Below are 61,446 nucleotides of genomic sequence, written 5' to 3' on the forward strand. Positions count from 1 at the left end.
GATATTTAGGGGTGAATTAGACCGTGACAACCAGCAAAAACTCGACTCCTTGAAGGATATTAATTATTATGATATATAAATATGGTACTTTTACTTTACCATGGTATTATCACATTAATACACAGATAATTCCATTACAGGATGCTATGCTTGGGTAAGTAAGACTGTGGCCACATAAATAACTGTAGAGGCTGAATGAGATTGGTTTTGCAGCAGTTAGAGATGAGTAAGAGAGCGCACCACCCACGACACTGTGCTCTGCCTGGCCACCGAGTGGGCGTGCAGACTGGCACCTCACTGACATCATCACTGCTGGTGCACACAGACAAAGGGATGCACACACCTTCGTGTACAGCCTCTGCATAAGAATTACTACTTTTATTACTTTAGGAGGAGGTCAAGCCTGTGGGATGTTCAGTACAATCGAACAAATACTCTGTGTCCAAATAATTTAATGTAGCAAGATTGTAGTGACATGTGATTTGCGATTTGTTCACATTGTAAGTTAAAACATGGCATAACTGGGCACAACAACAGCCAATCAGAGCATATTAGATTTTTATTACACAGTTTTGTGAAGCTAGATTTTGGACAAATGAGATGTCACAATGGGCAAGGTTCTGTTACTGGACATGCACAATGTTAAAAAGTCCTTCAAACTTTAAATCTTTGATTTCAAATTATGCTGCAATTATTTTTATTTAAATAAATACAAATAAAATAAAAAGATTCCCAGTAGACTGTCAGACTTGTTTTGTTGTATAGAGTAACGTGCACGATGAAGATATATCAAAATAGTTATTTTAATGCTTACGGGAGAATAAGACACATTCAACACAGATCAGCAAACATAGGTTATCACATTAATAGCGGACAAGGAGGAACTAAATAGACAGGGTTTTTAAACACACGGAAAGTAATAAGGGGAATGGAAACAGGTGGGGAATAATCAATTAACAAAACGAGGAACATAACATGACCAAAATAGGAAAACACAAAAGGAAAAGAAAGTCCATGATTGTGACAGTTTGCCCCCTCCCAGAATGCTGCGTCCTCGCACCGAAATAGATATTCCAGCGGAGGAAGGGTGGGGGTTCTGGAGGCGGGCGTGGGGCAGGCAAGGGGAAGGCAATGGAGAGGGAGCATGGAACCAGGGTGGAGAGGATGGAGGGAGGAGCCAGGGAGGAGCCATGGAGGAGGAGGAGCCGACAACACCAGGGGGCCGACTGACAGAGACTGTGCCTGTGGATGAGGAGCCCAGTTTGGAGCAGAGCAGAGAGAGAGCCAGGGTGACACTGAGGGACCGGAGGTCCAAGGCAGCACTGAAGGCTGAGGTGGAGGCGATGCTCCGGAAGCCCGCTGCGAAATAGGAGTGACTGAGGATGGAGGTGAGGAACCTGAAAGAGCCGGAGTGATGGAGTGACTAGGCAAAGCCATAGGAGTGGAGTTCCAAGGTGGCGGATGGTCGACGACTGACCAAGGCGGAGCCGGAGGGATGAAGGAACCCAGTGGAGCTGGTGGGATGACAGGCCATGGTGGAGACAAGGGAGCTAGGTGCCAAGGCGGAGCCGATGAGTCGAAGGACTGAGGTGGAGTTCATGGCTCGGAGGCTGGAGGTGGAGACAGGGAATCCTCACGCCAAAGCGAAGGTGGAGACTTGAAGTCCCATGGCGAAACATCACGTCCAGATGGCGCTGACTGAGGGTGAGCTGCGGGACTGACTGGCACCAGCAGAGATGGGGTTGAGGAACTGGCTGGTTTGAGAGGAGGCGGGAGAGGGAGGCTGGGAGGGAACACCGGATGATCAGGGCTGGACGGAACCAGCGGAGACACAGTAGATCTAGGGCTGGACGGAACCAGCGGAGACACAGGAGGATCAGGGCTAGACGGAACTAGCAGAGACACAGGAGATTCAGGGCTGGACGGAACCAGTGGAAACACAGGAGATTCAGGGCTGGACAGACACTGCTAGAGGCTCAGGCTCCATGATGACGATCGGCTCCATCGTGGTGGGCTCAGGCTCTCCGTCTGCGGTGGGCTCAGGCAGTTGCTCCATGCAGCCTGTTGATGGCTGGCTGGTCTCTTGTTCGGGAGTGGGGCTGGAGATATCTGCTTCAGTGGGACCAACGGTGAACGGGGATCGATTATTCACCAGCACCCACTCCACAAAAGCGGCAAAATCCACTTAACAGACAGTAAACAGACAGGGTTTTTAAAAACAAGGAAAGTAATCAGGGGAATGGAAACAGGTGGGGATTAATCAATTAACAAAATAAAGAATGGAACATGACCAAAATAGGGAAACACAAAAGGAACAGAAAGTCCATTATCATGACAAAGACAGACTTAGATATTTAAAAAAAATATGTTTGTGAAAAACGTAATATTAAATTGCAGACAGAAGCAGTTGCTAACTAAATAAATCTTTTTATTTTACACATTTTTGTCATGTTTAATATATATATGTATGTATGTATATATATATTCATTATTTAAACATTTACAAATAATTTTTAATAGTAAATAATATTTAAAATGAATATTATTTTCATTTCAGAAATTGTTATGCATGAGTTTTTACTATCTTTAAATTAAATAGTGCAATATTTTATATATTGGCTTCATATCAGCAACCCTGCCCACTAAGATACTGGCACTGGCAAGAAAAACAAACAAAACAAAAACAAACAAACAAAAAATGTATTAATTAATTATAAAATTGTCATTTAATTAATAAAAAATTTGCACATCACATTTCAGGGTGATTACAGCTCATTTTGTTATTTTGATATAAATCAATCAAACGCAGCAGCAATATGAGATTTGAAATACTTACACAATACAAATCACAATTGGAATTGAAAGAATAATCACATATGAATTGTTGGCTAAACTGAGCAGCCCCACTTGTGACAAAAATAAAGATATAAAAATACATCAAAGACACATATAAAAGACGCTTGAATCACCTGTTGTTTTGTTGAAGACATCAGAAATAGTTAAACTGCTAAACAGCTATTGAAATACTGCACACACTCTCACAGTTTTGTCCCACGATTCTGAGATGTCCCCTCACCTTATCCACAAGTCAGACAGACACTTTGTCTTCAGTCTGAGTCTCTCACCAGTCACAGCTTGGCTTTTATTCTTTCTAATTAGGAAGCATGTGACCATACAAGCCCTGTGACCCTAGTTCATCCCTCTAGTCTCATCTCAAAAGCCCAAATCGACAGCTCAAATAAGTATCCCAAACCATAAAGACAAACACATAAACATTGTTTTTAATTAAGTAAAAAGACACTCCCTCCAAGCACACACATAAGAAGACTTTCATTTAGAGCAGCAATGACCCAAACCCAGGGTCATGCTTAAATCCCTCAGTGGCATGCCCGCTGAGCTTTTCCTCTGACCCCACAAGACCTTCTCCACACCTCAGGACGCATGAGTGAGTCACATAAAGTCAGTGTGCAAGTGTGGGCCTGGAGCAAGCAAATCTCCTGTTCTATCTCAAGCAATTACACTCCATCATAATGACAACGACGAATACGAAAACAGCAGGAAGCTGTAGAGTTTTCTTTAGAAACACGCTAGACATGCTAACTTTCGTTTAATGATTCACGTACCCCGTAGCCTCGCTGAGATGTAACTATTCTTAAGACAACACCACCGATGCAACCGTGCCAGACCACATTCACTGCACTTCCACGCCAGAGCGGATGCTAATGGAATCATTGCAAGCTGGCTGCTCTTCAAGATTTTAATTGAAAATGCTACAGAGGTTTTCAGTTTGAGCTGGGCTGTCAGGGTTGTTTTGTTGCCCTGTTGATGGATTCCCGTTTTTGCAAAGCAATTTGATGCCACTTTCAGAGTTGTAATCTCTGTGGTCGCAACAAAAGGCAGCAAATCCACATTCAGATGTTACTCTTGTTATTTTTGGAGCATTATAAATATTAATATTTCACAAATATGGAAAAACATATCTACAAAACATAGAGGCATAAAAGAGCCATCTCACCCATACAGTACATACAGGAACAAGGCCCCCCCAACTAAAAAAACATTTGAACCAAAAGATTACAAGTAAATAATAATAAAAAAAAAAATTACTGACTGACTTGCAACATAAAATGTAAAAGAATAAAAACTTTTACTAAATTTAAATAAATAACTGAATAATTAAAATGAAGGACAATTAAAAACTAAAGAAGTAACTGACTAAATAAATAGAAAAAATAAAACTTCAAACAACGGACAAAAATAAATATTCAAAATGAATACGAGTAAAAAAAAAAAAAAAAGGTCAACCACGCAACAAAGATGGGCTGTTTCTATGTGTATTTATGCCTTGATTTGAAAGAAAACAGCTCATCCTTGTGGTGCAGCTTACACAGAAGAGTGTAGGCAGTTTGAGTGATGTGGAGAGACACAGAGGAGACTGCTGACAAAGTCGTTATTTTTGTTTTCTTCGATTACAAACAGTATTCTTGTCGCTTCATAACATTACGGTTGAACTACAGATGGCAGATGGACTATTCTGATGATGCTTTTCATACTTTTCATCCCTTTAAATAACTAAAACTAAATAATAAAAGTGTTCATTTTTTCCATGTAGGTAAGAGATCAAAGCACTTGTTCTATTCCATCTGTACGAGCAGGTGCAGAGTACGGTGAGAATCAACTGGGATAGATCTAGTGTAAACAGAATTTGCTTACAATTGAAATTTTTCTTGATATCGGTCCAAACCTAACAAGTAATAATAATGAATTGGCAGTTGTTTTCTACTCAGTAACTCTACTCAGGGAATAAATGATGCAGCAGCAAGGAGGACACCTTCAATTTGCCATTCTTCTATGTGTTGCCATACAGGAAAGTCAGCACATTCTGTTGTGTGTGTGCACTTGGGATGGGTTAAATGCAGAGCACCAATTCCGAGTATGGCCTATCACACTTGGCAAATATTACAACTTTCACGTTCACTTTAATTAATATCTTAAACTATCAGCTAGAAACATCGGAGACAAAGTCCTTTGAGTTACAGTTTAAAAAAGCAACATCTATTACTGCAGCCTGATCACATGGTCAAAGCTTCAATGAGATGTGCTCAACACTATAACAATACACTTCAATTTTAAATCCTAACTATTTATCATTGTAAAAAATATAAAAAATGTTTACCAGAGCCCTTTTATCCTTAGATCTTTGTTTACATGCGTTTTACTTCTAATTAAATGTTTGGTGGAGGAGAAAATTTACCAAATATTTGTTAAGAACGCAGTTTTTTTTATATATGTCATGATTACTATTTAATCTCTTTAAGCAAAAACCACAATGATACCATTACCAACACAGTCTCATGCCCATTCTTAACTACAGTTTGGCAAATTGGTGGCTAATTTGTATTCATTTGTACAATCTCATTCAGGGTTAAGGATGGGCCTTCATGCTAACTTTTTTCTCAAGATCTTACATTTTCGTACAAATTGGATTAAATTAGAGTGGAGAAAATTTGTGCCTAATGGCCAAAAAAAAAAATAAAAACATAAAAAAGTAATACCATCTTTGTTTAAACTGTAGCTAGTGATGGGAAGTTCGGATCATTTTACTGACTCAGACTTTTGAGTCTCGTTCAAAAAATGAACGAGTCTTTTTTCGAGTCATTTCGTTCATTTAAGCAAAATGTAATTAAAATGTTACATGTTACTTCCCCAACACATCTAGTACTTACGCAAACGTTGATCACACTACAAACAATACAAAACTAAAATGCTATAATAAACAGAAAAGATTAATTGATTATTTACCTGGGTCTTCAGTCTGTGATTAGCTCACCTCACCTCTTGTCTGAAAAGTCTTTGGGTTTAAGTCATTCCTTAATCATGTGACAGTAGGGCTGGACGATATGGCCAAATTTTATATCACGATATATTTCTTAATTTCGGTCGATACGATATAATTTCGATATCAACAATATAAAAGCCTCAGAAAAACTGCCAATAACGCCCACAACGGATGTCTGTACCGACAATCTTCTGAGGTTAATTCATTTTAAATTAAATACAAAATTATAAATGAATAATAAATCAAAATTAATTTGCCAAGTCTATGAAGCCTCCTCCTATAAAACTTTTAAGAACAAGAATTAACATTTCTTTATTTTATTTTTTTTGTAAAATTAATAATGGGCTTGTCTTAGACCAGAGGTATTAGGAGGAGTTGGTTGGTTCATAGTAGCTCCAGTTTAAAAAAATAAAATAAAAATAAAATAATTATAAAATAATATATATAAAATAATAATAATAATTATATATATATATATATATATATATATATATATATATATATATATATATATATATAAATAATAAAAAGGTTGCAAAATGTGGCAATTGGCTATTCTGTAAACTAACTTGAGGTGCTGTGCATTTAAGTTAGCCAAATAAATGTTTACATTTACATACTGATTTTTCCTTATTTGGAATAATAGGGGGAATTTTCGTACTGTTATGCGCATACCGCGCTCGTTCTTGTTGTGTGAGTGTGTTTGTGTGTGACTGACAGACAGCCTCGGCGGCACGCATGCGAGTTCTTGCAGATCTCAAAGACAAACGTCTTAATAATATCACAAATTAGAAATGTTTGGTGGGATAAAATGTGCACGATAACATTAAGCAAATCTCTTCGCCATCGTCACTCTTTATTATTAAGCAGGAGTTTACGTACAGTTAATGCATGTGCGTGCGCTCGTTGTGGTGTGTGTGTGTGTGTGTGTGTGAGACTGACAGACAGCTTCCGCGGCGTGCATGTGAGTTCAAGCAGATCTCACGGACAAACGTCTTAATATGATCGCACATTAGAAATGTTTGGCGAGAGTAAATGTGCACTACAACATTATTAAGCAAAATTACATAGTACATTATTTTTTCCCCTCCAGTACCGAAAGCAGAACCGATACCGTCAGATCTTACTGATACTACGGTCTTTCATAATTTAGCCCCGGGGTCAGTTTAATACCTGGTTTCGGTACCCATCCCTACCACTGAATTAGTCTTTCCTCTCTTATCAACGATTTCGTCTGATTTCTCCTCACTTGTGGAAGCTCGTTCAGTCACATTTGTATTGCGGTCAGGGGCGCTCATTTTGTAGCTAAAATTTGCCGCGTTGGAGATCAGCCTACTACTGCTGTGCGTGACTCGTCATCACGAAAGTAGCCAATGGTGTTCTGCTCTTTCTGACGGCTGCTTATTATTATAATATATATTATTATATCGAAATATCGAAAATGTGTTTAATAATCATATCACCGTTATTGAAAAAATGTATTAGTTCATCTTTCGGGTCAAGTTTGAGTCGTTCCTTAATCACGTGTAATACACTATTTTTGTCACTGTGTTTTTGTTACCGTTTCTTGAGGATCTGTGGTGTGTTATTATTTTATAAATAAACAAAACCCTGTTATAAATAAAATATTGATTAATTTTTCTTTTTGACTGTCAGTAAATAAATACTAGGCTATATAATAATATAATAATCCAAGCCTACAATACAGAGTTGCTGCTATAATAATTGCTTTTCCTAGGCAGACTTGACATATTGGTCTAATATATGTATAAGAAGATTGCTCAAAAAGGACATAATGACATAAATTAAAAGCAAATAACATTTTGAACCCTAAACAAGTAACACTACAGATCTACAGTCTAATCTGAAGGGTGAACGTAAAACACATAAATCATACAACAAGTTCATACAAAAAAAGTTTTTGAAGATTAGAATCCACTGTAAAAAACAAACAAACAAACAAACAGAAAGAAAATCTCTTCTTTATCAAAGTGATTTCGCCATCATATGGACAAAATTTAAAGCACAACCAACTCTTTATTACCACATTCAGTGTTATGGAAAAGTACCATCATGACAGAAATTAAATGCAACAATTTGAAACCAGAAATGCATCACGTAACTGTAAGAGTAAATAATAATTATAATAAAATTAATAATAAGTACTATGCACCCATTTGTAAGGAAGGTTGTACATTAACTAATTACTCTAGCCAATGTTGTCACGTCACGGGACAAAAGAACGAACAACCTGAAGACCCGAAAGATGAACTAATCAATTCTCTTTCCGGCTCAGACTCCATTGGTTTAGCGTATGGGGCTGTCACGTGATTAAGGAATGACTCAAAGATGAACTAATCAATTCTCTTTCCGGCTCAAGAGTGCATTTACTGACACAGGTGAACTAATACTAGCAGTACAGAACCTATAGAATATTGTGCATGCGCGACTGAACGAATCATCCCCTGAGACGACTCGTTCTTCCCGAGTCACTTTAAAGACTCGTTCAAAATGAACAAATCGTTCAAGAATGACACATCACTAACCAGGGCCCAATCCACTCAGTTGCTCTCCAAGCACACTAAATCACAGCACTGGGGAAAAGAGTTGCATTCAGTCTGACCTTTCAGCTCACAGCCCACAAATGTCATCCAGCCTTTGATATTCCACTGCACAGTCATGTGACTTCTGCTGAAACCCTTACATGCTTGCATGGGGTCCACATCTAAATGCTAGCATACGCCTCACAGAAAAAAGTCAGTCAAAATGTGTCTATCAGCATTACAAGGACAATTAATATGTATACTTGTTCAATAAAAAGCTAGAATTATACTTTGAGATTTAAAGTTGATCATTATTAAAATGCGATGCGTTCTGCCTCATGCGATTCTGAGAGAGAGATAAGTAAAAAAAAAAAATCTCCAGTGATTGATTGAAAATGATTGCTTCAAGCTCCTTGGGAGACATGACCCCAGAATAGACTGTATTTAATCCCAATGTGACCCAGATTATGAATAATAAGTGCGGGAATATGACATGCGTGCTTGGATCAATCTAATACATCTAAATCTTTGTCCAATAAAAGACTCTTCCAACAACAGCAATGCAGAGCAGATATTAATCTAACAATGGCTGTGCTTTTTAACCTTTTAGTGTTTTAACAGGGATTAAGTCTGTCGAATCTTTGTCTAAACCAGCCACAACATTAAACAGTCCCTTACTCAACATTTAAAGTAACAGCATGACTGTTCCATCCACAGTCTAGGTAATGTAAAAACATCAAAGTTTACGTAACGCATTGCACAATGGCTGGCTTTACTGGCAATACAATTACCCAGCGTCCCTGAGTAGGCCTGGGTGTACTGTGATTTGAGGCTTGAGGGATCTCCTGCTTGATATGTCTCTCATTCCTATAGTCTCCTAGTTTGATTCCTGCCGTCATGAGCAGCACAATAACAGTGGGAACCAGGGATGACGCTGATTAGTACGGGAAAACCCTGAAGGGTTCATGGGAACACTTCTGGCTGTGAATAAATTGTGTTTGGGACTAACGCTGATCAAGCTGGCAGATGTTTCAAGAAAAACACACACTCTTTCATCCTATACAGCAGAGAAGTACATTGGAAACTGAATATCTAGTATTTAAAATAAAATTTAATGGGGGTACATATCATATTGGTACAGTATAATTATGCCAATCGGACAATTTTGGCAACAATGAAAAACCAGGGCAATAACAATTAGCCAATTTTAAATGACATTTTTTTTGTTTTGTTTCTCCATTTATTTATTCAAAATAGTATAGAATTTTTATTTATTTTTTGTCTCAAGAAACACTTCTTATTATCAATGTTGAAAACAGTTGTCTTGCTTCATATTTTGTGAAAAAGTATGTGATTTTTGTTTTTCAGGATTCTTTAATGAATTGAAAGTATAAAATAATTTGTTTGCATTTATTTGAAACAGAAATCTTTTGTAACATTATAAAGGTCTTTGTCACACTAATGTGTCCTAGATAAATAAAAGTTTTAAAGGAATAGATCACCCAAAATGACAATTGTGTCATCATTTACAAACCCTTATGTTCTTCCAAACCTTTATACGTTGATTTCTTCTGCAGAAAACAAAAGATGATATTTTAAAGAATGTTGGTAACAAAACAGGTAGCCTTTGACTCAATAGTATATATATTTTTTTTCCATACTATGGAAGTAAATGGGTACCAGCAACTGTTTGGTTACCAACATTCTTCTAAATACCTTCTTTAATTGTTAGGTGAACTATTATATTAATTTATTTCAAAAAAGAAAAAAAAGAAAAAAAAAAGAAAGAAAGCTGACCCCAACATTTTGAATAATGTAACAGACAAGTTACAGACGTCTTAACTCCACTTTACATTATATTTAAAAATGGGGACACCGTTTTACAGTATATACCTTAAGTGGAAACCCAATCAAAACAAGGTTTCTAGGTATGTGACGACCTGAACCGATCTTCCAGAGAGAGATCAGCCAGCTCACAATGTCTGGGCTTTACAGCCTCCTAAATCCACAGAACTGTCTCATGGCATTTTAGCATTTTCACATCTCACCCTGCAGAGGAAACAAAATTTAAGAAATAAAACAGACCAGTCAGGGTCCATCTTGCTTGAATGCAATAAAGAACTGCATGTTTGTAGCTTTTTAACACACGTGGAGCAGAGCATCCTCTACTTCTTCTCATCCCTTTCTCCTTTTACCTTCTTTTTCCCTACTCTTTTCCTCTCAGATACTGTGACAGCATCTTGTCTTTCCCAGTGTGCGGACTCCCCCACCCCACCATGCTTCTATCTGCAGTGGCCCAGTTAGTGCTAGATTATTCCGCTTACATCATCACATTTCTCTGCATCTCCCACTGTCTTTTGTGCCACCCCAGCCACTCTTGATCTGCGTCTGCACATTTAAGCCTCCTGGATCTGCCCAAGTGGCCTGCCACGACCCACTGCGCCGCTGCCTTCTTCAACCAATCATATTTTTACCCACTAGAAGGAGGTAAGGGTACAGACAGTGTCATTCTGGTCACGATTAACACTGTCACTAACTCACAGAACCAAGTTTCACAAAATGTCTTGGAACCATATGACCATTTCAAAAGACTCATATCATATATTTGATCAGATTCTTGTTTGCTATTAGGAGAAAAATGCAAAAGCATTTTAAAATAATGCGTCTCACATGATAGTACTGCTTTTGGGCTTTCTGAAGTCTACTGTCTACTGAAAGAGCAACCCAACTGATTTCTTATAAAGGATATCTTGAATTTCAAGAATAGCACTCGAGCATTTACGGTGTGAGTCAAGGACTAGGAGAACTGGGCAGTCAGAATGTGTAGTCAATTACTCTGTTGACATTTCAAATGAAGATAGGGGTCTTTATCATTGTCATTATTCTCCACCTTCATGATGCCAGAAAACCTCTGCTGAGGGGCGTGCAGCCCTCTGGATGCCCTTGCAAAACAAAAGCTGGCTTTTCCTGCACTCCTCAGAACACACAGAATCCGTGTAATAATTCCATGAGAAATTTGCTGTGGTTCATAAGAGAGCCTGCATCTCCCTCATAACTCAAATGCTAGAATGAGATCTATGTTAGGGAGGCACCGCTGGCATCCCAAGATTAAGCCAATAGTAAGAGCCACCATGGCAACATCTGCATTTTTTTTTTTTTATGAATGATCGTATTAGTGCTGTAGAGACAGAGATGCACTTTCCTCTAAATCAGAAGTTCTGGCCCTCGAGATCCACTTTCCAAGATCCAAACTTGATCAAACTCATCTTCTTGTAACTTTCTTGCTTATGTGTGCTTGATTAGGGTTGGAGCTAAACTCTGCAGGACCTCGAGGGCCCGAGTCGAGGACCCCTGCTCTAAATATCCTCGTCTAGTGTCTGAATTTATCCATTTAACAATGAAAACCAGTTAATCCTGTTTCACGGCTAAATTTCCACCATGTGGCCAACACAGGCCTTTCAAGGTGAAGACGAGCTTTTTTTTTTTTTTTTACTTTTATCCAAATCTGTTCTGACGTAGAAAAAAACGAATCTACTGTACATCTTGGATGACCTGAGGGTGAATAAATCAGAACATTTTCATTTTTGGATGAATTATCTACTACAGTGAAATAAATGCACGTCTTCCAAACTCAAAATCACAAAAAATGTAAATTGTCAATGTAAATAATGCAGATAGAAGCAATAATTCATTTCAAATAATGGGGAAAACAGATCAGCTGACATGTTTATTCCGGTGTAGAGACACTTGTAAATTCAAATAATAAGACGACATCTTTACACAACTCATTTTATAGGGTCTTTAACACTGATATTAACCATTAAGCTTGATGATAATGAATAAAGGCAAGGACCAGTTTTCTTTTATGTAGAAATACATATTCATAATGATGCGCTGTCTTTAGAAATTGCATGAAGAGGTCTCACAAAGGGGGCAATGTAGCAAAGATTAAAGCAGCAGCCATTCATTATCACACAAGTCTCATTAACTCTATAGCAGAAATCCATATACATGTAGAGTTGAAGCAGAACTCTGAAGCAGAAATCCATATATTTTGAATGTATATAACAAAAATTTGGAAAGGCATACAGCACTTTAAAATAAAAAAAATATATATAGAGATTTTTTTCAAATTAAAGAACTTGCACCATTACATCTGTTAAGTCACCCAACATATACAATCAAGACTAAATATTTCAAGGAAATGTATCTTTAATGCATTCTTAAGGCTGTCAGGTTTAACAATTTAAATAAACTAGTAAAGCCTTGGCTCATAGCAAGACCTTAGGTCTTTCTCTCTAAACAATAGATTTTAAATTAAAACCGACTGGATCACACATGTTGGTTAGACATTTCTGTATTTAAATGTTAAGACAAGCAACACTAATTTTGGAGTTGTCAAAGAAATCTGTATTTCTGTGCGTAGTATTTTATAATAAACATCACATCTGGTGGTATCTGGTCATAATTCCACAATTTAAAGGGATAGTTCACCCAAAAATGAACATTATGTCATTAATTACTCATCTTCATGTCATTCCAAACCTGTAAAACCTCCATGCACCTTTGAAACACAAATTAAGATATTTTTTCATGGAATCTAAGAGTTCTCTGACCCTCCAGTGGACAGCAAGGGTAAACCGTCATTTTACGATGCTACGAGAAAACTTTTTGTGTGCAAAAGTAAAAAACAACAACAACTTTATTCAAAATGTGTCTCCTCCTTTTTTTTTTGCCAACAAAAAGTATTCTCTTAGAGTCGTAAAATTACGGTTGAACCCCTGGTGTCACGTGGGTTATTTTACTGATCTCCTCGCTATGTTTCTGGACGTTGATCTTGTAGGACCCGTGCTGTCTATGGTCTATGGAGGGTCAGAGAACTCTCAGATTCCATGAAAAATATCTTAATTTGTGTTCTGAAGATGAACAGATGTCTTACGGGTTTGGAACAACATGAAGGTCAGTAATTACATTTTTTGGGTGAACTATCCCTTTAAGAGTGAAACTTAACTGCTGAAAGTGTTTTCTTTATAGCCAAATTTAGTTTTTCATTTATTTGATTATTATTACTGAATTTGTTCTTTTGAAAATCAATAACCAATAAAGTATCACTTCTGAGGGTCTTGAGAAACAGCATCAAAGGCAAAAAGGTGACTCAATTCAGACTCACTGCCGCTCTAATTGTCTTGTCAAAGTAAGAGCCCCCCATTGAGCCCATTTTCCTGCTGTGGCCATCTGGTGAGATGACCCATCTCTCCACCTCCCCTCTGCTGGAAATGTCACTTCAAGAAACAGGTTTAGCTGTCAAAATTCACTACTCGTCTATACACAACACTTGATAGCGAACTGCACTCAGGTATATTAGTTCAGAAACCTTTCCAGCAACCACTACATTATCACTTTCGCTAACATATAAGATTTTACAAATGTTACAAATGCTATTCCAAAACCTGCAGGAAACAACAGCACAATAGCAATAACCTCCACCCCCCACATATACTCTCAATATAATATTGAATTGTTCGGTACGACATTCATGGTTCAATACGCAGTTGTGAATTGCTTCTTTTTTTTTCAGTACCGAGTGGTACTGTAATCAGTACTTTTGACAACACTAGTATAAATGAAACATACATTACATGTTTTTATAGCACTCAACAATCGCCAATCCATCCTATTTTGGGTAAAACTAGAAAAAAGTAATACTTCTCTCAAAATACATTTTTCATATAATAATCCATGTCTTTCTCCAGTGTGCAGAAGTGTACAGGAGTTTTCTGTCATTAATTTGTGTCAAAAATCACATTTTAAATGTAAAAATTTAAATTGATGTTACATCCTCCCAATACAGTCCTTAGATCCTCTAAATCTAATAGAATACAAAATAAAATTGAACCTACCAGATATCCAATCATCCTGACTCTGCTAGATATAATCTGACAAAACTGAGTCAGAAAAAAAAGATTAATCAAATACTCTTATGCTTTAGCAGTTGAGAAGTGTGATGGTGATAAACAGTTTCAGAGCTCTAGAGAAAATAACAGCTCAATTGACCCGTCTATGGCTAATTAAAGCAAGCATGTGTATGTGCTGAGTGTAAAGGGGACTTGTGACTCATTAAAGCAGTCAACCTTTCTGCAGTGATTATGGAAGAAAGCGCTGTGGTGCTCTCAACTTTTTCCCCCGCTGCCTTTTAAAACACTCGTAAACGAGGCAGTAGATGTGCTAGAAAATGTTAATTCAACCTTAGTACACACCTGAAATAGTCTACCATCTCAGTTATGACTTCCGAAAGAGAGCCAAATCAGCTGTCGTACACCTAGAAATGAATAAGCCAATGAAATTCCCACAGTTCTTCATGTTGGTGTAAAGCAAAGCAAAAACAGATACAGTGGAAGGAAGATGCGAGGAAGAAAAATGAAATAAACTCAGCAGGATATTTTGTTATGCTCTATAATTTATTTTCTCCAGTCCCTGGTTTTCCCTTCCCTCAGGCTACCGGACTGCTCCATCTCTCAGCAGACTAGCGTTGCAAATAACAGATTCCTTCAGTTCCACTGAGGCTGATAGTAATCCTACACATTTACACACAGCTTCAGATGTTTCAAATCTGATAGTGAATGGCATGACTTCCACTGCCATTGTGCATACATGGCTTCATCACATCCTCAGTGGCATCCCACTCGCATCCTTGGATCCGACCAATCCACAAACTCTGTTCTAAACTGTACTGACCTGCTATTTAATCTTGACTCTCAATCGTAATGACTAAAAGAAAAAGAAAACAAACACAAACTATATGTGGTTAAGATTCATCCTGTGGTATATTTAGTATATGCCCAAAGCGTTTCTTTTAAAACATATATTCATTAAACAGCCAATGAAAAATAAAAATAAAGAAAGGAATTGAAAAGACTTTAGAGGTTATCACTGAGGAACAAATGAGAGATAGATTTTATTAGAGCTTGGAACAGTGAAGAACAGTGTCCTACTGAATTTTCTACAGTTCTTATTTATACAGCTCACCGCTAAAGCAAAATAGGAATGACTTGTTAACATTATTGCATTCAGTGCCTACTTTTTAAAACTCTGTTTTTAGCTTATTAGTCCAGGACAATGGAATGCTAAAAAAAATTGCTTCAACAGGAGAAATGTATGACCTAAAGCAATGGCTGCATGAGGCATCCGAATTAGATTAATCATCAACACATAAAATAATGATTGGCTTCAATAAAATAACTTGAGCAACCATTACCCTAAACTGTGCTGAGCAATGAGAGGGACAGGAACAGAGCAGGAATTGGGAAGTTAAATAAAAGACCTTTTAAAACTATGTTGGGAGTTACATAGATTTTCAAATTACTCCCAGGTTCCAAAATTCAGACAATTTCTTACATCGAACATACAATCCTGCAGAAATCAAAGGATTTAATTTAAAGGAACTTAATGTTTCTCTTTCACAGTGTTTTGCCTATACAGTATATTAAACCTTGAATGAATGTTCTAAATAAGACTTATTTAACCAAGATCACACACATGCTGTGTTTGGCATCAATAAGCTCCAATTTCCATTTCCTATTTGTTAATTTACATAAAATTTTGCTAACCCCTTAAACCCCTATTCCTATGCCAACTATATGTATGTGTGCATGTATGTTCGACTATTTCAAGTGTTTATGTAGTTAATAAAGTCTTGTATCACACTTAAGGTTGTTCATTGTTTGCTTATAACTGGAGTCCCTTATCATGCAGATTTTTGCTACATGCTCGGAGTAGTATTGTACAGGAAGAATTAAGAAATTAATGTTCTTAGAATTTACAGACAATTGACACTGAGATGTCAAGTGAATACTTATAGCATATCTAAATATGTATAATTAACTAGTTATAATTAATTATTCATATTTCCCCTTTGAGCTGAATTGCTACACTTAAAATCGACTGCAAGCTTGTATTCAATGTATAGTGCAATACTTAGATCTCAAAATCCAACCAGTTAATGGACAGAACCCACCCCTACACCTACATTTAAAAAAAATATATTTTTTGATAATCCTTTAAACTTGAATGTACATCAAAACATGTAAGAAAAGAGCTGTTGTGACTTCCAATTCATTGTGACTCTGAAAAGACAATAATTATATCAGTCAATCAATATTGGATATTTAATTGTAAATGCTCACTTTCCTTATTTTACAGAAATTACCTTTGTTGTCATCTAACACTCACTTAATTTAAAAATAGTTTATTGCAAAAAAACAAAAAAAGATAAATATAATCTTTAAAAAAATCTCAAAAAGAAAATCAAACTAATAATATTGAAATATTTATAATTTTTTTTATTTTTTCTGCAATTTCTGTTTTATTTTACTGAAGGGTCTGGAGAAACTTGATGCTATTCGCAGAGTTTGTTTGACATTTTGATTGAAGGTGGTGATGTGGCCCTAATCGCGACAGGTTTTGGGAAAAGTTTAATTTATCAACTGTTACCGATTGTCAGCGAGAAACTGGGGAGGCCAAAGTCCGGCAGGGCAATAATTGTGATTGTATCCCCCTTGGTTGCTCTCATGCAGGATAAGGTTAAGAAGGCAGCGAAACTTGCTCAATGTTTTTTTTTTCTCGCAGCATACCTGTGTTTACATTGGAAGTTCGAGGCGGCTGAGCTGGCAGATAACAACACACGTCATAACCAAACATTATGTGATTGGCTTAAGGGTAACCAATGATTTTAAACTTCAGACAAGCATCATTAGAGTGTTAACTAGAGTTGGGCCGATAGAAGATGACATAGTCCATCACCGATGGCTGACAGACATCATGATGTTGAGCCGATGTTTTTATGCCCAAACATACACACTACACACTTACTTGCTAAAAAAATTCTAAAACAAAATAGGACCCCTTTAATTTGAATACTTAATTTATGGGTTACCAGAAATAACAAAAATGATCGGGTCAACCAATAGTGTGACAATAGGGCAGGACTCATTGTTGTCCAACCGAGGAAAAGGAAACCTGCTTGAAACAGTCATTACACAGCAATTCAATTAATTTGGTTACGCAGAAATTGACAACATTTGGCCCAATTCTGCACTTCATACCTTTCTTCATGACTTCTTACATACATTATTCATGGCTTACCATGTTATCCTAAAATAGCTCATTGATTTTAAGACCACAGAGTATTTCCATCTTGTGTCACAGTACTCCTTGGGAGAGCTCATTAAAGCAGCTAGTCTAGTTCTATGCTAGCACCTTCATTAGCAATTAAGAACAAAATAATGAGTCTGTGTCTATAAAGAAATAATTAAAAAGCCAAAGAACTGATTAGCAATGAATACATATAGCCTATTCAGGAAACGTGTCAGTGAAACATTGTATAATAGGCTGTTTCCAGCCAACACACTGCTGTGCCGCTCAACAGTAAGTTCTGTGGTTGTAACACATTTATCTATGATCGTTTCATTCAACCTCTAGGTCTCCACTGAAACCAGGCAAGCCAACATCTAATGATTTGACCATATTTCAAAGGCAATAAAGGTTCGAATGTCCCATAGCTATACGATTGCTCTATTGCTACATGCTACCATTAGCAATGTAGCAACTGCATGTTGGGTACAAAAAGCATGCATCTTTTGCATAATCTTTCTCTGAGGCAAACCTGCAGGATATCACTTACTATGTGCTTCAAAGAGCTATGAACATTGGAAACAATAAAGGTTGATTTATACTTCTGCATCGGACCTATGCCATAGCCTTGACGCTGTAGGCTATGCGTCAGTTTTGATTTATACTTTTGCGTCATTGTCCAAGTCAATGTGCAGCACACATGCAGACCGCTAGTCTGCAGTGTCCACGGGCATGTTGTTGGTGTAACCCATAGTACCACGACAAAAGCCGAAGAAGAAGCAGCTCGTTGGAGAAGCATTATAGCCTTGACGGCGGCAAATAAATATCAACTCATTAAATCATTATTTAAAACTACAAAAAGGAGACAACAATGGAACAAGAGAAGATGGCATTCTTTCAATCTCCACAAGGACTTGTACCAAGGCAGATCAATATTTTTGGTCGCGGACAACTAGTGATATTTAATGCTGTGTAGTATAATAAATTATAAGACACTTGTCCTTTGCTTTTTTTATTTTATATAAGAAGATGTAACATTAAAATATATTAAAGTGCACATAAACGCACACAAAACTCAAGTACATACGGAGGGAAGGGTTTTAACAGACCAATCACAGCGCTTGCAGTCCACATTTAATTAATGTGTGGTTACATTTTAGGAGAGGTTCACGTCAGGCTATGCCGTACTACACATAGTCTACGGCGTAGCTACTTTTTTTTCGAAGCAGAAGTATAAATTGGGCATAACACTACATTCTTACAGGCTGGCAGGTGTGTATGTTTATATTGCTGTGAAGAGATGGGATAAAACTAAGAAAAGGATATGGCTGTTTCATCTGAATACATTTACATATGGTCTCATTCAAAGCACATAGAGGTCTATAATATATACCTAGCGTCTTATATGAACCACCATTTTGCAAACAACAAGGGTGTTTGAGAGCATTATTCTCTCCTACATTAAAAGTAAAACACAATGTTTCCACATGAACCATGTCATTTGATGTGCACCGCTGACAGGAATATCTCCACAGGGGGTGATGCTAATTTCTAGCAGTGCAGCTTGATCTGCAAAGTAACAAATCCATTAAACAGGAGGAGTTCACTCCAGTCCTCAGAGTAGACAATTCTCTGGAATGTCTACCAAAACACCACAGTAAAGGGCTTAGACTATATGCTCGATGCCAATCTGTCCTTGCGCTTGTGTCTTTCCTTGTCACGATGCTTACAGGCCAAATGTCAGTCTAGTATGCAGTAACAGCTACCTGGAACAGACAGGGTACCAGCTGCAGAAAACACTGCTCAATTGTGGCTGACCTGTCAATTTTTCCCAAGCTCTTCGGTCTGAAAGTAAGTGTGCTCTGACTGGCCAGCTATCCAGTGATTTGTCATTGGTCGAAAGACTCAAGCGTGTGACGGAAATGTTACGCCCCTTAACATATACTGTCTCCCAGGCCAGGTGCTCTGCTTGTGCACATTCCATCATTGGTTCTCTTTTAGCAGTTCAGTCAATGTACTGTTAGGAGTAACAGAATAACTCGGGATATTGGTTTATTTCACGTCAGAGGGAGTGTAAGGCCAGTAGAAAGATTTGTTCGCTATTTGGACATCACTTGACGAGACAAAACCAATAAAACCCATTACAAAGTAGGCATTTGTTGCATACATTTGGGACATAATCACTGATTGTAATTGTAAAGTCATACTGTCTTTTTATGCATTGCGTTGAGTATCGCACTGCATAAACAAGAAACCATGTCTGCATAATGTACTTACAGGCTGTGAGTCAGAAGCGCCAAACTGTCCTTGCAATGTTTGAAGTTCCCCACTTTATAGAAACAGCCATTGTGCCACAGACGCATCGCAGGCTACTGGTTCAGGAAACCATCCTCATCCTCCATTAAATGCGCAGCACACATATGAATATTTGGGTTTGACTGTTCTGGAACAGTGTTGAAATACAACTGAACCACTGATTTCTAGTCATGTCCTCTTTTGGAAGACCAAACAAGTAATTTCGCTTTCACAACGAAACACACAGCATCTCCACGACATGGCAGCAAAAGAGAGAATAAAAGGCACATCTTCTTTCTTTGCGTGAACATCTGTGCAGCGTTATGCAAATCTTCCCACATAGTGATGTAGAGATATGGGGCGTGTAAGAACAAGCCGTTTTAGGGAGGTTAGGACAAGTCTTAACTTTTATAAAGAATATCTCTTTGGAGTTGAGACTTTAGTCTTTGCAACTTTACAGATCTTCTTTATGCACCAAGAGCTTGTAACACTCTGAAGAGAAAGGAAAAATTTTAAAATCGCATCATATGACCACTTTAATATTAATTACAGTAAGTTCAATCAACAACACATTTCCATTTACCCCCAGCCCCCCCAACCCCCCCCCCCCCACCCAAAAAAATAAAAAAAATAAAAACCTGTTAAGGAACGTTAAATGCTATAGCAAAAATACTAGTGACAATATGTGTGTCAACATGATTATATTGTGAAGAAAGAATGGGGGCGGACAATGCTTCAATGGCATGGAAACGCAACATTATAAATCTACTGTAAAACATCTCAAAGTTAAACAGCTCAAATAATACACAAGTTTTAACAAAATGACTAGTGCTTCACCATGATATATATCCTTATTTGATTACATATCATTAGTACCACATCAGTTATCACCATAATTTAAATTTTTTACATTTAATTATTGGCATTCATGCGTCATGCTCACTGAACCACTATTTCATAAATTGCAATAATGATCTAACCCTAAACTCTTAAGTATTTTCTTATTTAAATCCAAACGCAGACTTCTTTTCTTTCTTATTCTTCTATATATATATATATATATATATATATATATATATATATATATATATATATATATATATATATATATATATATATATATACATACTAATAATTGAATATAACATTGTTAAATGTATAGCAAATCTCAAATTGAGATGTAAATTATAGAGACCGGTGTTCTATGAACATAGCCTTCTTTAATCGACCCTTTAAAGGCATCTCTCTGGGCAAGTCAATTTTCAGCCTGAGGGAGTGTGAAAGACAGCTGCTAAGCTATCAAAGTAAAACAAGCTAGCACCTCTCCATCCATTTCCCATCCTACTGCTTCAAAAGACTTGAACATAGTCCTGGACACTGAGTGTTACCAGCATATTGTTTCTTCTTCTGCAATGGGACTAGTACCCAACATGTGACCTATTAGTGACTTGTGAGGCCTGCAAGAAGAGTACACAGTAGGGCAGGACTGTGGCATGTGTATATGTGTGTGTTTCAACAATACAGCAATGAGAGAAGGAGAGAGGGTTGATGTGCTAGACTGTGAGAACGTGCAGAGGTGTTAGTAAAACTCGAATAGGGAAACTCGCTGTTGGGGATTTGAGCCAAGTGCTTTATTTCATCAGCAGCAACAATTTCAGCAAAGCAACCCTCTACACTGCGAGTAAATCACTCGCATATGCGACTAAATCTTCACTCTGGGCGACTAAATGATGTCTAATATTAGCCAATGGCTAATAAATACATATATATCAGATATCTGTTCACTCGCCGAACACTCTGTGACTGAACACTTCAGAGTTTCTCTCTACTTCAAGCGACCTCTGATATTTTTCAGTTCATCTCAATGGATGCACAGCATACCTGTGTTTGACGTACCATAAACTCTACTGTAAAGGCACACCACTCGCCGTCACTTTGGTGAGAGCACAGAAAGTGAGAGAGTCTCACATACATGTAGAATTGACGCGTTACATGTAAACTATATACTCTGTTGTATTTTCCTGTCAAAATAACGGAGTTCACATGATTTCTTTCAGCTTTTAAGAACTGGTTTTGAGCTAATGTGCAAATGAAGTGTATATATATATATATATATATATATATATATATATATATATATATATATATATATATATATATATATATATATATATATATATATATATATATATATATATATATATATAAATTTATCAGTCTGACAAGTAAATAATTAGTGGTTAGGTAACAAGTGCATAATATATCTGTGCCATATCAATTACTGGCTAATATTACAGGTTTCTTTTCTTTTTTCTTCTTTTTTCATTTATCAGTATCAATATTGAATATACATACACAAAAGTTCAAAATTTGGGTCAGCTGAGTAATTTTGTTTTAATAAATTAATACTTTTATTCAGCAAGGATGCATTAAATTAATCTAAAGTTGTTACCCCCCCCCCAAAAAAAACCTGGAAACAGGAGAAATGGCTGCTGAAGATTCAGCTATTTCATCACAGGAATAAATGACATCTTAAAATATACTGAAAATGAAAACAGTTGTATTTAAAATTGTTATATAATTTCACAATCTTTCTGTTTTTACTGTAGTTATAGTATTTGTATTGTATTTGTATTTGTATATATATATATATATATATATATATATATATATATATATATATATATATATATATATTTGTTTTTTGTATATATATATATATATATTTGTATTTATTTATACTGTTAAAAGCAAATCTCAATGTGCATTTAACATGATTTGTATTATTTTAATCAAAAAGAACATTTTTATAACAGTGCATGCCTATTCTACATATTCACATATTATAGAATGTGACATACATATATAAGAATATCCATACATGCTAATCACGTGGATCATTGAGTTTTAATGATTCACATCCTTTCTTTGAGTGACGTAACAGCTGTGCTATACAAGGCACAACATTTTTCAGTGAATCATCCTTCCACCTCCACAGCATAAATACCACCTGTTTCAGAGTGCAGAGGGCCGCAAACCTCTGAAAATCACACAGCGATCCTCATTAAGATGCAAACTCCCACAGTCTTGCAGCTAATTCTGCACTATATACTTACACCCTTCCTCCACAACATCCAGTGTTATTAGCATTATTTAAGGCACTGCTAAATGCAAGAGAAGAGAACTCAGACTGTCCTCTGCTAAATCATGAGGGACAGTTCTTTGAAGAAATACAAGCTTATAGTTTCCAATGATTTGACATTAATCCGATCATAACTCTCCTCCGGCTGGAAGCATATAAGTTTTATCCTCATCCAAAAAAAAAAAAAAACAGTAGCTCTTGATTAAAGTGTATTAGCAGGGGGTAATTTAAAATATTGTTTCTTTTAAATGTGCATATTAGAGAGCCACTCAAATAAAAATAAAAAAGTCAATGTTTCATGTCTAAGTGAACTGCATTACAAGATTAAAACATTAACAATTTATAACAATCAGAGACCACAGGGCATTTAGAACAGCAGTGCATATCGAGTTCTGCGAGTGGGGTTTCTAAACCATGTGAAATAACTGCACAAAAGTGTGTCCGCTCAGTTGGGTTGTGTAAAATGAGACGATCAAATCAAGAGACAAATTCTGTCACAATGATCACCTCTCACACACTGGCCTACTTGCACATCATTCTGTGCCGTTGTGTCTGACTAAACTTCACAGAACGGATTTTGGTGGAACCGTTTAATGGCTAATAAAATGAACATGGCCTTAGCGATGAGGCAAATCGTGGTCTGAAATTCAAGGTGACCTTTGAGCGTATTATTTTACACTGATCACTGCCTTTAATTGAGCTTTACGGAACACTTCCTAGTTAGATTATTTAATTCCTATTACCAAACTAATCCATCATTAAAGCATGACCACTGGTGCTAGTCTGGACAGTGATACAGCTCAGCAACTGCAACTCTTCCTGCTGGGATGGAGAACTGAGAAGAGACAGCCAAATGGGAATCTAATATAACCATGTACAGTACTGCAAACTTCATGGTTTCATTGCTTTTTGAATGTATTACTTTACATAGGTCTGAATATATCCAGGTATATTTTAAACGAAAGTGAAGCAGACTCTACTTCAAGCTTTCCAGAAAAGCTGTTGAAAAATAAAATCACACTGTTCCAGCTAGGGCACTTGACACAGTGGACTGACTCAGATCTAATAAATCTCATATGCACCCACCTCCGCAGTTTGTCTCTCTCTCCCTCCCTCACTGTCTTTCAGGATATAGCTTTCTGTCCTCCCCTAAGCATGGCATCAAAACTAAATTACATTTATGTCAGACAGCAAGACGGAAACAGGCATAGACTTCTTTGTAGTTCAATAAACAACCAATTGATCAAAGTTTACAAGTTGAAGAAGTTTTAATGCAGCCAGATTTGGGAGTGCATTTAAGTATATTTGAGATTAATTTTTATGGTTAAAGGACTGGTTGTTATTTTTATCTTTTCATTTAGAACACCCAACTTCTTTGCATGATCTTCAGTTTAACAATAAAAACTCATGATCAATAGCAAAATTCCATGATGGTTCAAATATATTATGAGACAGCCAAACCAAGATTAGGAAGATAGATAATACAATCAAAAATGGAATTCTGTCAGCGTTTAATCTCCTGCATGTGATTCCAATCCCGTATGACTCTTTCTTCTGCAAAAAAAGCATTAGAATGTTGGTAATCAAACACGTTGAGACATTTTTCTAAATATACTATATTTTTTGCATTCCACAGAAGAAAGTGAGTCATAGGTTTGGAACAAAATGTGAATTTGAATTTTTAGATGATCTTTCAGTTATCATGTATGAAATGTTATTTATTTTTTATGTGTAATATTATTTACTTATAATCTTCGAACAGAATTAAGTGCATTCAAATCATGGTTATAATAAAAACTGTACCAAATTCAGGCAAATATGTGGGCTAATTAATTCAATACAGTAAAGTAAATATAGGCTGTATGTATGTATGTATGTATGTATATAATAAAATGACAAAATTAGGAACTGGTGCAATTTCTTACTCGATAACCAGGTCAATAACTTGGCGAGTTAAGGAGAGAAACCAGTAAGACTCATATCATCTGTCATTTCAGCAGCTGTGCATGATCTCACAGCAGCAACACTTCCTCCTGCAACAGATGTTAGATGCAGGTGATTGCCAATAAATTAGCTTATTCGAAACAGACAATTCATCTAAAACATCTCATGTAGTCGAATTTGATTCTTCTTGATACACGTGTCACCGGTCTTTGTTCACAGTACATTCATAGATACTGTGTGTAGAGCATCAGAGGCGGCAGAAATGAAGTGCACAGCTATTTGAAACGCCAACGTTACGACAAACGAGACAGAATTGTCGGCGTCTGTGAAGCGGCACCACAGTGGCGTGGTGAATAAACGGATACCAGCTGAAAACACGCGACGTGTTTCAGTCAGTGCAATTTGCAAACACACTATTATTATTATTATGATTATTATTATGAACAAACCACAAACAGCATATCAGAATAACAAAACCTTACCTTAGAGGATTTATCAGTCGCAATTCATAAAGACAGAGTGGTAAAAATCCTTTGGCATACACTGAAATACAGTCAGTGTATGGACGGGTGGTCGCCGAATATGATAGTGGAGTCTGTCTGACCCGCACCTGACAGCGAGCCGTGGAGCCTCTGCAGCGGAGGGACGTGTGCTGGTCGATGATACCGGAGCACCGGCAAAACGCGTCCTGGAGTATGGCCAGTGGACTTCAGTGGGCTGATTCTGGGCTGCCTGGGGAAAATATAATAATAATAATAAAAACACATACCTCTGAAGCCCATCAGTTAAATCATAAAAGAATAGTGTCATTTTTTCTCAAGATTTGAAATTTAATGTAAGGTTTGAAGTAACATTTGAAAGACTGATCAGTTCTAAAAACCTGCCATCAGTGTATGCACAATTATTATTGCATACGCTAATGCCTAATAATTTTAGCAAGTATATGTACATTTCTCATTCGATTGAAAAGAGACAATATCCTCATTATACCCGTTCTGATCAGTGTCTGCATTAGTTATAGGTAGAGTGCTAATTAAATTCTAAATACACTGGCCTGGCAATGACATTTGGATTATAATCTGAGCACAGTGCTGTTAAACCCCTGACATATTGGTTCATAAACCCATTATCATAATACTCTGGCGTTGTTCTGGTACTCTAGTCAATTGGTAATCCAAGCCAGGCTTTAGATTTTGCCAACCGGATACGCTCCTTCACAAACCATGATTGTATTACGTAGTCACAGCGCCCAACTTTAATTACAAGAATCAAGTTGATAATTTTAGCATTCATCTTTTTTTCTTTTTTTTCTTGTGTTTCAGAATAGAGTTATTGTCATCAATTACGTTACATGCAGACCAGATGTTTTAAATCCTGAATTAGCATTTTATTTGGCAAAATGTGAAATCATATATAACTAAAGGATGACATGAGGTTGATCACCACCATAATTCAGTTAGCCTAGCATATATTAAAGTCAAGGCAAAATACTAGTACTACTAATACTACTACTAGTATTCTATAATATGGATTATTATACTCTTTGATTTAATAGAGATATAAATTAAATATATTAATAAATTAAATAATGGTGATTACCATAACATTATAGTAGAGTTTTGCCCGTTTTCAGATTTTGTGCCTGTAATATTTAGTTTACAGTGCAGATAGTTAATAACCTTTAAGATACAAAAAATTCAAAAACATTGTAAATGAAAATAAAAATGCATTAAACTTGCCCTTTGAAATTGAAATAATAACAACAATAATAGTAAATAAAGAAAAATACACCAACATATTTTGCTAAAGAAAATCTCTGTAAAACATGCAAGACTTGGCATCAAAATAACATTAATTATAAGGAGCCATCCAATTAGGTCACATGTTCCCTCTTAAAGAGTAATGGCTGAATGGAGCGTATATCAGGGGTCATGATGCTGCTTGTGAAAGGGGAGAACCCTGCACAGTTTGTCTGTAGAAGGTGAAAATGATCTGGCCTTTTCACAGAGTCACTTGCATCCAACCATAGAAGTTACCAGCACCAAATAATAGGTTTCATAAACTCTTTTTGCTGCTTCCATTCTTGTTCGTAGTTAGACTCAGCATGCATTTGATCCTGCGGATGCAAATTTACATCCTTGGCATGAAAGGAGCTCATTTTCCTTCTTTTCATTGCTGATTCATAGCATTCACATAGCAGCTTGATGAGCATTCTCCTTTCTCGCATTGAAGGTAAAACCCTGCCCCATGCCACAAAAGCACTCTTTAAAATGCTTTAAAAAAAATAATATATAATTTCTACTGACGTAATAGTATAATATGTCACAAATGACAAGTCCATCATCTATCTGTATAAGAATTAACCATCATATTATTTAATCATTTGATCTTTTAAACTGAGAATATTTATTAATGCATCACACATCTTTTATTTAATCATTTGATCTTTTGAAATCAGAATATTTATTAATGCATCACATATCTTATTATAATAATCATAATCGTATTATTATTATTTATCTTTTTTTAATCAGTTATTGTTGTCTGTTAAAAAATATTTAACTTAATTTTAATCATTTTATAATTTACATAAATCTATATAGTATAACCCTTTCTTTAAAACACATGAATTGTTGTACTGCATCAAACTGATAGAAAACTCAAATGAAAATAACTGAGATACACCATTACTAATTTACCATTACGATTGACTAACCTAACTCTAACTTTACTAATCATTCGTCTAATTATGAACAGATGTATCAGAGTTTATTTATACACTTATATTTATATTTAGAGAGAGATTATAAATACACACACACACACACACACACACCATAAACTCCACGTACTGTTATATGTTATATGATTCTTCTCTGACACCTAGTGGTCTGAATAATCAAATACACATTTAAAGCATCAGTGGCCGGGTGCATTTTATTAAACATAATTTTTCATTTACTTAAAAATGTAGGTCTAATTTAAATCCGAAGTAAGATCATTACCACAGACTTTTTCAAGTGTTGATCCACTTTCCTGCAAAATGTAGCTCCAAACCTTGATCAAACTCGCCTGTCTGTATCTTTCTAGCAATCCTAAAGAACTTTAGCTTGTTCAAGTGTGTTTGATTAGAGTTAGTGCTAATCTCACCTGGGCTAGAGTTGCGAACCCCTGGATTACCACTTGGTTAACTGCTAACTAGTCAAACTAGCTCTAAAGATGGTGGTTCTCAACTGCAGTCCTGGAGACCCACTGCTCTGCACAATTGGTAAGAGATACAAAATGTGGAGAGCAGCAGGTCTCCAGGACTGCAGTTGAGAAACGTCTTAAGAGACAGTCTTAGTGACAAATTATCAAAAGCAATTATCACAAAAATATATATATTTTTTAGAATTAGAATATATATATATATATATATATATATATATATATATATATATATATATATATATATATATATATATATATATATATATATATAGTCCAACGCCAATGGTTGCTTATTTATGTTTTCATTTTGTTTTAATGTACAAAATAAAAATAAAGCAAACAAAATATAACAGAGCAAATGAAGTTAATTAGGTCAATACAATTAATTGAGAGAGAGCTTTCAAATTACTTTTCCTACTTCAGCCACCAGATGACAGCAACTGAATAATGAAGAGAAGTCAAACGATGTAAAAGTTGCCAAGTACGGGTATTGTACGCGACTTTGGGCGTCTTCTTCTTCTTTTTTTTTTTTTTGTGTAAAGTTGCGTTTTTTTATGGAAGCCCGTTTCCGCCACTGTTGAGAAAAATATTATTCGGTAAGTCGTAATAATGAGAAACTTTCTCATAATTATTACTTATTTATTAACATATTAATAAATATGTTTTCTTTATATTTTTTTTCAGCACATGTAGTCAGAGTTACAGAAAAATTATGATAATGCCAGAAATAAGGAGATTATGTTTTATTTATAAAAATAAATAAATAAATAAATAAATAAATAAATAAATAAAAAAACAGTATGGTAACACCAGTGACACAATGAATCACCAGTGATATAAGACCTGATATACTGGTAACACCAGTGACAGTAACACTAGTGACAATTTTCATGAAAAAAGCATTTTACAAAATGTCTGCTGTAAGGTATCGAACCATATGTTGTCAATCATTGCATACTCACTAACTTAGTTTAATCCATTTTTTATTATAGTTTTTTTTTTTTTTTTTTTTTTTTTTTTACAATTCCCTAACAATAAATAGGTCATACCAGTGACGTCATCTAAAATCTTCATATGAAATTGTGAGTTAAATGAGAAAATTCTGATAATTGAAAAGAAACAATGGACTTAACATGGGGCAAGTGACGTAATCAGTGTGATTTTTATTACAAAATAACAGATTTTTGTCAAATGGTAACACCAGTGACATAAATCCTGGGGACTACTGTTTCATTATAATATTTATTGAGCATTGTATTTTATTATGCCATTTATATCATATATTTGATAGTTATGAATACATTTTTGTAATTTAAATGGTAGAAAACCCTGATTTTGACTGCAAAAAAACAAAACAAAAAAAAAAAAAAAAAAACCACTTTCCCTCTGTACATGGCTGTGGAGACAAGCAGTTTTGTGGCGCTTGGAATTCTTTATAATTAATTAAAAACAAATATGGTAACATTGATGACGCAAGAAGGTCTAATTGTTCAAATAACACATTGTTTAGTTTTAAAATATAAAATAATTGTAACCCTAATGTGTTTTTCAATTGTAATATTTCTGTAAAGGCTATAGCCTTTAGGTACAGAAAGATGGACGTTTCTAGAATGACCCTAATATTGACTTAGTTTCTCGTAATAATGACTTAACATCTCGTAATAGTGAGAAACTTTCTCGAAATAATGAGAAAGTTTATCATAATAATGATTAAACATCTCGTAAATTTACACAATTTCTAATAATGCCTTAATCATCAAAAAAAAAAAAAAAAAAGACTTACTCGACACATGCACAACTCAAGAGTGCAATCTAGCTATTGGTCAAAAACATGCAAAAACATGCAAGAACAACGCAAACATGGCTTGTTCTGTAATGCTATAATCTGTCATTAAATAACTATTTCAGTTAGATTATCTGTATGTAGTCTTTTGTTAATTTGTAGCACTTACCAACAAGTTACTCTACCGGCATGATAGTTCATGGCTTCAGATATATAACAATACATTCCAACAAAAATCACACACATTTTAAGAATACAGGCTATCTGCTTCAGTGTCCCACACCGCTTCTTGCAGGATATGTGAACGTGAAATTTTTTTTAATGTGGATTAAAGTACAATGACAAATTCAGGATACAATATTATTGATCATGCGTACAGACAAGAATAATAGCCCAGAATTTTAACACAACACCCAAAGTTGCACGTTAAGCGTTTTCCTATAGAAACCATAATAGAAAATGCACAAGCGTTATAGTTTTGTGTTGCATTCATATTTTGGGTCCACCTGAATGCTTGTATATGGATGTTCATTAACTGAATTTGGTTCAATCTTTATACTTCAAGCCACGTTAAGCATTTTTCACGTTAAAGAGTTGTCCTGCAAGAAATGGGATGCTAAAGACCAGGTTGTTGTGGTAACGAACAACGATGCTTTGTGCTTTTGAAATGAGATTCCTTACTGTATAAACATTGTATGCATGTGATGTATGAAAGGGACAGCTAATAAAACTAATAAATCATCGAAATGAACATCTATAAGTTAAGTTTATATTTGTAATGGCTTTCATTTCTTCATAAAATGCCTGGATTTCTTAACTGAAATATTAGTCTGGAATGTTTGAAGCCATAACTATCTGGCAGAGTAACAGTGTTACAAATGAACAACTACATGCAGATAATTTATCTGAAATCGTTATTTAATTACAGATTATAGCATCATATACTACTTAAGATAACAGAACAAGCAATGTTTGCGGTGTTCTTACTTGGCTTTGCCGTGTGTGCAAGTCTTTGTTGTTGTTGTGTGGATTAAGCCATTACTGTGAGAAAGTTTCTCATTATTAAAAAAAAAATAATAATTATAATAATATATTTTCTTTACTATCAATTTTTATCAATTTAACACATCCTTGCTGAATAAAAGTATTGAATAAAAAAAAAAAATAAAAAAAAATGACTGACCCCAAATTACTGACCGGTAGCCTAGTGTATATTGTTATTACAAAATATTTATATTTTAAAAACATAGCTTTTTTTTTTTTTTTTACTTTTTATTCATCAAAGTATCCTAAAAAAGTATCACATGTTCTGAAAAAATATTAAGCAGCAGAACTGTTTCCAACTTTGATAATGAATCATCATATTAGAATGATTTCTAAAGGATCATGTGATTATGATCCTAAAAATTCAGCTTTGCATCACAGAAATAAATGATAATTTAAAGTATAATAAATTTAAAAACAATTATTTTAAATTGTATATATATATATATATTGGGCTTGTTTTGAAGCTATGTTGCTTATTTATCTCTGGAGTGTTGGCAAATGTCTTAGGTTTGACGGTTACAAATTGCTATTAAACCCGTTACCATAGCTACTGGAAAAAAATCCCTGACAGACCAAAAACAAACAAACATGATAACCTATATTGGCACAGGTGCAGTAACAATGTATAAAGTCCATACGTTTTTATAATCAACAAGTAACTAGAATCTGTTAAGAAAAATCATGTACATTACACCTTGATTAGACAATACACAAGCAACGAGCACATAAAGGCTAAGCAAGAGTTACTTTAGCTCTCACAAAACGTTGTTGGCGCAGTAGTGGCCCCTTTAAATAAGCGCCGAGCACTTTACTGAATGGGTACCAAAAGATGTAGACAATAAACTGCAGCTGTTTTTGTTTTCTTTAGAAATGTGGATCGAAACAACGTTCTAAACAGCACCACTGGCTACAAAATCAGTCATTAAGCTACTAAAATCCAGAGTTCATCGGGGCACGTTCGTCCCGCTACAGCCTGCGTATCTACGCACAGCATCGGAGAAGGACGAAGAAGGTCAAGAGAACATGTATCGCTGCCCAGATAACGGGTGTGTTTCTGAATCATCAGAGAAAACCACGAATGGAGAGGTTTGCTCTTCGATGGCTTAGATGGTTTCAAAAGCAACTTAAACGCATGCAAAACAGAGAGGATCAGCCGCGTGGAATGTCCGCATCCCGTCTGTTCACCGGCGCTCGAGCATCTCTGTGCAGCAGCAGCAAACGGAGCAAAGCGATGCTCAGCGTGCGAATTAAAGCGACGGGATTTTGATTTGTCCAAGTACTCTCTGACTGACTCCTCCTGTGATACTCTGAGATATAGCCAAGCCCACTGGGTTGAAATAGGTACCAAAACCAGCAGGGGACCTCTGTGGCTAACATAGTTTAGAAGAACCAGCAGTTGTATTTAGCATCCAGGTCTTACAAATAGAGGAGTGCAACACACTGAACGACACAAATAATCATGTCTCACGCTTGGGGTTATGGATCAAATGACGGTAAGAGCAGTTTTAAGGGTACTAAATGAATAGTTTAGTCTTTAGTAGCCTAATGCATTAGAATTAAATTAATGTGATCATTGCTAAAAAGTGATCAAAGAACAGCTATCTTGATGCATTATGATTTATTAGGTTACTCTGTGGGAGAAATGATTATTAAAACAGAAATACAATATAAGCAAAGTGCACTCTTATTAATTTACTTGAGCAGTACCAATTCAAAAGATACTCATGTGTACCATTTACATATAAATATGTACAGTTTAAATACTAATATGTACATTTAAGGTACTAATTTGTTCCCTTTAGGGGGAAATACGATTTTAAGGCGAGACACTGCAGGTGAATAGGGCAAAAAAAAAAAAATAATAACTTAAAGTTATCACCTTACTTACCCAGTTGATTTTTTGTATTACAAGTTTTCAAAAATGTTATGTTTAAATATTCAAATGAGGCATTATTTTATGAAATATGTGCTAATTTGCATAAATGTCTAGTACAAAAATCTGAACACTAGATGAAGTCAGTTCAAAATTTTTGTTTAATTTTTTTTTTTGACATATTAAAGTCAAATGTTTTTACAGAGGGAATTCTGGTTATCTTTTTTTGTCACGCCATAATTCAGAAAATACTTTGAACAGCCAGAAAACAATATATTTTCACAATTTTTGGGGGAATAAAATGTTGTATATAATCAAGGAAAATATATATGAACAAATCCCTCTGTAAAAACCTTCAGAATATAGACAGGAATAAAAATGTCAAGTTTGGTGTGTGTAAGTGCTACTGAAGTGGAGATTTATGGCTCAGTGTTGAAGAAAAAACTCATTTTGAGAAAACAGCCTTTAATAATATGTATTGTAATTGAAATCTATTGACACAAACAGATAAAGTGCTATAAAAGAAACACTTAACAGTGTCTTTTGGATGTTTTCCTTCCACTAGTTTGAAAAAGCACTTTATGGAAAACCAAAAAGCCCAAAATCTCAAAATTGACAGGTGCTTGAAAAAACAGTGTTTTTGCCTGCAGTGTCTCACCTTAAAGGGTCCTGTCCCCGTAACAGCTTTTGTCCTTTTTGTGTTTGTGTGTGTGTGAGATAAATGTGAGATAAATTGTTGCAGACTAGACTGTAAACAATTTTTTTTTGTTGGTCTGTTAAATGTAAAATATAGTAAAAAAGAAAGAAAGAGACAGTAATATGAATAAAATAATCTGGTCAAATGCACCAACAAAAGTCAAAGCTTGAAAAAGCTAATTGAAGTAGCAACTGCATGTATCCACTGGTTCAGGTGTATATTTATTGACCTTGAATCTTCCAAGGAATGTAAACACACTTTTGTTGTTTATCTAGGTACAAGCTTTTTATCTAACTGTGTTCCGCGTTTCATCTTTTTATCATATCAGGGCCAGAAAAGTGGGCAGCAAGCTTTCCCATTGCAAACGGAGCCAGGCAGTCTCCGATTGATATCGTACCCACCCAAGCACAAAATGACCCTTCTCTGAAGCAACTCAAACTGAAGTATGACCCTGCCAGCGCTAAGGGCATCCTCAACAATGGCCATTCATTCCAAGTGGATTTCACTGATGACAACAACAGCTCAAGTTAGTATATTACTGCATATCAATAGCTGTTGTTTCTTATTTTAAACCTCTTAAAGAATCTTGACCAAGGGGGCACCAGGTACTCACAGTCGTAACTATGGGTGCTCCAGAAAGGGAACAAAATGTACAAAATAATAAGTGGATCTTGTTGTTGTGTTAAAGGATCCACTTATTTGGTATTTTACATAGTCCTATTTTCATACAGTTTTCATCAACATTCAGCAGATTTTGGTAGTGACTTTCTTTGGCTATACAGGGCAAATGTATGTACCTTTTTAGCATATTCCTCTTTTGTCTTTGAATCTAATTAAAGTATTAAAAAGAAAACTGCAAAACAATAATAATAAATAAATAAATAAAATTCATTGCATATTGAGAAGTAAAATGAAAAGAACTGGTGCATCTAAATCTTTCAATCATTATGGATTGTATATAAACAGCTGAATATTTAGCTACTGAATTCTTCCATCACCACATCTCCTGCCATATTTCTATGCATTTATTACTAACTTAATTTATTCAGTATTTCTGGGTAATTTTTATTGCTCAAGTTGTCGAAACTCAAAATTGAGATCTGTATCTCAGCAAAGATAACAATAAAAACATTGTGTGTTCCTCTTATTGTGTCCTTGTAGCCTACACTAGAACTTTATCTCTGACTTAAATTCGTTTCAGTTTACTCTTTAATTCATCTATACCGAATCAACAAATGCTGTAAAACTGTTATGTGAGCAGTGGATGTGAATGTGGATGTGTTTTTTCCTCTGAAAATGGAAATAAGACACTTAAAGCACTGTGTACTCAAGTGCTAATGTATTCTATTATTAGAAAAAAAAAAAAAAGAATAGAGCCACATATCAGTGCTGTATGCCATGGTCGGTCAATGAGAGCAACATGTGCTAAATTTTAATGGCAATTTCAAGACTCACACATATGCTTGGAAAATAAACATTTTAAACAGTGATACAGAAACACCACTGTATAGAGAAAATAGAAAATGAGTCTTAAACAGTTTCTGCACACAGAATGCTTGCTGAAAAAAGAAAGAAGTAGCTATTGAATATGTTAGGTAGTGAATACTGAACTGCTCAAATAATATCTCAAGTAGTCCATTCACATTAACATTTTTTAACAGGCAATCTGTCAGTCTACCAAAAAAGAAGAAGAGGTTCCATGTCATTAAGGATGCCTAATATCTATATTTGTACCAAATGATCTGATATTTGAGATTTAAATTTATTAATTCATTACAGTTGACATTGGATGTTTATGCACATACAAAAAGGTAATACAGAATTGTAATATTGGCCAGTATTAATACACAGAAGTTAGGGAAAATATTTTTTTAAAGAAGTCTCATATACTCACCAAGTCTGTATTTATTTGGTTAAAACGACAGTAAAAAACATTTAAAATAACTCTTGTGTATTTTAGTATATTTAAAATTGTAATTAAAATAGAATGTAGTTATAATGCTTCACAATATGACTATTTTACGATATTTTTGATCAAGTAAAATCAGCCCTTATTGGTAGGCATATGAGACTTCTTTTAAATCCATTAAAATAATCATAATTATTCCAAACTTTTGCAATATAGCCTATATATTTAATTAAAATATATTTTGAATATGTTTTAAAATGCATTAGTGTATATATCTTACATTATCTTTATATTTTATTCACATTGCTAAGTAATACTTATGAGATAGAATCTGAAATAATGACTAGCGCTGTTAAAGAAACAACTGAAATGATTGTTTGTGTGTGTAGCTCTGGCTGGAGGTCCCGTCACTGGAATATACAGGTTGAGACAGTTCCATTTCCACTGGGGAAGCAGTGATGACAAGGGCTCAGAGCACACCGTTGCTGGAACCAAGTTCCCCTGTGAGGTAAAGAGACTATCACTCCCAGCACCACATTACAACTGAAGAAACGTTCATTCTACTGTGTTGTGCTTCAGGTCATTCAAATTCTTGAATGCCTCTCCCCTAAAACTAATTATAGCTCACCCACTGCTCATGAATGCTCTGGTGACGTTCTCTCATGAATTTGTAAATCCCCTCTTTTAAACATGTTGGGATATTTAGCTAATTCAGTATGTTTTTTTTTGCATATAATGAATGTTTCATAACACGTCTCTTCCTTTCTAAAGCTTCATCTCGTTCACTGGAACACTAAGTACCCAAACTTTGGAGAAGCTGCCAGTAAGCCTGATGGCCTTGCTGTGGTTGGAGTTTTTCTCAAGGTCAGGATTTCAGCCAAAAAAAAATCAGGATTTGCATTGATTAAATGATCTAAAAGGGGTTTTTGTTTACCAGATTGGTCCCGCCAATCCAAGACTTCAGAAAGTGTTAGATGCTCTTGATGACATCAAATCAAAGGTATTAACCTACTAGCTGCTAATTATAATCTTCATGTAGGATATTTACTCCTACCACTTGCCCTCAGATGTTTTATTTCATTTTATTTTTTATACAGTTTTACAATGTGTCTGTTTCTTCTCCAGGGCAGACAGACTACATTTACCAACTTTGATCCTAAAACCTTGCTGCCCGCCTCTCTGGATTTCTGGACTTATGAGGGGTCTCTGACCACACCTCCTCTACTAGAGAGTGTCACCTGGATTGTTCTGAAAGATCCAATCAGTGTTAGTCCTGCTCAGGTACGTCATCATCATACTTTATGCATGATTTAACATTTTCATTTGTGCAGTTACAATTATATACAGACACCTATAGTCCATATTTTTAGAATCTTATGTTATCTTGAGTCATTATAACTCGATTATGTTTTTTGCTACTTATTGAGTTGATAAGTTAATAAATACCCAAAACAAATACGGTTTGCTTTGTAGTTGTAGTTGGAGTTTTGCTTTGCTTTGTAGGTTTGCTAGTACGATAACACAAATGGTGTCTCAGCATTTAACATCACTCCTAATTTTATATTTTTCTGCTTCTATAAGATTACTTTATCTTAAATAAAGTGCTTACCTGACAGTTAATATTATATTTAAGTCAGGCTTGTGCCTTTAAGATGGAAACCAACACCCATAATATTCATTACTGTTGATCAATTAGCCTCATTTCTGTCTAGACTTGTTTATATGTGAAGGATCTCAAGACACTGAAGACTGGAGAAATGTAACACAATTATTAAGAAGTTATAAAGCTTGTTTTGAATATGCTGCTTTAGCAGAATCATGAGATTGATATTATGCTTTAAAAAAAAATAACATTAACTTCCCCCGATGTAGACAGTGCTGTTAGCCTGCAGAGCTTATTTTAGTCTCCAGCGGTTAGTCAGAACAGTCTAAAGGCTGCACGGGAATTCTGGCATGTGCTCTATGAATGAGCATGAACCTAAATATAGGAAATTAAGGGTGTAAATAAGCTCTGCAAGACTGCCAATAACACACTAAGCATCACAATCCAAGAGAAAATAATCTCTCTGTCTGTCTGTTCTTCAGATGGCTAAGTTCCGTAGCCTGTTGTTCACATCTGAAGGAGAGGCACCTTCCTGCATGGTTGACAACTTCAGACCTCCTCAACCTCTCAAGGGACGCAAAGTCCGTGCATCCTTCAAGTAAACAGCTGTATGCATGCCACAACCCTCCCACTGCCTTCTGATCATGGTGCTTTTGACTGGTTCAGAAAAACATTCCCAGTGAAACTGCTACTGAAATATCACACAGTGTTTGTTCTCAATCTTGGCGATTGCTTACATTGCAGTGTTGATAACAAGAAACCTGATTCTGATCTTCTAAAACTGTCTGTTTTTGTCATAAATGCTAATATTATTACTTAACATGAGAAATAGTTTTTAAGATGCTTATATATGGTGCTTAATAACAATGGCAGTCCCAGCTGCACAGTGGTTTGTTGACTAAACTTGACAAATGGGAGAATATTTAATTCCCTCTTCATCCCAGTCTGTCTTTGATTGCTCTATTTCACACTTTATTTCTAGCTTTACAGAATTGTACTATACTCCTTGTTATTTAATGGGAAATACATCATGGTTCTTTTTTGTGTTTATGGCAATGGGTGAATGTCAGTCAAATGTCTATTTTTTTTTAAAAGCTGAAATACCTACAGGAAAGTACTTACTGTTTATACAGTAACAGCAATATTTTATTGTTAGAGTGTTTTATTATTCATCAAGGGGAATTTCTTTTAAAATTGTTTCAGAGATGCTCTGCCATTAATACAGTAGTATGATTTAGATTTGTTTCAGAATAAAATTGAGCAGTACTGTAAAGCAGTGATATATTAGGTATTCTATCAGCAATAATTAAAAATATATTTTAACTATACTTCCTGTGATTGTTTCCTGTCCACTTCACAATGAATCGCATTAGTGATACACATAAACTGATGTTAACATCAGCTGTAATACATAACTTAGTTTTTTACACTTTACAAAAAGATCAAACTTAATTAACATTAGTTCTATCACGAGAGCTCTCTGAGGATTTCAGCATAGTAATGTATATGACAATGTTAATGGATTTGGTCCTAGCAGAATAGATTTGCCATGCTGCTGCTGTTGATTATTGCTACTCTATATTTGTAGATTATTTCTGCCGCTGCAGGCAAGTACAAGAACTTCCTATTGCCAATACAAAAGGCCATGTGGTGCTGCGAGTATTTAAGACATACTGCTGCTGCACAAATAGCATATAAAATAACCTGTAACAGATACATGTGGAGCTGGGGAAGGTGGAGGGTTTCAGATGAACTCTGAAAGAATGCTGCACTGCTCAAGCAATTGCTAATAAGCCATTTAAATGTAAAGCAGCAAGCTCATTGGCTGCGTATGCAGCATTAATCAATCAGCTCGTGACAAGTTGTATAATCATCAGTTTACATTAAGGACCCATTAGTCTGAGCCATCCAGAGTTTCATGACAGAACTTGGTATTTAATATATTAGGTGTAGTAAATTAACAACAGAATTTTTTTTTTACAACATTTACATAATTTAATGCTACTTTATAAATATATCATTTAATTGTATTACTACTTGATCATAATATATTAATGTCAATTTATACTTAAATTATGCAAATATATTAATTTAACTAAAAATTAAATGTGTACACTACACCATTCAAAATGATTTTTTAAAAGAAATAAATACTTCTGTTCATATACTGTAATCGAATTGAAAAATATAAATGGTTTAGTGTATATGTGGAAATTATTAAATTAACATAAATTAAAATGCATATAAATTAACATTAGCGTATGAACATACATAAATTAACAATGAACAATGGCATTGTTATAAACTGACATTACACTACATTAATAAATACTGTACAAATATTGTCTATTATTTATTGTTAGCTCTGTAATTACAAATGCTACTATATTGAACTTTACTGTTACTGAAGGATAGACTGTCACTTAAAATCACACATTCAAGACAATTCAGACTTCTGTGTTCCTGACCACAATTAAAAGATATTTAGGGTTTCCCACAAATAAAACAGCTTCTCCTTTTCACATGGCTGTCTGACAAAAACAGATATAGAATGAACCTCTTCCTCATGCTAGTTTCTGCTAAATGAAGTTTGTAATTTTAAAGAACCATTTCAATCATTTTCTGACGTCATATTTCAAAAAGTTCTGTTGTGAAATTTCAGCAGTAAAAGTGGAAATTTGTAATTCAAGAACATTCAAGATCAACATCTATCAAATACTCTCCAGGCCATGTCAACTCTGTGCTCTGTTATCATGGAGAAATAATGAGATCATTACCCAGAGATCCTGTCATACAAGCTGAGAGAGGCCTTTATCTTGGAAGCTGGCACATCACCACAGATGAGCACAGTTTTGGATGCTGGACAGTACAAATGGCTAATGCTCTTTGTGAGTTTCCAGCCTTAATTACGCAACCCTTGCTTTGCTAGGAACACATTCTTATGGCGGACTTTAATCTGAGTTGTTATCACCTAAGGTAGTGCAAAGCAGACAACATTTAGCAGTACAACCCACTGCTGCTGCCTTGCAGAAAACCCCTAAACATAAGAGCTTCATGTGAGCTTGAGTGCCAAATTACTTCCTGTTATTAATGACGTTTCATCTACATCTTTGTACAGTTATTCCAATGGCTGTTCTTACTAAAAGTCTGGCCTTGCTGTAAAAAAAAGAAACATAGGAGGCATGCAGTGACATAAGAGAGAAGGAAAGTAGATAAATAGATTAAGCATGAGTGCACAGATGAGTGCACAACAAAACAGTCAACAAAATTACTGAGATAAAGACAGAGGAGAACAGAGAGAGCAGATACAGGAAGGGAAAAAGAGTCAGAAAAGCAACAGATTTGCAGATATGTGCAAGAACCACATGCCAAAATAATATAAAGCTGCTTTTTGCCATGTAAGTTAAACTGCTGACAGATGAATGACTGGATCACAAACTAAATACAACATTCTCCACAAGAGGACATGAATCCATACATGAACGCATTAGCATCTAGCACATAATTAGATATATAGCAAAACAAAACGTGAAATGCTTTGTAGATACAGGGTTGTTGCACATATCACAGCAACAGGTTTACAATTTACAAGTACTATTGCTTCACTCCGCAAAGAATGCCATGCCACAGTGGTGTAATACATAGTACTCCCTTAAGAAGATCTGCTACTGTGCTACTTTTTCACTTACAGGAATGAAAACCCCAAAGCATGGGATGCTGCAATGAAATGAGAAATGAAATCCATTGAAAAATTTTAATGAAAACTATAATTTATATATAATTTAGTCTTTCAGAAAGAAAGAAAGAAAGAAAGATAGAAATAGCAAAAAAAAAAAAAAAAAGGGACAGACTTAACCTGTGAGATCTTCCTTTTTTAATTATCTTAATAGCACCAGTAGAGGAACAGTGGATGAGAAGTCCAGAATAAAGCCTCTTGATCCAAACAATAAAACCACTGAAGACAGGATTTCAGGAGACAGATCAGTTTCAGTTTACCCCGGCTTTTGAAGCATTATCTTCACCATACTCCACCATACCCCATCAGAAAAAGACTAGCAGAACAGTCACTTTTTCTTTTCACATGCAGCTTATATTCTGCAGTAAATAAGACATCAAATTAAAAGGTTTGGGGACTGTTTGTTCAGAAGCACTGGCCTTGGTTTGGCCAGTATGAAACCTGTGAGTAATCCATAATTTATGGTATCCACAAACCCACATGCCCCCTGGATCTAGTGTATCACAGTGAGGGGCTACTGCTTATGAAGGGAGGCAAACAAAGATGAAGGTAATCCAAATAACATTTAATAGTAATCCAAGATGACTCAAAACACAGGATAAGCACAAGCAGCATACACAACTAATAACCGGCAGCTAACTGAACTGAAAAGGACAGCAATAAAAACATTTTTATAGAAATTGGCATTTAAAATCAGCAAAACTGGAATAAATATGAATATTTCCACTCATAAATGAAGGACTGGAATGAGAGCACAAATGCAACATGGAGAGAGCATGTTCATTTACTCACTCACAAAAGAAGTCCACGATGGATAAGTTTGCAATCATATAAACCACATCACCACAGTCCAACACTGAGAGGAAGTAACTTCTCCTTTTGCTTCTAAAGAAAAGCATTTTTATATGAAAGAGAAAAACCAATTAAGGTCTGAACGTTTTATTTATTTATTTATTATTTTCTTTAGATTTTCATATTAAAACCCAGCCTTTCATCAAGCCATAGATCCAAGTATTTATGGCAATTTACTCTTTCTATACAGTCCCCTTCCAATTTTAAAAAAGGTGGTTTGTATGCTCTAAGATTAAAACTGCTTGTTTTATATATTCAAAACAAGCATAACGATTCAACAAGCATTGCCTAATCATCTGTTGTAACTTGCAGATTAAAGTAGAAGTTCATGCTGTAGTGCATGATTACAGTGCAGTAATGGATTATGGATGATCTAATCAGATACTGTACATTGACAGAACATCTTTCATGGATTTGAAGGCAGTACATAAGCCCCCTATAAGCAGGTCCTTTAAATAAAAAGACATTACATTTGTGATATTCTAAAGCTCCATTGGTCACCATGATATAGCAGGGCTCAAGAGAATTTAAATATTTCATTCTTGGCCAATTAATAATACAAAACTCAAAGCACTGCAAAGACTTCTGCTAAGTGGAATCAGTAATCATCAGTTGTATACTGTAGACGAACGAGGGAAAACTGATGTGCTGCAGCAATTAGACAGAGAACAATACATCTTTTTTCTGCATTCTGCTCTCCTTGAGCCTAGCTTTCTTTGTATTACATGATGTATTTGTACTGCAATGAAATACTATTCCCTGGAAAGCTTTGAAATTAGGGACTACTTAATGCATATTGATGATCCCTCCCCTTCTCCAGATATTTATCCACCAGTTTTAGTAAAAACACTGACCTACTGACCCGCTCAAAGCATGACTCATTACTTTGCTGTTGCTCTCACTACCTTTTTTTGATTCTAAGAAATGAGTGGACGAGGCATTTAGAATTTTGTTAAAAGGTGTCCCGTGCTCTGTCCACGAAGTGTGTTGACGGTGTATGAGGAGGTCTGGACTGTGTGCTGCCTCAAGTTGGTGGAAAAGGGTGTGGTTTACTGTTGCTTTAATCAGACTCCAGCACCTGAACACGTATTTCATAGTACAGGGCACTTACTCTTATGGTGTAAGCCTCTTTCATGGATTTTAATACGTTTAATAGTGATTCATATACAGTACAAATAACAAAGAGTAAAAAAAAAATAATAATAATGATAATAATCAAAATATTTATAATGAAACATAATAAAAAAATATGATATGAATCATATCAGATAATAATTGTTACTTTTGTAAAGCTGTATTAAATTATTATGGAATCTCTTTAAAAGCTTTCAGAATATTATTGTTTCTGCATTTTAAAATGAACATAATTCAATGACGGTATATTTATTGGTTTATTTTATTTTATTTTATTAAAATAAACAGAAATTAGCACAGACTTTGCGGAAGTGATTGCTTTGAACAAGTATTAACTTAGATATTATTCAAAACATACTCTCTCCCAAGGCATCAAACACTGCAGCTTATGCATGAACATGGTGTGTCACTATGAAGATGGAAAAAGCAGCCCTCAGCATCATTTAGCAACGTGGCTGGTCAGTCCAGGGCAGGCTCATATGGGAGGTGTCACAATATTCTTCTGGTATTATTGCATGTGTGTAACTGCAAAACTTATACATTCTTGTTTTTATAAAAAACAGAAATTAATACTTTTATTCAGCAAGGAATATTAAATTGATGAAAAGCAACAGTAAAGACACTTATAATGTGAAAAAAAAAATATTTCAAGTACATGCTGTTCCTTTTGAACCTTTTATTCATTGAAGACAAAAATATACAGTATGTATAGTATAGATGCAATTAATGGCTGCTGTAAATTTAGCTTTGCTATGGCAGATATAATTTACATTTCAAAATAAATGAAAATAGATAACAGTTAATTTAAATTGCAATCATATTTAACATTTTTGATGTGTATTTTATATATTAAATGCAGCCTTAGTGAGAATTCTTAAGATGTCTGATACAATAAAATAGAAACTTACCAACTCCAAACTAAAAAATGTTATCAGCTCTCCTATCTCCAGAAATAAATATTTTTTTTTACAATATAATACACTATTTCCTATTTTAAGCACCTAATTACTTTTTAACCAAATAAAACATAAAACAAGCAGTTAAAAGTACAGTTATAATATTTAATATTAAATTGCAGTTAAAAGTATACCAAACTAATGATTTTAAACCATCACACCAAACACTGTCCCCCTCAGTCTAAGACAGTTTAATTTCTCCTTCTACACCCAAACTTCCACTAAAGATCAGCTGTTAACTCTTTACAGCTGGAATTATATGGCATTACTATGCAAATTACCACCTGTTCACTTAAAGTTAGTCAGACAGACGTGTGTTGAATTCTACATGTTAGTTACAGTATGTGGCCTCATCCCGGAGGATTATTAGCAGAGCAAAACTGAAAGTGGCTTTAATAGAAATAAACACTGAAAAAATCTAATATAATAAAAGCTTATAATGTATATAATGAGTATAACTAATTAACAGGAGATATGTCTGGATTTAAACACACAGAAAACAGTGTGACAGGAGACATGCAGAGCACATGCACACAGAAGTGAACTTAACCTGGAACTGCTTTACCCCCGACAAATGCTTATGTATTTTATTGTGCAATTAAATTAGTCTTTAAAACAGAATGTGAGAAAACAGAGATGTGTGGCTTATCTGTAGAGCTGGACTGATAGAGTTTGTGTTTGTGTGAAGAGTGTTTTCAGTGCAAAGCTTCTGCTCATGTTGCATTCATGTCTTTAATCATAATAATAATTTTGCAGGTACAATGAACCCAGCTGTGGCAAAGACTTCCCACAGGACAAAAGGCACAGGCCGATGTCTGGGTGAAGGTAAACCGAAACTAATACACTCACATTCACACACCAGCTCAAAACACACATGCACATGCTCATCTAAATGGTTAATTATCTCTTTCTTTGTGCAACACAGTTCACTTAAAACGCTCATTTTGTGTGTGTGTGTCTGTGTGTTCATGAAAGCACATGTAATGTCATATAGTGTGTGTAATTGTTCAGATTAATTTGATGTCAGGTTTCATTGTTCCACTTTACAGCCACTCAAACGGTGTAATGATCATCTTGTGGTCAGAACACACCCCTAATTGTTTTTCTTTGAAAAATACTTTGAACCTTACACACTGCTGCTAATCTGTTTTCCCCCTTTGTTGGAGAAATCTAATATGCTCAAGTGTTTATTCAAGCATTTTCAATTATATAGTAAGAAAACTTGTGCAGAATTCTTTAGTCAACAATGCTGAGCATTTTCTACAAATAATTATACGTATGCATCCTATACTGTACATATAATTGAATAAAACCTGTTCTTCTGTTCTTTTTCGGAATCAGATATTCAATGACTTAATCAATATTGCCACTTGCCTATGTGTAGCATTTACTAATATAATTCAGTTAAACAACTGAAAGTGGAGCCGGTCCAAGCTGGTTTGACCGAGTGGAGGCGGGAACCAATTTGCATATTCATGGTGTGGCATTATTTATTAAAACCATTTTTATGACAATATTCTCACTAGAAAAATGGGTTAAATATGCCAGTTTGATTAACAACGAATTTTAAGGGATAAAATTACTGACTGCAAATATACTTTACAAACACTTTAAAATGTAAATCATACATGTAATGACTTTTTTAAAATAAGATAATTTGACCTTTTATGACAAGGCAAGGTTAGTTCAGGTTGTAAAATGTCATGTGTTCAGAGGATTAAAAAAATATATTATATTATATATAATAATAATAATAATAATAATAATAATAATAATAATAATAAAACACTTTACCTTGAAAAACATTAAAAACATGACAAAATGTAAACATGTAGGTGCGACATGTCAAGGTGTTTTTTTTTTTTTTTTTTTACAAAAACAAAAGTACCCTTAATCGAAAACATAATAATTTCTTTTATTGTATTTTATTTCTTAGTATTGTATAGAATAGAATAGAATAGAATAGAATAGAATAGAATAGAATAGAATAGAATACGGTCATCTAACAATAATAGCATGCCTGTCAAGTGAAACCAATTGACCTCATTGTGTAGGTCATAGTGAAAGCTGTTTCTTTTTTTGGCCAACATGTTTGCACAGGACATTCTCTCCTCCACAACTGCACCTCTACATAGACCCAACAGCAGAAGGATCTCTAATTAAAAAGCATGTATATGCATGCACCCTGTGCTAGTGTCTTCATCAGCAGAATAAAGACAGATTGATTGTGTTTCATTAGCCCTGTTCCCCAGGCTGCTCCGGGTCAGCTGCAGCTTCAGCACCCACACGCTCAAGAGAAGCCTTCCAGACACAAGCCAAGGCTCTCTATCCACCCCACCCCCTTTCATTTCTGGATCTCTTCCTCTTGCTCTTCCGATGCTTGACTTAAGATGGTTGTCATGGCAACTGCCTGTTCATCATTTATCATGAGCTAGAAACAGTGGGATTTAATGCAAAGGGTCTGGCATAACGGGGTAATTGTTTAATCTGTCAACATAGCATTTTTGATTGACACAACAACTTTAAGCCATGTGCTTATCTTTCCTGTCTGCCAAAGTAGATTACGTTTATTTTGGTTTGGGGTTAAACATCATTCTTCCCCATAGCATCCCTTGGTGCAGTTTAGATGTTGCATTTTAATACACCTCCCACGCTGGCAGTACTTATCAAGCCATCATGAATGATTCAGGGCTTTATACATTTTTCACATGCTGCATTTAAAAAGTTATATTTACTGAGAAACAGTAGCTCTTTAGATTATTATGGATGACCCGTGAAGAAGACAAGCGTTCCCAATGGTCTGAACGTGACCTGGATATCACCACCAGCTTGCCAGTGTCGTCCCTCTGTCCCAGCCCCCACATACAGGGATGAAAGTACTACAGTATACGGTACAGTGAGACACAGTGGAGACTGAAGCAGGCCTGTCACGTCATGTTTTAGACTTTAAAGAGCTCCAATCAGACTAATTAAAAATGCAATTAGATGGAAGTCAAAATGAAAATGAAAGAGGGCATATATATATATATATATATATATATATATATATATATATATATATATATATATATATATATATATAAAATCGTACATAAACATACATTTTATTTTATTTTATTCTGTACTTAAAAATGACAGATTCTCCACAGACTAAATTAATTTTAAAGAGCAAAAGCTTGTCTAAGAAAATGATTGGCACATAAAGCTGCTAAGGTAGAATTGCTCAGTAATCAATTCAATTCACACTCAATTTTCTTTATACTGACATTAACTAAAGTGGCTCATTCTGTAATACATATCTTCTCTAATGTAATTTGGGAATTGAAGTGCCTCACACTGACTCAATGTTTCGGTAACTCTAAATCTTAGGCTAATTCAAAAACCTTTACATATTCACATGAAGGGTTGGGGTGAACTACAGGCGTTTGCTGTATCCTAGCAACAAATGTACACCCAAGTGGAAATCTGCCACAAGGGTTTTCAACAGCAGAGGACACGGGTGACGTTGACAAAACACACACACATACACAAATGCACAGGCTTTGCACAGCATACACACTCTGAAATGAGGACACTAAGTTGCTGTAAGCAATAACTATGAAGTAAGTCAAGGATGACATTACTTTGAGAGACAGCTCTGCTTAGACATAACTAATCATGCCTGAACAGAATATTTTACCATGCAAACTTTTCCAGGCACCCATACTCTGTAAGAAAATGTAATGTGGTGCTCAAGTTTTGTTTTATACTAATATAATAATAATAATAATAATAATAATAATAATAATAATAATAATAATAAAAATACAAATAAAACAAGAGAGAGAGAGAGAGAGAGAGAGAGAGCTGCAATCCAAGAAAGACAACTTTTTACCAAAAGTTTTAAGGCAAATGAGGAGGAACTTATTAAAATCCCAGCTGGGATCATATACTTTTTCCAGGCCAAGGATCCCTTGGTGGATAAAGAGAGAGATAGGGATGTAGCTACTAATGTTAACATCCAGACTATGTATCCTCTCACTGGATAATAAGAATTTATTATATTGGGGTGGGGGGTACCATTATAAAATAAAGGTTTTTCTCAAATACTTGTTGGACACAATTATTGGTACCCCCTAGAAATTCTTATGAGTAAAATATCTCTGAAATATATTCCCATTCATATTCACAATTTTGAGCACTCCAGTGTGATTATAACATGAAATTATCCAGCCATGGCTACCTGTTTCACAGAAATGTAAAGAGGAGGGAAAACAAAGCCCAAATTCCCTTAATCATCCATCACAATGAGAAAAACAAAGAATATATTTCTGATGTGCAGCAGATAATTGAGCTTCACAAATTGGTGAAGTGGCTTTAAGAAAAGAGCTAGAGCAGTGAAAATTCCCATTTCCACCATCAGGGCAATAATGAAGAATTTTCAATCAACATTAAATGTTACGAATCTGCCTGGAAGATGTTGTGTGCCTATATCGTTCTAATGTGCGGTGAGAAGGAGAGTTTGAGTGGCTATAGACTCTCCAAGGGTCACAGCTGGAGAATTGCATAAATAGTTGAATCTCGGGTTCAGAAAACCTTTTAAAAAATTCTCAAACAGAACCTACATCTGTCAGGGTTTTGCACTGTCACTCTGTTTGTTTTGTTTCTTGTGTCAGCACATGGCCTTGGTAATTGTTTTTCAGCAATGTTCCTTAGCCCCTCCTCTTTGTTTTCTCTTTACCACGCCCTCTTGTTAGCCTTGTTTGTATAATTGTGCTCACCTGTACCTCATGTGTGTTCCTCCCTATTTATAGTGTCCCTTACTCATTTGCTGGTTTGTGGTCATTTTCACTCCCTTGGTCACTGTCTGTGGCTGAATATATGTCCCTGCCTGATCTCTTATTTGTAATACTGTAGTTCACTTAGTTTTCGTTTTTTTGTTTTCTAGCCCTGATTCTTGGTTTTGTTTGATATTAAGTTGGTTAAATTGGTAAAAAAAACATTTTTGCTTTACTTTTTATTATTTTATTTGGCTTATATTTTTGAGTTCCTGACCCGTTCCCGAGTGTCCTGCCCTGGTTCTACCTGCCTGGCACTTGGTCTGCTTCAGAGTCGGCGGTCTAATTGTCTGAGCTCTGCTCTATGGTTTCTTGTGTGGTCTTCTCCATCAGCCTGGTCTTGCTGTCCCCTCTGTTGCCAAAGCATTCTGCCAGTTGTTTTCTGAAGCTGTCCTAGTGGCCTTCCCTAGCTGTGTCTGTTTACTGTGTTCCAGTTGTGGTATCTCTTGTGCACTCCACTACCCTCTTGTATCAGTCTGTCTTCTCAATAAAACCTTGTTACCTTGCACTGCAATTGGGTCCTCCTTCCAGATCCCTGACAACATCACATGTTGTTTGGGAGGGTTACAAGAGAAATTCTCCTAGCTCATCCAAAAATACACTAAAGTGAATTCAGTAATCAGACATGACTGGAACTTCAAATGGGACTGGCTTCTATGGTCAGATGAAGCTAAAAATGAATTATTATTTTTTTTTTTTACAGAGGTACAGTAGAAAGCTTTTTTTGTTTTGCATTTGGCTCCCAAACTCTGGAATAGCCTTCCTGATAACGTTTGGGGGTTCAGACACACTCTCTCTGTTTAAATCTAGATTAAAAACGCATCTCTTTGGCCAAGCATTCAAATAATGCATCTCATAATCTTGTACTGCATTTGATATTTGATCAAATGCACATTACTATTCTATAGCTTGGGTTAGACAAATACATTTTGCTTGGTTAGAACAGCAGCTATGCTAATTATGTCTCTGTTTGCTTCTCCGTTTCTGCCACGGGATTGACATCTAGGATCTACACAAGCTTCAGTCTAGATCCAGAACACCTGAGAAGAGATAATACCAACTTTTTTAAAAATATATATTTTTTTAAATTATATTCTAATATACCTATTTCCCATAGCTGATTCTTAAACTCTTGCCTTTCTAGTATATATTTCTTACATGATAAAAAGATGTGATTAATTATGGTCAAGAGATGTGAATTTTCTTTGCTTATATAACAATGAACTTTCGGACAAAAATCACAAGATTGGTTTCTTTACATTGAGTAGCTTGATGAGTCATTGTCATGTGACTTTCTGCCTGGTTGCACCTTTTGGAAACACCTGTTCTCAAGGTTTTATTTCATCAGCAGTGCTCATTCTGAACAGTGATTCTTTTCAACACTGAAGATAATTTTCACTCTCCATTTGTAAAAAGACATTGTTAACTGGTTTGGACCACCAATGAATACAGTGCAACAGAAAACCTGCCAAGCTAGAACATCTTACTGCACAAATGTAATATATACAACTTTCTCTGAGGCCTGAAAGGACATTTTACACATGAAAGAGGAAGTATTCCCATAGAACATAGATTAACAACATTAGGCATTGCTAAACACTATTTCAGCAATTTTTCAGTCACCTGAAATTGACTGATGAAAAAAAATAAAAAATCTCTTTTCATGTTTGCTGCAAACAATAAGTATTATATTATTTATTTGTTATTTCACTCTGAAAAACAAAAAGATTGCATACAAAAATGTCAAAATTACAAAATAATTGCAAGATGCTTGTACAGTAGGTGTGATTGCATACAATAAGAATGGAAAGTTTCATGATGTCAGATATCATGTTATGTACAAATAGATATATAGCTAAAAAAAAAAAAAAAAAAAAAAAAAATGGCCATGATTATACACAGCACTAAGGCAAAAAAGAGAAAAGAACAAAAGAAAAGAACAAAGCATATTAAGTTGCAGTCCCATAACAGTCAGTAAATATAATTATGCTGCCTCATGATGCTTATGATCGCCAGCTTTTCTTTAGGGAATGATTTGTTGGAAAACGATAATCCGATAGATGCCCTGACTGTAATATTGTGCAAACAACCTCTCAATGACCATAGCTTTTCCACTGAGGGCTTTACAGAATTTATCTTTGTTCCACAATGATATGTAAACAAGAACAGAAGTGAATGCACTTTTTTGACAGTATAGTGTGTACAATCTACATCATGGTTTTTCAGCATATTCAGGCCATAGTGATCCAAGTCCAAACTTGAGCATTAAAGATTTCAATTTTTATAGAGGAGCTGCCCCAATTTAGCAAGATGTGTTTGAGAGATATGAAAGATATATTTTCCATTAAAGCACATCAACTATCTACAGAAAAAAGGACATGGAGTGATAAACTTGGCAGTTAACTGATTAAGGAAATGGAACCAGGAAGTAGAAACGTTGAGAGAGAGCGAAAGAGAAATTCCATTACTTCAACAGCATCATTAAAACTTCTATAGTAGGAATTAAATTCAGTTCCATTGTGGAATTTAGGACAGACAACATAATGCTACTGAATATGAAAAAAAAAAAAAAAAAATCCATTAAAGTAGGAAGCAAAAGCTTCAGTTTAGGCAGGATTTGAGGATGTAATCCACCTGAAGACCACAAGGTCACTTTCTGTGGCGTCTGTGACTTACAGTATGCATTACCCATCCCCCAGTCTTTTGTCTCCCGTCTCTCTCTGCCCCCTCTTTGTTTGACACTAGCCTTTCTTGCAGTCTGCTGAGGCAAGACTGTTGTGCAACTATCATTCGTCAGACACTCACACCGTTGTTGAATGAAGTTGGCCTGAATCCCTTTAACTCTTTCACTTTCCATTGATGCCACTGCTGTGATGCAAAATCAAGTCTTCAAGACAAGTGTAATACACAAAACAAAAACTATTGGGTATAATAATGCAGACTGGAAAATTTGAAATATTATCCAAGTGAATTTGTTGAAGGTCCACAATAGCAGACAAACACTCAACATTTTTTTTTTTTTCATGTTTTCCTGGGAAGGAGAAATGTTAGAATTCCATTCAAAAGTATGGGGTCAGTAAAAATTATTATTATAATTATTATTATTATTATTATTATTATTATTATTATTATTATTATTATTATTATTATTATTATTATTATTTTAATGTTCTTGAAAGATGCCTCATGATCAACAAGGCTGCATTTATTTGGTCAACAATACATTACGAACATTCATATTGTAATATATTGCATTTTAAATTAAACATCTTGTATTTTAATACATGTTATCATTTTATTTATTTATTTGATGGCAAAGTCTTCAGTGTCACAAGATCCTTCAGGAAATTTTTCTAATATGCTGATTTGGTGCTCAGGAGACATTTCATCTTATTATCATGAGATAATGATATTGAACAACGGTATATGGATATAAAAAAGATTCATAAAATGTAACCTTTTTAAGTTACACTAGCCCAGCTCCCATGCAGTAGTTCCATAAAATGCATTAACACAAATTCAGATCAGAGCACAAGTTTGTTCTGAACACAGCTCAAACTGTAGTCTATTTGTTAGAAGAATAACAGCCTGTCAGGAACCTTTGGAATTGCTTTTAAATTAGCTGGAATCAGTTAGAGATACTTTGTTAGGTGGAATAGACTTCTTTTTAAAAAATCTGAAAGCCAATACAGCATAAATCAGAAAGAATACAGTTAGCCTTGATCTTGTGTAAAGAGGCTTTGAGCTTGTGCACCTTAAAGCACTGACTGAATAAAAATCAGCTTGAATAGTGCAAACGAAGACAGAGAGCTTGGAGTAGTTTACATGGCAGCATATTCAAATAAGGTCATGAAGAATAACGTCATAGACACAGCCAGAACTTAAGAAATAAATCCTGTTTGCAGGTAAAATATTTGTGTAATATGGGACTTGTCAGGTGCCGGACACAATAAAAGATTAGCATGTGAAACAAGTTCACATGACTGAAATTCACAGACATCAAATTATGACTAAATAAATGATGATACATGATAAATGATGATACATGATGAAACATTATTGTATATGACTGGCAATCAGTGACTTAATGCTAACATCGATATGATTTTGCAATCTTGAAAGCAGCATACATATTAATTCCAGACTTGTCCACTGGAAAAAAAAAAAAAAAGCCCACCTAAACTATACGGCATCTTTCCTGTCTATCATGTATGAAACAATCAAAAGGTAAGGTAAAGGTACAATAATTAAACTAATATTATTATAATGCCACTATAAACTGACATCCGATCAGGCTTTAAATCTTTCCAACATGATAACAGAAATGGTCAGTTACAATTCAAGACAATTTAAGAGTTAAACCAAAGGCAACATCTTTAGGAGAGACATAAAGAATGCAAATATACATAAGTTAAACTGACTCTTTTGTTCAATTTAATTTGCATTTCAGTTTTAAGCCTGAATGAATAAACTTTGTTGCTCACTTATCTGACCCCATATAGTATCTCTCCCATGGTTATTTTCACCATAAACGTTCAACACCACCATCTGGTGGAAGCCTTATATTGTTATAGCTTCCAACCTCCAGAATCTCTCTTGGCAGCTAGCATCATAATTTATATCAGTATTTAATTTAGATTTGCAGTAACATGATGGCTTTTATCTTATACATATAAAATAAAAATAAAAGCTTATAAAAGGTTTCAGCATTCTGTGCTCAAATTGTATAATGGACAATGAAACGTTGGCACTCCCGCACCCTGGCCACCTCATTTCCTACATCACTGCTATTTTTCAGGTTTTTCATTTCATTCCATGGTCTGCTTCTACTGATGTAATAGGATAATTTAATAAATATGGTCTGTTTCTATTGATGCAATAAGATAATTTAAATTTAATTAATCGATTGATTTCCACAAATACAATGCATAAATGTCATCATTTATTACTTTCTTAGTATTAAGTGTGGTGATATAATGACAACAACATGAAATATATAACCAGCTTTGTAGAGTATTATAGCACAAAAGCACATTTCTTAAACATTTTTCATGAACACTGATCTGAATTCAAAGTAAAATTAAATGTATAAATTGAATAAAAAAAATGCAACACATTAATTTCAGAATTCCAAAGAGAATCCATAGAGAACATACATAGAAATAGTGCAGAATCTTAAACATTTCCTCTTAATTTAATTTTTTTTTTAATTTTTTTTTTTTTTACTTTGTTCATTTCAAGTTTGAGTCAAAGAAAGCCTTTATTTTTTAACACAGTCTCAGACTTTTGGATCCCACTGTATATATAGCTGTTCCAGGTGGCAGGGTTCATTATGAAGGTGGATAGCAGCTGCACTGCTGAGATATGTGTGTGTGTGTGTGTGTGTGTGTGTGTGTGTGTGTGTGTGTGTGTGTGTGTGTGTGTGTGTGTTTGTGTGTTTATCTGGAAACCCTGTGGGGAACTGGGATGCAGTTACAGTGCCCTGAAGCCATCTATTCTGTAAAGCAGCTACTGACCTCCAGCTGTGACGGAAGAACCGGGCAATTTTGGTGAAAAGACCTCTGTAGATAGAGAGCGGTGCCCAGTGCACATACAAACTACTCATCATCTCTTGCTAAAGAAATCAACATACAGCAAGGCCAACAAAACCCATAGGGCCATTGGCATAGATTTAACTGGTTTCATATGTTCTGACGGGACAGTTTTATTCTGGCTAAAAACATGTAAATTATTCATTGATATTTATGAAAGAGGAGACATAAAGTGGAAGAGAGGTTAATACAACTCCTACTTGGTACCACATGTTAGCAGAATACAAGACTTTCTTCAAAGACAACTGGAATATTCTCTTCTGTAGATTGAATGCTCTCTGCTGCCCGCATTAAAACTTTATCTGTTTAGGAATTTTAGCAAGCTTGTGGAATCTCCAAAAATTCATTTTATGCCACCAGAGGGCAGACTGAACAAGCAAAAAGATTCTTGGGATGTACATGATAATTGTTTTCATTATATTTTAAGTAATAGCTAAATTGGTTTTGAGTTGTTGTATGATGCTATATATACAGTATATATTTATACACACATACACACATATATATCTGTGACACTTACTAAACGGCACATTTTCTGTCAATATGCAGAAAAGGATATTAAGGATTTTAAGGATTCCATGCTGTCATTGTAAGTGAGTCAAAAACCGATAATGTCACATTTACATTGTGTAGATTCCCTTAAAAAGAAAGGGAAATAAAAGATTATGAATATTGCTGAGCCCACTTGCAATCTAGATTGCAATGATCACCTAGTGTAGGGCAGCCAGGTACAGTATCTCATTTCTCCATATAAAGCATAAAAAAGTGGACTGCTGGAGGCAGATAAGCTTTATTTTGCAGGGACTTGGGGGACAGATTGAATAGAGCTATGCTGATCCATCTCAGAGATTGAATCAGGTAGAAGGACAGGCAAAGACTGTGAACAGCCATGCTCTCAAAGGGGACATCGCCTCCTCCACGTCACAAAGAAAAAATGTAGCGTTTAATGAGTCTTAAGCTTATTTACATTGCAGCTGAGGCCAATAATAGCAGAAAAGCGATGCATCTGAAGGAATTCAGATAAAATGGCTATCTTTGTCTGCATTAGAATATATTTTATTAATTTATTTGATTATTTTATTTAGTTATTAATATCTTATTTTCGTATGAAAAGCATCCAAAGCCTTAATGGGCAGCGTTTTTAAACTTTTGGTGGAGATTATGGTGGATAAAAAGTGAGGTATATGGTTCAAGGTATTTCACAAGTCACTAATTTACAGATAAATTATGTCTGGATGGAATAACTGACCATTTCTGACATCCTGTTACCGCAATTGCTGTAACATTACCACTTTAGCTCAAGGTGGCAGTTTCATGGTTGAAAACACATCACTGGAGTCATCACACCATTACAAGAGAATTGTACTGTTATTTCAAACCATTTTCTACTATATATCTGCCTGCTGTTTGTTGCAATTACTTAGTGGCACTTTATTGGTCATTTTGTGTTGTCTCTATAATAACAGAAACAGACAAAATGTAGATTTTGAGTTTGAAACGTTTTCAAAAGACTAAAACTGATCTTTATTTTAACTTTTATAACTATGTAACTGATCTTTGTCTTAAAGCAGAGGCTGGAAACTTCTCAATTTGATACTCCCAAAAATGGGGATTCACTTTTGAGGACTCCCTATCTAAAATATAAATAGCTATGTATTTTCCATGCATTCAAACTAATAAAAAAAATCCACTGTGAGACAAATATTTAGTAAGATTTTATAAATACAATTAAATTACATAATCGGCTTTGCTTGCCATTGAGCAAAAGCAAATGTATTTGAATCATAATTCATTCATAAGTGAACATGATTGATTAGAGAGCCCTAAAAATAAAAAGTAAAAATCTTTTTTCTTTTTTTCTTTTTCTTATATTATAGACTAGTAGCCCCTCTATCGGTCCCTGGAATTTGAAGCATATTTTCAATTCAATAATTTTTTGTTGCACTTTTTGTTTTTTTCATTAAAACAATTTCAATTGAATTTAAATGGTTTAAATTCATTAATGTCTTTGAAGTATTGAAGGTTCCATGAAGAACCTTGGAAGGTCTTCATGGAAACATGTTAAAATGTTCTTCATAGTTAGAATATTTTTAATTTATTAATTTTTTTTGTTCAAAGGTTCTTAGGAGAATCAAAAATAGTTTCTTCTGGCATTGCTGTGAACATCCCCTTTTGGAACACTTATTTTTAAGAGTGCATAGTGGTTCATTATATAACTATTTCATTCCAGTAGCTTAATGCAAATCCTTGTTGGTCCTGGAACAATGCAGATGGAAAAAGGATGTACTACTTATGCCACTTTAGTGTTATTTATAAAGTTTTCTCTAGAACAGGGAAACCCATAAGAGCATTCAGCTCTATTAACCCTTATTAATCCTATTTGTGATTCTTTTATATGTAACTATGGCAGGCTAAAATGAGGCTGGTATCATTATCATGTAGAGTTAGAGGAGCATCTAAAAGTAGGCTGTCCCGCGGGGAGGTCATGTGCTCAGGCCCACACAGAGATACATCTTTCTTGTTGACTGTGGTAACTACTGTTCCACTAAAACATCATCAATTACACGTTGTTTGAAAGTGTTTCAACCTTGAACACTAGTATTCTGAGCTAGTTTAAGGACGCATTAATCATATTCAGATGAATAGTGAGAATGCTTCAAAGCCATTGCCGCACAGAAGAAAAATTAAATCAATATCAACATGTTATGAAAACGCCCAACTAATGATCGAGCTGCTGGGGCTGTTGTTGATCAGTTTTCTTAATGATCAACACTTCTCTTTGTTCATTTCTTTTAGTTTTCTGACTTGTTGCAGTCCTCACAATAAACACATTAAAGAATATATTCACATATCACAATTCTCAAAGCAAGTCTGCATTATTAAGCGGAACGGAGTGACTGTTAAGAGTTTCCTATTGATTTGTAAGAGTAACACACCCTTGAGGTATTTTCATGTAAAATTCTTTGAGGTTTTATGCCTAAAGTGTGACCATAGAGAAAATATCATATAGGTTAAAGTTTATGAGACAAAACTTTATGCCTGACAAATCGATTCTTCTGTAACATATGCGAAGGTTGAACACTTCCCACGTTGGAACAAAAGCAGCGAGGAGGAGATTGAAAAAAGCTCCAGGTCAGTTTGTGCACACCACTGTGAAAGTAACTTCACAGTTTGTAAAGCACAATATAACTCAGGATTGTAGAAATGTCATTTAAAATTTGATTTCATATCAAAAAATACATCAGTTTATGCATCAGTTATGTACAAACAAGAACTTAACAGGATAGTTCAGACTGTCTTTGATGGTTTTGTCTGATTTGGGATTAGCAAGATTTATTTCTGCTTCAAATTGATAAAATGTGACAGTAAAGACCTGAAAAACAAACCAAACAATCCTGCATTTCTCTACTTTTATTCATTAAAGAATCTTGGAAAAATGAAACAGTTTCCACAAAATATTAGGCACAAATAATTTAAACATTGCTAATAATAGGAGGCTATTAATAGAAGGATCATGTGACACTGAAGACTATTCATTGCTAATGTAAAATCAGCAATAAAATAAAATTTTAAATAAATTAAAATAGAAAACAGTTATTTCAAATTGCACAAATATTTCATAATTAGGGCCCGAGCACCGAGGTGCGAGGACCCTCTTGTATCTGCTTTGTTTTTAGGGCCCGAGCACCGATGGTGTGAGGACCCTCTTGGAATTGCTCCGTTTATTATTATTATTATTATTATTATTATTATTATTCTTCTTCTCTAAGATGAATCGCATTTTTGAGGGCCTAAACATGCTCGAAAAGTCATGAAACTTTGCACACACCTCAGAACTGGCGAAAATTTACGTCCGATATGGGTTTCAGAAGTGGGTGTGGTAAAATTGCTCAACAGCGCCACCTATACACGTTCAACGGTGTGCGCCTCGAGCTACGTTTCATGTACATGTATGAAAATCGGTATACACATGTAACTCTCCAATACCTACAAAAAAGTCTCTTGGAGCAAAATCCGAAACCCAACAGGAAGTCGGTTATTTCTAATATTATGAGCAAATTTTGTGTCATTTTTGTCATTTCCATGCGTTGTATTTTAACGAACTCCTCCTAGAGATTAATTCAGATCAACACCAAATTTGGTATGCCTAATCTAAAGGCCATTGCGATGTTAAATTGCGAAGCTTTTGAGTTTTCGTTGAAGGGCCTGTGTGTGGCGGCCTGGCGAATTTCGATGATTCGCCATGAAACAGGAAGTTGCTATAACTCAGACATACAATGACCAATCTGCCCCAAACTTCACATGTTTGCTGAGTCTCCTGTCCTGAACAGTTTGACACGACCATATTCAGTTATAGTCATAGCGCCACCTATTGGCAACAGGAAGTGACATATTTTACGCTGTGACAAACTACTCCTAGAAATTTTTGACATCAATGTCTTTTTTGTCGTCAGTCTAATCTAAAGGCCTGTACGATGTTAAATTGAGAAGATCTTGAGTTTTCGTTAAAGGGCGTGTCCATGGCGCCATGTCAAAGTTCGATGTCTCGCCATGGGAGTAGTTGTTGTTGTAACTCAGTCATAAAATATCAGATCTTGCCCAAACTTCAAATGTTTGATAAGAGTACTGACCTGAACACATCTGGAGGCTAATATTCCATTGGGTGTGGCAAAATGGCTCGATAGCACCACCTATACATTTTCAATGGAGTGCGCCTCGAGCTACATGTCATATACATGTACGAAAATCGGTAAACATATGTAACACACCAATAGCTACAAAAAAGTCTCTTGGTACGAAATCCGAATCCCAACAGGAAGTCGGTTATGTTTAATTTTCCCTGCAAAATTGGTGTTGTTTTTGTCATTTTCAGGGGTTGTATTTTAACGAACTCCTCCTAGAGATTTATTCAGATCAACACCAAACTTGGTCAGTGTAATCTAAAGCCCTTTGCCATGTTAAATTGCGAAGGAATTGAGGTTTCGTTAAAGGGCGTGTCCATGGCGGCCTGACAAATTTCGATGATTCGCCATGAAAAATTATGGTGCTATAACTCACACATACAATGTCCAATCCGCCCCAAACTTCACATTTTTGATAAGACTCTTCACCTGAACAGATCTACATGCCAATATTCAGTTATAGTCATAGCACCACCTATTGGCAACTGGAAGTGACATATTTTACACTGTGACAAACTACTCCTAGAAATTTTATGACATCAATGTCTTTTTTGTGGTCAGTCTAATCTAAAGACCTGTGTGATGTTTAGTTGTGAAGATCTTGAGTTTTTGTTAAAAGGCATGTCCATGTCGCCATGACGAAGTTCGATGTCTCGCCATGGGAATAAAAGATGTTATAACTCAGGCATAAATGTCCGATCTTGCCCAAACTTCACATGTGTGATAAGAGTCCTGGCTTGAACACATCTGAAGGCCAATATTCCATTATAACGATAGCGCCACCTGCTGGCAACAGGAAGATTGGCACACATATGGAATAAACTTTGATATATTGCACTTATATTTATGAGTTTAAATGCATATTTCTCAACGTTCACCTTTTTACTAAAGCCACACGATGGCAGTGAGCCCGGGTGCGAGGGCCCGTTCATCGCTGCTTGCAGCTTTAATTAGGGCCCGAGCACCGAAGGTGTGAGGACCCTATTGTATCTGCTTCGTTTATTATTATTAGGGCCCGAGCACCGAAGGTGTGAGGACCCTATTGTATCTGCTTCGTTTATTATTATTATTATTATTATTATTATTACGGTGCCAAATGAATCACCTTTTTGAAGGCCTAAACATACTCAAAAAGTGAGGAAAATTTGCACACACCTCCGAACTGGCGAAAATTTACGTCTGACATGGGTTTCAGAAGTGGGCGTGGCAAAATGGCTCGATAGCGCCACCTATACACGTTCAGCGGTGTGCGCCTCAAGCTACGTTTCACACACATGTATGAAAATCGGTACACACATGTAACACACCAAGACCTACGAAAAAGACTCTTGGAGCAAAATTCTAAACCCAACAGGAAGTCAGATATTTTTTATTTTATGACGAAATTTTTTGTCATTTTTGCCATTTCCATGCGTTGTATTTTAACGAACTCCTCCTAGAGATTAATTCAGATCAATACCAAATTTGGTATGCCTAATCTAAAGGCCTTTGCGATGTTAAATTGCGAAGATCTTGAGTTTTCGTTCAAGTTCGTGTCCGTGGCGGCCTGGCGAATTTCGATGATTCGCCATGAAAATGAAGTTGCTATAACTCAGACATACAATGTCCAATCTGCCCCAAACTTCACATGTTTGATGAGACTCCCAAACTGAACAGATAGACATGCCCATATTCCACCGGGTGTGGCAGAATGGCTCGATAGCGCCACCTATACCCCTTTCAACGGAGTGCGCCTCGAGCTAGTTTTCACGTACATGTACAAAAATTGGTACACACATGTATCTCACCAATACCTACAAAAAAGTCTCTTGGTACAAATCCGAATCCCAACAGGAAGTCCGGTTATTTTTAATTTTCCCTGCAAAATTGGTGTTGTTTTTGTCATTTTCCAGGGGTTGAATTTTTAACGAACTCCTCCTAGAGATTTATTCAGATCAGCACCAAACTTGGTCAGTGTAATCTAAAGCCCTTTGCGATGTTAAATTGCGAAGGAATTGAGGTTTCGTTAAAGGGCGTTCCATGGCGGCCTGACAAATTTCGATGATTCGCCATGAAAAATGATGGTGCTATAACTCAGACATACACATGTCCAATCGCCCCAAACCTTTACTTGTTTGATAAGATCTGACCTGAACAGATCTACAATGCAATATTCAGTTATAGTCATAGCGCCACCTATTGGCAACAGGAAGTGACACATTTTACACTGTCACAAACTACTCCTAGAAATTTTATGACATCAATGGTCTTTTTTTGTGGTCAGTCTAGTCTAAAGACGTGTGTGATGTTTCAGTTGTGAAGATCTTGAGTTTTTGTTAAAGGCGTGTCCATGGCGCCATGACGAAGTTCGATGTCTCGCCATGGGAATAAAAGATGTTATCAACTCCCGGCATAAAATGTCCAATCTTGCCCAAACTTCACATGTGTGATAAGGGTCCTGGCTGAACACATCTGAAGGCCAATATTCCATTATAACGATAGCGCCCCTGCTGGCAACAGGAAGATTGGCACACATATGGAATAAACTTTGATATATTGCACTTAATATTAATGAGTTTAAATGCATATTACTCAACGTTCAACCTTTTTTACTAAAGCCACACGATGGCGGTGAGCCCGGGTGCGAGGGCCCCATTCATCGCTGCTTGCAGCTTATTATTATTA

At 35.4% G+C, this 61,446-nt stretch overlaps 1 protein-coding gene across 1 annotated transcript; it reads left to right on the forward strand.

The window, feature by feature from the left end:
- The first annotated feature begins 32,214 nt into the window (after window positions 1-32,214).
- On the forward strand, window positions 32,215-38,098 carry LOC113085539 (carbonic anhydrase-like). Its single transcript, XM_026255177.1, has 7 exons — window positions 32,215-32,425; window positions 33,831-34,028; window positions 35,801-35,919; window positions 36,183-36,275; window positions 36,349-36,411; window positions 36,537-36,692; window positions 37,497-38,098. Exons 1-7 carry the CDS (start codon window positions 32,392-32,394, stop codon window positions 37,614-37,616), a joined length of 783 nt encoding a protein of 260 aa, XP_026110962.1. The 5' UTR covers window positions 32,215-32,391; the 3' UTR covers window positions 37,617-38,098.
- Window positions 38,099-61,446: the final 23,348 nt, after the last annotated feature.

The sequence above is a fragment of the Carassius auratus genome, unplaced genomic scaffold (assembly GCF_003368295.1).
Source record: "Carassius auratus strain Wakin unplaced genomic scaffold, ASM336829v1 scaf_tig00041803, whole genome shotgun sequence".
NCBI lineage: Eukaryota > Metazoa > Chordata > Actinopteri > Cypriniformes > Cyprinidae > Carassius > Carassius auratus.

Coding starts and splice junctions, on each gene's coding strand:
- LOC113085539 (XM_026255177.1), top strand. CDS start 32,392: ATGTCTCACGCTTGGGGTTATGGATCAAATGACG. Junction 34,029..35,800: donor TGATGACAACAACAGCTCAA/GTTAGTATATTA, acceptor TTGTGTGTGTAG/CTCTGGCTGGAGGTCCCGTC. Junction 35,920..36,182: donor GAACCAAGTTCCCCTGTGAG/GTAAAGAGACTA, acceptor TCCTTTCTAAAG/CTTCATCTCGTTCACTGGAA.